Source organism: Gastrolobium bilobum, unplaced genomic scaffold (assembly GCF_033153095.1).
Source record: "Gastrolobium bilobum isolate Gb01-03AN ecotype WA unplaced genomic scaffold, APGP_CSIRO_Gbil_v1 utg22537, whole genome shotgun sequence".
In the NCBI taxonomy this organism is placed as follows: Eukaryota; Viridiplantae; Streptophyta; class Magnoliopsida; order Fabales; family Fabaceae; genus Gastrolobium; species Gastrolobium bilobum.
Genome location: NW_026897453.1, coordinates 164,237 through 215,417, shown reverse-complemented (window position 1 = coordinate 215,417; position 51,181 = coordinate 164,237). Strand labels below are relative to the sequence as shown.

At 35.6% G+C, this 51,181-nt stretch overlaps 2 protein-coding genes and 1 pseudogene across 3 annotated transcripts; 1 reads left to right on the top strand and 2 right to left on the bottom strand.

Annotated features, from left to right (window-relative positions):
* The first annotated feature begins 1,305 nt into the window (after nucleotides 1–1,305).
* On the top strand, nucleotides 1,306–20,315 carry LOC133307043 (apoptosis inhibitor 5-like protein API5). Of its 2 annotated transcripts, XM_061507459.1 has the most exons (17): nucleotides 1,306–1,377; nucleotides 1,515–1,610; nucleotides 1,759–1,920; nucleotides 2,612–2,711; nucleotides 2,800–2,865; nucleotides 3,653–3,750; nucleotides 3,845–3,919; nucleotides 4,031–4,180; nucleotides 4,318–4,383; nucleotides 4,471–4,536; nucleotides 13,335–13,445; nucleotides 13,894–13,983; nucleotides 14,078–14,184; nucleotides 18,510–18,624; nucleotides 19,109–19,174; nucleotides 19,322–19,422; nucleotides 19,754–20,314. In XM_061507459.1, exons 2-17 carry the CDS (start codon nucleotides 1,524–1,526, stop codon nucleotides 19,941–19,943), a joined length of 1,650 nt encoding a protein of 549 aa, XP_061363443.1. In that variant the 5' UTR covers nucleotides 1,306–1,377; nucleotides 1,515–1,523; the 3' UTR covers nucleotides 19,944–20,314. The 2 variants fall into 2 exon arrangements, with proteins under 2 accessions (XP_061363443.1, XP_061363444.1); XM_061507460.1 differs by lacking the exons at nucleotides 1,306–1,377; nucleotides 4,318–4,383 and having other exon boundaries at nucleotides 1,388–1,610; nucleotides 19,754–20,315.
* A 196-nt stretch (nucleotides 20,316–20,511) lies between these two features.
* LOC133307034 (glutamate receptor 2.7-like) lies at nucleotides 20,512–24,467 on the bottom strand (annotated as a pseudogene).
* An 11,844-nt stretch (nucleotides 24,468–36,311) lies between these two features.
* Nucleotides 36,312–40,121, bottom strand: LOC133307048 (glutamate receptor 2.9-like). The gene is made up of 5 exons (XM_061507468.1): nucleotides 39,835–40,121; nucleotides 38,432–39,741; nucleotides 37,934–38,240; nucleotides 37,427–37,825; nucleotides 36,312–36,987 (listed from the first exon to the last, which is right to left on the bottom strand). Exons 1-5 carry the CDS (start codon nucleotides 40,118–40,120, stop codon nucleotides 36,959–36,961), a joined length of 2,331 nt encoding a protein of 776 aa, XP_061363452.1. The 5' UTR covers nucleotide 40,121; the 3' UTR covers nucleotides 36,312–36,958.
* Nucleotides 40,122–51,181: the final 11,060 nt, after the last annotated feature.

Below are 51,181 nucleotides of genomic sequence, written 5' to 3'. Positions count from 1 at the left end.
TTTATATATTTTCTTTTTTTTTCACAAATTTTTTATACTTTTTATTTGGATTCGCCTATTATCTATCTCAATTATTTTGGAATAAATGTGATGTTGATTCTCAAGATATAAAATGCTAATCAAGTATTTTTAAATTTATTTAAAATTAACATTCTTAATTATAATATTATGAAGAAATATATGAAATTCTCGAGTACCAAATAATAAAAATATTATTTGGGCACAGGAATATTATTTGGCTAGTGACTAGATGACCAAAACATTTATTCATTTAAAAAAGAGGATATTTTCTCATGATCCCCTTCTCCAAGTAAGGTGTTGGTATTTCTTTTGCCGTTTAAGGGCACAGTTGGAAGAAACGACGCGTTGTGGATGCGTAGCTGTAGAGTTTTGTTGGCGGAGAGATAAGTGCAAAAAAAATTAATTTATTATAATTTAAATAAAAATTACCTGTTTCATATTAACTACGGATCTATTTCATGAAGATATGGTGTTCACGTCCAAGTAAACTGAGGGTATCTTTGGAGTACTTGATAAAGAAGATAAGATACGATAACTTATCATATCTTATTTTTATCTCTTGTTTGGTGAGTCAACAAGATATGATTAACTTATTCTATTGTCTCATTTTATCCTATCCAATACATGATTTCTTAGTAGGGCCCGCTATTTAAAAGCAAAAAAGAAAAGAAAAAAAAGAAGGGGCACGATTTTCGAAGTAAGAGAAAATGAGATAACTACCTCATGTAAAATGAAAGTAGTATTTCCGTATGAGGTAGGATCCTTTGACACCAGTGTCAAATTTTAAACTTGACACCTCATATGAGAGCCGTTTGATCAAAAAAGATCAACGACTCTGATTTGCAAGCATGTGACACCGTTGATCTTTTTTGATCTAACGGCTCTCAGATGAGGTGTCAAATTTAAAATTTGACACCGGTGTCAAAGGATCCTGCCTCTTTCCGTGTATATATATATATATATATATATATATATATATTTATATGGGTTATCACATGATATAAACAACTCTTCTACACATAAAAAGAAGTTGAGTCTCACAACTCTTTTTCTCTCTCCTCTTATCTGTGGGGTCTACTTATACTTTTATTTCTACAACATGAGATAACTTTTTTCCTAGAACATAAGAAAAATATATCTCTATATATATTCGTAATTTTTTATTTAAATGGTAATAATTTTTTTTTTTTTTTTTTTGCCGAGCCGAGAGATAAGAGCATGTGCCGTGTGGAAATTGGAAAAGGAAACTCGTCTCCATCAGAGAGGAACTTGACCTTGGATCACTGAATCCATTCCTACTCATTTTAACTCATCTCTCTCTCTCTCTATCTATTTATCTTAAACTCCTCAACTCAGGTCAGTTACTCTCTCTCTCTCTCTCTTCCCTAAAAAACTCTCTGCAAAACCCCTCTCTTTCTCTTTCTTTCCCATTTCCATCTTCACATGCTGATTTTGCTCTTCAATCTCAATCAATTTCGCAATCGCAATTCCAGAACCTTCCAATGACTGACTCTTCCGAAGAGGCTGCTTACATCGAGAAGCTCTATGAATACGGCGAGCAACTCAACAATTCCAACGACAAGTCTCAGGTTCAATTTTATAAACAAATTATCGCTTTCAAACTCTTGTTCTTTCTTTTTATAATTGTTTTTTAGGGTTTTAGATTGTGATGTCCGAGTTTTCAGTTAGGGTTTTGGATTGTTGTGATACGTTATGTTAATGTGTTTTTTTAAGCAGAATGTGAAGGATTACCAGGGAATCATTGATGCAGCAAAGACGAGTGTTAAAGCGAAGCAACTCGCTGCACAGCTCATTCCCAAGTTCTTCAAGTTCTTCCCTGAACTCTCCGGCCCTGCCCTCGACGCTCATCTTGATTTGCTTGAAGCTGAAGAACTCGGGGTCTGTTTTTTTCTCCACAATTCATATTATATGTATATGCTATAATTTATATTTCTATCTCGGTCTCTTGCTTTTTGTTGTTGGCGAAGGAACGGTGTCCTGTTGTTCAAAATTGGGAAAGAAAATCGAGTTGTGTCCACATCATCATAAATATCCTGTTACTGTAATGTTTTTCTTTCCAAGGATTGGTCAATCAGCTAAATTAATGGATCAAGCAGGGTTGAACCGGAAAACATAATCAGGAGTAGTTAGACTGGAGACACAGCTGGTTTTTGGTCTGAGTCTGACTGGTTGAGTGGTTTTTAAAACATCGGTTTGAAGGAAAAATAATGCCATTTATAATATGACATTCAACATCAATAACACTTTTATACCAATCTAGTTGGGGTTGTTGGCAAATGAACACAAATGAGAAATACAAAAAGATTGAGGAAAAAAGGATAAAAATACAATGAAAAATTATAAATAACACTAGACATTAAAAAAATAGCAACAAACAATTAAAAAGAAAAATAAAATAAAATAAAGTGAAAAAAAAGTTATATAAGGGGGAAAAAAATTGAAGTAGAGAAAAAATGGCTCTTGCATTGCTGTATGTTGGTCGTTCTGTTTTTTTTGTGTGGATTGTTAGTGAACTCTGTATGTGCTGAGGTTTATTTTCACTATTTTGCGTTTTTCTACTGCTGTACAGGTTCGGGTGCAAGCTGTTAGAGGGCTGCCTCTTTTCTGCAAGGATGCACCTGAAAATATTGACAAGGTGGTTGATATTCTTGTGCAAATTCTTGGGTCTGGTAAGTTGTGATCTTTGAAGATTTTGCATTCTTGAGAACTTGGCCATGATTATGATTCTGATTTATCTTTTTTGCATGATTCTTTTAGAGGAATTTGTGGAGCGTGATGCTGTACATAAGGCTCTTATGTCTCTGCTGAGGCAGTATGTGAAAGGTATTTTGATATGTCTTTACGTTAAGTAGAAATATCTTCGAGAGAATATTGTGGTGGTTATGCTAAAGCAAAAAATAACTTCTAATTTTGGGTATCACCTTAGTATGAGTGCTGAGTTGCATGCTGTTTATCATCAGGTAACAGAAATATATCACCAATCAAATGGCCCATATTTGTTAGCTGATAGTAAATTGCATAAACTTGAATTTGAGATCGTTTTGCATATCTCGATCTTCTTGATCTTGTAAACTTCTTAAGATGATGTTACATATGATTTACTTTTTCTACAACTTTTCCCCTAGCTGTGGCAATAATACTAGCCAACCTATCATCTATATAAAACTGAAAAAGAAAAGGCCAATCTAACGCCATAATTATTAGCACTTATTCAGCGGGCATAAAATATGCATTTAAGCTTTTCTTCGAAAACATTGATTTTGCAATGGGCTGAGGTCCTAGATTGATGTTGTCTTGGCCTGAATAGTTTGCCATATTTGAAATTATGCATAATGAGCGTTATTTTAATGTGTCCAATAAAGAGGATCACCTATAGCATGTTAATGTGGTGATTGCTGAGGAGCCCTTAGCTTGTAATAAAGCTCTTATGTGCCAAACTGATCGTGCAGAGTTAGGCTTATTGCTTTGAATGTTATAATTGCTGAAAAACTTATTGGCTGTGAACACTTAATTTTCTGGCAATAATCACACCATATGCTTTCTAGATTCTGGACAATTATAATTAGTGCTGCATTGTGGTTGTCTCCTTATAGTATGATTGTCAATGCAGCTTCTTTGACGGCTTTGTTTAAGCACATTGGCAGTGTTGAAGAGCCAAGCACAGATGATGTTATTCGTGAGAAAGTTATTAACTTTGTTAGAGACAAGGCGAGCAGACAAATTTTTTATTATAATTAGCCAGTAGTTTTGTTGCATCTTTAAAATAGAAACAAATACTGAATACTAAATATCTTTATTATAGGTTTTCCCTATTAAAACGGAACTGTTGAAGCCCCAAGAGGAAATGGAAAGACACATAACTGATCTCATAAAAAAGGTATTCATATTTGCTTTGACTCATTATTTTTATGGGTTAAATTGACTATCTATTACTGTTTAAGTTTATAACATAAGTGGAGTTGTATGTTGTGTTTGCATTTCATTGCAGAGTTTAGAAGATGTAACCGGTATAGAATTTCGAATGTTTATGGATTTCCTGAAGTGTTTGAGCCTTTTTGGCGAAAAGGCTCCAGCTGAGCGGATGAAAGAGCTGATTGGAATCATTGAAGGGCAAGCTGATTTAGATGCACAGTTCAATGTGATTACTTTTTATTTGTATTTTTATTTTTTATTTTTTTCCCATTTAAGTACGCAGATAGAGCTATGTAAGTAATAATGTAATATATATTCCTTTTGGGGTTCTCATGTTATGGTTTTATAACTGTTGAATTGTAGGTTTCAGATGCAGATCATATTGACAGATTGATATCATGCCTTCACATGGCACTTCCATTTGTCGTGGTAAGGCCTGTTATACTGTTTTATCTTTTGTCATATCCTTCTGTTTAGTCTTTTCTTCAACCAATTCATTTTTTTCTTTTCTTTCAGAGGGGTGCATCTAGCAGCAAATTTCTCAACTATATAAACAAATATATAATACCTGTTTTTGACCAGGTAATACTTTGAGTTTAGATCATTTTTTTTTAGATGAGTTTAGATCATTTAGTTTGAAAGAATAAGCGTGTATTTGAAAGAATAAGCATGTATTTTATTATTTGTGAAACCTATTTAATATTTTCCTTTTTTAACCTGGTGTGTTTACTTTTTCCTTTCTGTCAAGTTGTATGTATTTTATGATTTATTTCAAATATGTTAACTGTCAACCCTTTGTACAAGTGTGGATTGTGGAAACTTCATATTTCATGAAATTTATCATCTGATACAATTTGTCGCCTTCTATTGGGTCAGATTATTATTATTTTTCTTCTTCTTTCTTTCTTTTTATTGTTGTTGGGTTTTTTTTTTTTTGTTTTTTTTTTTTTTTTGGGGGGGGGGGGGGGGGGGGGTTCTTATGTTTAGTCAACTAGGGGCTATCCAAGTACTTAGAACATGTGTTTTGGCTTAGCTGTAGTTATCAAAAGAACGGGATAATGCTGCTATGGTGGTGGAGAGATGCGTTTTGCTATAGCAGGAGTTACAGCCACCATCTTAGACAATTGCTGTTGTCTTGGCCCTCATGCTTCATTGGGGAAAAATGCCCTTTACCCCAGTTTTATGCGTTATCGACTATCGAGTGTTAAGGGATAATAATAAAACCATTCATCTGCCTTTACCTACCAGCTTAAGTTTTTTGGGAGAGTTGGTTGTATGACATTTTATCAGAGCCTATGACTAAGTGGTTTAGAGTTTGATCCTTGCTGCACCCATTCATCTAATAAAAAAGCTCGAATTTAAGCTCAAGAAAATAAAGAATGAGTCTGTGCATTATCCATGCTTCAAAGCCCAAAAAGGGTTCTAGTGTGAGGGAGTGTGTTAAGAGATAATAATAAAGCCAATCCCCTACCTTTACCTAACAGTTTATCCTTTTGGGACGGTTGGCTGCTTGACAATGACATACATCCCTTTTTTTGGTTTTTTTTTTGTGATTTTCCCTCAATTTAGATCTGAAACACAGGGCTTCTGATTGGAGAACAAACACTCAAATTCCCACTCTATTTTGGGACCAAACAACACGAAGGCTGACCAGCATCTCAATTCTGGTCAGACCACGGCTCTCCTGGGTCGTTTCCACAAACCCATGAGTCTCTTCTCCAGCATTGCTTCCATCTAACCCTTTGTCGAGCTAAGATTCTTTTGTCTTTGTTCTTTATTTTATGTGTTGTGCTCTCTCTTCACACTTCAAAGCCCCTAATTTGTCTTTGTTTTTTTTTTGTCAACCTTTTCTAATTCCTTTATCTCTGTTCCCATATCTTAGTGTTCTGATTTTTTCTTTTTATTCCACTTTTTGGGACTTCATTCCTCTGTTCTCGTACTCTTAGGGAAAAAATTGTATTGAATTTGAATCTTTAGTTACTTTAAGCCTTAGAGGCTTAAACGTATTTAATACTTAGTGCTGTACTTATTTTCCCCTATGCTCTTTGACTTTTGTTGGTATTGACTTGTTAATTATGTCTTAGAATGATGGTTATTGTGCGTTTAGATTCTAGATTGAGTTTTGATTATTAATTATCACGCAAACAACTCTCCCAAAAGCTTAAGCCTTTGGATGAAGGCTATGAATGATTTTATTATATCTCTTAACATGTCCCTCATGTGAGAACCTTTTTTGGGCTTTGAAGTGTGGATATTACACCAACCCATTTTTTACTTTGGTTACTATTGGAATATAAGACGGAAATGTATTTTTTTCATATATAGATTGACACCCCAAAGGGTTCTATTTATACATATTACAAGGTAGTTAAGGAGATGAAGTAATAAATAAAATACACAGTAACCGAAGAGGCATCACACTATTCAAAGATACTAGTAGCTAGAAACAAGTAAAAGACTCTAGAATATTCTACACTCCCCCTCAAGTTGGGAGATATATATTGATCATCCCCAACTTGCTAATTAAATCCTCAAAGATGGGTTTATGTAATCCTTTGGTGAGAATGTCGGCTGTTTGCTCCTTGGTAGGTATATATGACAAACATACACTACCCTCCTCTAATTTTTCTTTAATAAAATGACGATCAACCTCCACATGTTTGGTTCTATCATGATGTACAGGATTTTGAGCAATACTGACTGCAGCCTTATTATCACAATAGAGTCTGACAAGTAGAGAATAAGATATCTTTAACTCTTCAAGGAGTCTTCTTAACCAGATTCCTTCACAAATGCCATGGGCTAGCGCCCGAAATTCTGCTTCTGCACTGCTTCTGGCAACAACAGTTTGTTTCTTACTTCTCCAAGTCACAAGATTTCCCCAGACATAGGTACAATATCCTGAAGTGGATCTTCGGTCCATTGCAGAACAAGCCCAATCAGCATCTGTATAGATTTCTATCATCCTCTTGTGTCCCCTTTTAAAGAGCATTCCTCGACCAGGGGTGTTTTTGAGGTACTTGAGGATTCTATAAACCGCACTAAGGTGTTTTTCCTTAGGAGAATGCATGAATTGGCTAACCATGCTAACTGCAAATGCAATATCAGGCCGAGTGTGAGATAAGTAGATCAGCTTCCCTACCAACCTTTGGTACTGCTCCCTGTCAACATCTTTTCCATCTTCAATTCCCAATTTAATATTGGGTTCAACAGGAGTTTCTACTGGCTTGCACCCGAGCATACCTGTTTCTTGTAGCAGGTCTAGGATATATTTCTTCTGAGATAAGGAAATTCCGGCCTTGCTACGAGCAACTTCCATTCCAAGGAAATATTTGAGTGATCCAAGATCCTTCAGTTCAAACTGATTAGCTAAACCCCCCTTTAAAGATTTTATTTCCTCCCAGTCATCACCAGTGACAATTATGTCATCAACATAAACAACGAGGATAGCAATTTTGCCACTATCGGAGTGTTTTAAAAATAAAGTGTGATCAGTCTGAGCTTGGACAAATCCTCTTTCTTTAACAACACGAGTAAACTTTTCAAACCACTCTCTAGGGGATTGTTTAAGTCCATAAAGAGACTTCTTCAACTTGCATACTGAACCATCTCCCTCTTCAAAACCAGGTGGTGGATCCATGTAAACTTCCTCATGTAAGTCCCCATTTAAGAAGGCATTCTTTACGTCCAATTGATGCAAGGGCCAATCAAGGTTGGCAGCAAGTGATAGTAGGACTCGGATAGAGTTAAGTTTGGCAACGGGAGCAAACGTCTCCTGATAGTCTATCCCATAAGTCTGAGTAAATCCTTTGGCAACCAATCTGGCCTTATATTTGTTGATGCTGTTATCTGCATTAAATTTTATTGTGAACACCCATTTGCAACCTACAGTTTTCTTTCCTCTGGGAAGTGCCACGGATTCCCAAGTTCCATTTTTCTTAAGTGCATCCATTTCTTCAAAAACTGCATCCCTCCATTTAGGGTCATTAAGTGCCTCTTGGATATTTTTTGGTATTTTTGTACTGTCTAATATAGTGTTGAAAGCACGAAAACCTGGAGATAACTTTTCATATGAAATGTAATGAGAAATAGGATGAGCAGTGCAAGATCTAGTACCTTTTCGAAGGGCAATGGGCATATCTAGGTCAGATGTACCGGTGTTCTCAAGTGGATTGCTGGAACTAGGACTCGGGTCAGAACTCTGGCAGTCTAGAGGATCTTGAGGAGATTTACGCCTGCTGTAGATTTTTCCCCATTTACCGGGAGGATCTCCAGTCTCTGGTACAGTTGTTGTCCTTTTCTCCTGTTCATTAACTCCCCCTGTCTCCATAGGTAAAGAAACAACACTTGTTTCCAAGGGTAAAGGTAAGACAGTAGAATTATTTGGAATCCAAGACTTGTCTTCATTTACACCAATAGACTCCCCCTGAAGAGAAGTCGAAGGAAAAAATGATTGTGTTTCATAAAAGGTAACATCCATAGAAACAAAGACCTTTCGAAGAGAAGGTGAGTAGCATTTGTACCCTTTTTGATTAGGAGGATATCCTATGAAGACACATCTAACAGACTTAGGATCAAGTTTTGACCTTTGATGTGGAGGAATGTGAACAAAAGCCACACAGCCAAACAACTTTGGAGGAAGGGAAGAGAAAGCCCGAAAGGAGGGGAAAAAACGGGTAAGGCAAGATAGGGGAGAATGAAAATTCAGGACACGAGAGGGCATCCGATTGATGAGATATGAGGCAGTCAATACAGCCTCCCCCCATAGGTATTTAGGGACATGCATCGTAAACAAGAGGGCTCTAGCAACTTCAATGAGATGTCTATTTTTTCTTTCGGCCACCCCATTTTGTTGAGGGGTGTTAGGACAAGAACTTTGATGGATAATACCTTGCTTGATTAGGTAATCCCCAAGAACTGAATTAAAATATTCAGTACCGTTGTCAGTTCGCAGGATTTGGATAGAGGTCTGGAATTGAGTTCGTACCATAGCATGAAAGTTTTTAAAAGTGGCTGCAGCTTCAGACTTATCCTTTAGAAGATATACCCAGCATACTCTAGAATGATCATCAATGAAAGTAATAAACCAACGAGTTCCAGATATATTTTTTTCACGAGCTGGCCCCCAAATATCACTGTGGATCAATGTAAATGGAGACAAAACATTATAATCTCTGAGGGAATAAGAAACACGAGAGTGTTTTGCAAACTGACAATCATCACAAAAAAAGGAACTTGGTTTTTTATTGATAAATAAGTTTGGAAACAACTTTTGAAGATAAAAGAAATTTGGGTGTCCTAAACGACGATGCCACAACAAAACATCATTACAATCGTCTGATAAACATAAAGAGTGATTTGCAAAAATTCTCTTTTCATGAGAATCTTCTTCAAAATAGTAAAGTCCTTCTTCCTCTCTAGCACTGCCAATCATCAGCCCCGAATCCTGTTCCTGAAAAACACAAGTTTTGGCAGAGAATTTAGCAACACAATGCAATTCAGAGGAAAGTTTACTAATAGAGATAAGGTTACAAGTAAGAGAAGGGACATGAAGGACAGAGTTCAGAGTAATATGATCAGAGAGCTTAATGGATCCCTTTCCCGCAATATTAGAGAAACTACCATCAGCAGTCCTTATTCGTGACGGGTGATAATAAGAGGTATAAGAACAAAACAAGGATGCATTACCTATCATATGATCAGAGGCTCCTGAATCAAGAATCCAACGACTACTACGATCAACATGGAATGCCATACCTTGTTGAGCAACATGACTAGTTGCCTCAGCAGATTGAGACATCACCTTCTGGAATTGCTTATATTGAGCTTTCGGGATGAATACACCATCGGAGTTTGGAGAGGCACGAGACTCCTCACCCTTATCATCAGAAGAGATTTGATAAGCACGACCCTTGTTCAGCCCCTTTGTTTTCCAGTTTGGTGGTTTTCCATGAATTTCCCAACATTTTTCGCGAGTGTGACCACTCTTATTGCAATGAGAACACCATCGGTCAGAACGTTTTGCATCACTAGGGGGACGAGGAGTATGTTTTGCTACTAGGGCAGATACATCGGAGGATTTAGAGTTCTTGTCTCCCAACATTACCTTTCGGCGAAGTTCCTCCCGTCGTACCATAGAAAAAGCAGCTGCAATGGAAGGTAACGGGTTCTGCCCCAATATCCTTCCACGAACATCATCAAGATCACGATTAAGGCCAGCAAGAAAATCATAGAGACGTCTTTTCTCTAAATAACTCTTAAACCTTGCATTAGCTTCTAAACCTTGAAGATCTGCTGCATCATAAAGATCCAACTCCTGCCACAGAGTTTTTAAAGCAAGAAAGTATTCAGTAACAGACATCCCCTCTTGATGTAACTCTCTTACCTTGGTGTTGAGTTCAAAAGCTTGAGAAGCATTGCCTAGGTCAGAATAATATTCTTTAACGGCATCCCAAATTTCCTGAGCCGTATCAAGAAACAAATAAGTTTGACTGATATCAGGATCCATGGAGTTAGTCAACCAGGTCATGACCAAGGCATTTTCAATCATCCATTTATCATAATCAGGATCATCAGCTTCGGGTTTTTCCTTTTTTCCATCAAGATACCCCATTTTCCCTTTTGCTTGGATAAACAGCTTGACAGATTGATGCCATTGCACATAATTCTTACCGTTTAAACGGTGGTTAGTAATCTGTATAGCTGGGTTGTCTCCAGAAGACGAAGAACAGGAAAGAGGAGAGACACCGGAAACATTACCGGATAATTTTTCAGAATGCTTATTCTCATCCTCATTATTTCCAACTTCCATCGTTCTAAAAAGAAAGAGAGCAACAGGTCACGCCTATTGTCTTTGATAACAAAGAGGAAACAACTGGACTTAGCAAGAAAAGTGATCCAATCGTGATTTAAACCCTCAGAACAGGAAGAGGGAAGCCAGGCGAGCTGTTCTGTGGAAGCCGCGTGACAAACGGAAGCCAGCAGGGTGGCGCGTGGCTCACACGCGCCGGAGAAGCAGATCTGTGGTGGCGGCGCGTGGAGGCGCGTGGCTGACGGTCCGGCGACGGGGCTGACGTGGGTCGACTCGGAAATGGCTTCTGAGTTCAGTGGTGGTCTTGGTTTCGTGATTGAAGGGGTCCAGATATGATTTCTGAATTGTAAAAAAAACGAAACCGTGAAAAAAATGGAAAAAAAAAGACTATGGAGGTTTACAAGAAGACCACAGGATAACCTGCTCTTGATACCATATTGGAATATAAGACTGAAATGTATTTTTTTCATATATAGATTGACACCCCAAAGGGTTCTATTTATACATATTACAAGTTAGTTAAGGAGATGAAGTAATAAATAAAATACACAGTAACCGAAGAGGCATCACACTATTCAAAGATACTAGTAGCTAGAAACAAGTAAAAGACTCTAGAATATTCTACAGTTACCTTGTGTTTAAATTCAACATTTTTATTTGAAGAATGGGGCGATAAGGATCAAACTCTAGAGCCTAGACCACTTGGTTATAGGCTTTGATACTGTTGGAGTATAATATAAATCATTACAAAAGCCCTCACCTAATAGCTTAAACTTTTGAGTTGAATTGGTTCTTTACATGGTATCAGAGCCTCGGTGTCATGGTTCGATCTTCACTGCCTCCCATTTAATTAATAATTAATTAAGTCTTGTAGAGTTTCTTAGTACATGTAGGTGAGCCTGTGAATTGTCCACCCTTCAAGCCCAATGGGCTCTCGTGTTACGGGGTGTGTTGCAGTATAATATAAACCATTAAAAAGGTCCTCACCTAACAGCTTAAGCTTTTGGGTTGAATTGGTTCTTTACAGATACCATAACATTAATTATTACAGTCTTTAAGTTTGTTTATTATTTTTTGTTTTTTTCCTTTGAGCATATATATGTATAGCATATAATTGATTGTCTTATATCTACGGTCTTCGGTATAGCTGCTATTCTGCTATCCGCAATCCCACTGTGGCCTTTTTGGGTTAGCCCCTCCTTGGCATGATTCGGGGTTGATAATTATGGGCTTAGCTCCATTTTAAAGAAATGTGTTCATTTTTCCTTTTTAAAAAAATCAAAGGAATGGATGTATTTTTCCTGAGTACCTTGAGTTTTCTCATTTCTATATTTATTTTATCTCCTTTATCTGTGTTTGCTGAGGGTTTGTTTCCTTCATACATAATTGATTTGGAGTTGTATCATATCATATTTGTATATCCTCTTAACTGTGGTGGCTTGAAAGAAAAACAGGAAGGTTGATGATTGATATGATGATTAAGGGGGATGTTCAAAGAAAAAATGAATGATTAAGGGTGGCAGTACGGAGGCTCCTAATACTGTGGGTGTATAGGGAGGGTCAGATGTATGTAGAGCCTTTACCCCATAAGCAGAGAGGTTGTTTCCATGTCTATAACCCATGATCATCTGCTCACAATGAAGCAGCTTTATTGTTTTACCGAGGCTTACCCCCTGGTTATTGATGAACTGAATAAAAGAAAAAAAGTAACAAAATTGTGCGGTAAGCAACAATGTGAATTTTAGTCATAAGTGCTAGTTTGGAAGCAGTTAACATGAAGTTCAAAGCCGACTTCATGCTTTATTCAATTCCAGTGTTGTATAATATGAACATTAACTTCGATATATTAATTAATTATGAATAATTTATTATATTAATACGGGTTGCCCGGGACTCGAACCCGGAACTAGTCGGATGGAGTAGATAATTTGTTTTTAAATTAAATTCTACAATTAAACAAGAAAAAATCCAACATAGTATTCTGCACATTTCATTTTGCGTATCTTCAAAATAATAGTGAAGTCACCCTTATTCTAATGGTTTAAATACCCTACAGAGGTGCTTACCTGTCCATCTTTGATGTAAAATAGCCTACTTTTATATGATGCATAGGATAATTTTCTACTATTATGTACTAAGTCTTTTAATTTACTTTCCATGCATTTAACATTTTATTTATAAACTGCGGGATACCTTGATGTAATATGTACCGGCATCTAAAACAACTATGTGGTTAGTGGTTGTTGAATTGCGAGATATTGATTTAAACAACTCCTTTGATTCCTTTATGTGTAGCAGGCACCGTTCAAAAAACATATTTCCTTCTAAACTTGATATATTATGTTGTTCTAACTTCAGTACATAAGTGGTCAGTTGTAATCTTAAGTTGTTTGATTTATTCAGATAAAGTATAAATAAGGAATCATACCTATGATATTTTTACTGATTAACTTCCTAGATCTTGGATTGGCTGGTGAATATGGATTTGTAATTAGTGGAATCTTGTGAATAATTTTCTTGATTGTGGTATTTTTTGTTGAGAAATTTATAATGATTTTATTCCTATCAGCTTCCTGGAGAGCGGAAAGTAGATTTACTCAGAAGCCTTGCAGAATTTTCACCATACACAACGCCACAAGATTCACGCCAAATGCTTCCTTCTATTGTTCAGTTGCTGAAGGTAAACCTTTTGTTGAAAAATGGCATGATTGGCAGATATCGATGTGTTGGATATTGCAATATGTTTTCTGCTATGACGATATCAAATTTTTATGTTTACTTTATTCCAGTTTATTCTGTTATTTGAAAGTTCCAAGCACATTGTTAACTAGCTAAAGTGGGATTTTAATGTGGCTAGTTTCTTTTTTCATTAAGCTGTTTGCTTTGCTCTTTTCAGAAATACAGTTCCTTATTAAGATGTAACCTCAAGTTTTGGTTTACCTCAGTTCCTTATTGAGTCAAGCTTAAAGAGTGATGTAGTTAACTACTTTGAATAATCTTTGAAGGATTAGATCAACTCAAACACAATCTCTCAAGGATCAATATATGTTTATTATATATTTACTAACATGATTTAATATAATCTGCTTTTTCTTTTTTCATTAAGCTGTTTACTTTGCTCTTTTCAGAAATACATGACTTGGAAGAAAACTGGAGAAGAGATGAACTTTACTTATGTTGAGTGCTTGTTGTACACGTTTCATCACCTAGCTCATAAGGTGGGTTATATTACCTTTATCTGAGCATTAAGAAAATATCATACTGTTGTGTGAGTCACTTATATGCTGTGTACAATTGCACTTGGTTATGTAGGTTCCTAATGCCACAAATAGTTTATGCGGTTACAAAATTGTTACTGGCCAGCCATCTGATAGGCTTGGAGAGGACTTTTCAGAGCATTATAATGATTTTATTGAGAGGTATAATCTTTCTTGAGTAATTGTATATTTAAGATTATTCACCTATTCTTTGGTTTGTATTTTTGTAAAGAACCAATTCAATCCAAAAGCTTAAGTTGATGGGTGAGGGCTTTTTAATGATTTATAGTATTCTCTAACACACTCCCTCACACGAAAGCCCACTGGGCTTGAAGGGTGGACAATGCACAGGCCCACCTATCTGTGCTAAGGAAATTCCACAATAAAAAGTGGGAAATGGTGAGGATCGAACCCGTGACACTGAGGTTTTGATACCATGTAAAGAACCATCTGTAGCAAAGTCTGGAACCAGATAATACAACCCACCCTCTCCTTAGCAACTCCAATCGTCTTCCCCGTGGTGAGATCCTGAAAAACACAATGAGTAGGGAAAAAGGTTACAGTGTAATTCAAATCTGTAGTAAGCTTATTAGTAGAAAGGAGATTGGTAGAAAGTTGGGGAACATGGAGAGAATTCTTGAGACACAAGGAGGGTTGGATTTGAATGTTACCAGAACCTGCAATTGATGTGTCTGATCCATCAGCTACGGCTATAGTACGGATACCAACAGTAGGATTATAAGAAAGAAAAAGGTCATTATAGCAAATCATATGATCAGTAGCACCAAAATCCACAATCCATGAAGTTTTGAAATCAGTACAAGAAGCGATAAAAGAATGAGTGCATGAGTTTTTACCAGTCATAGCCAAAGTACCAGTACCAGAAGGCTTATTGAGAGATTCAAATACAGACCTAAGCCGTTCCAATTCCTCATGACAAATAGTAAACTCACAAGGCATCTGTGAGGTCTCATTCACAGGAGGAATGTCTGAAGGGGCCAAGAAAGATTGACCACGTGAGGGTGGCTTACCAAGCTTCTTCAAAACCTGCTGCCTCCCATGAAGACGGTAGCAAACATCTTTTGTGTGACCTGGTCATTTACAATAATTGCACCAATGCCCCTCTTTGTTGGGCTTAAAGGAAGAGGACCCCTGAGGTGACTTAAAGAAAGGAGAGCCCTGAGGTGGCTTAGCTGAGATCATAGCAGACTCGTCAGAAGGAGTTGAAGTAGTGACTTTAGATGAGATCATGACAGATCCTTTAGACAACTTGGTATCCATCATTACACTCCTACAACTCAATCACCCGTGACAGTATGAAAAACTTCAGAAAGAAAGGTAATTTTTCCTTACCAAGGATTTGAACCCGAATAGGGTCATATTTTGAATTGAGGCCTCTTTAATGGTTTATATCATACTCTAACACACCCCCTCACAAAGAGAGTCTATTGATGGTTTATATACTTTTCTAACACGTCCCTCACAAAATGGGGTTGCTGAAAGAAAAAATTGACATTTGCTTGAAGTCACCAGAGCATTATTATTTCAGACATCTGTACCCAACTCTTACTGGGGAGAAGCTGTATTAACTGCAGCTTATTTGATCAACCGCTTGCCTTCTAGAATCCTTGGCCATGTAAGTCCTGTTGATCTCATGAACTCCTTTTTTCCTTCTGTTCCAATTATGCAAAGTCTCCAGTCTCGTGTCTTTGGATGCGTTGTCTTTGTTCATGTCCATAAACAACATTGGAGTAAATTAGAGCCTCGAGCCCTTAAGTGTGTCTTCCTTGGTTATGCTCCCAACAAGAAAGGATACAAATGATATCATCCTCCGAGTCGTAAATTCTTTGTGTCTATGGATGTTAGCTTCCATGAATCTGAGTCCTACTTTCTACTTTCTCAGCTTCTGGGGGTGAACAATATTGAAGCTCCTTCCATTTTCTTTGAATCTGAGTCTCCCCTTCCTTTACCTACATTATCTCCTACCCCAGTAGTTACACCACATGACATTTGAAGACTTAGTTGATGAGGCTGAAAGTTAATCTGATTCGTTTTGTGACATGCCTCCAATTGATCGATAGAAAGTACGCAAAGCTGGGACACTTGAACTACTTTACCAAAGGAAGAAACAACCCACACTGCCCCACCTGCAACTGCAATCACCGGAACAGCTGGTAAGTACTGAATACACTACTTCTTTTATTCCTAAGTCTGATATTAATTCTGTTGACTTACCAATTGCTGTAAGAAAAGGGAAAAAGCCTTGTACCCAACACCCTATTTCTCATTTTGTCTCTAAAAATCTCTCTATGCAGCATATAAGCTTTATTACAACACTTGACTCCATTTCAATCCCGAAATCAGTACATGAAGCATTAAAAGATGACAATTGGGTTCAAGCCATGCATGACGAGATGAATGCATTGGAAAAGAATAATACATGGGAAGTCGTTTACAGGCCAAATGGAAAAAGGGCAGTAGGATGCATACTTCGAAGTATAATTCTGATGGGACTCTTGAAAGGTATAGAGCTCGACTGGTTGCCAAAGGGTACACACAGACCTATGGCATTGATTTCGAAGAAACGTTTGCTCCAGTGGCCAAAATGAACATTGTAAGAGTTCTATTGTTGCTTGTTGCTCATTTTAATTGAGATTTCAGACAATTTGATGTGAAGAATGCCTTCCTCAATGGCGAATTAGAAGAAGAGGTTTACATGGAGATCCCACCAGGATTTAACTCTACAAATGGAGAAAACAAAGTTTGCAGGTTAATTAAGGCATTGTATGGCTTGAAGCAATCCCCACGTGCTTGGTTTGGAAGATTTACAAAAGTTATGCTTTCATTGGGGTACAAACAAAGTCAAGGGGATCATACACTTTTCTTTAAACATTCTCAGGAAGGTAAGCTCACTATCCTTTTAGTTTATGTTGATGACATTATTATAACAATGGATGATATAGATGAGAAGCATGCTCTGCAAGAAAGATTGACTGCTGAATTTGAAGTTAAAGACCTTGGAAAACTGAGATATTTTCTTGGGATATTAGTTGCTCATTCAAAGCAAAGGATCTTTATTTGTCAACGGAAGTATGTTCTTGATCTCCTTAAGGAAGCATGAAAACTTGGGTGTAAACCTTCCAGTACTCCAATTGAGCAGAATCACAAACTAGGAAGTGAGAATGAGAGTCCTCCAGTTGACAAAGGACAGTATCAACGTATAGTGGGAAGATTGATATACCTGGCTCATACTATACCTGATCTAGCTTATGCAGTTAGTATTGTTAGTCAATTCATGCATGATCCGAGGGAAAAACACCTGCAGGCTGTGAATAGGATTCTCCAATATCTAAAAGGCACACCAGGCATAAAACTATTATTCCAGAGGACTATGAAGTTTTGGGGTGATAAGACTGCATAGTTAGCATTCAAATCCCAACTTATTGGTTTGTCTTTTTATATTTGAGGAGTTAATGTAGCTTTTCTAAACGTTTATGCTTGTGATTATTCTGAGTTTTATAGTGATATGGATCACAAAGAAATGAAAGAATGCCACTATGCAATATCTACATAATAGTCTTGGATATTTAGTTATTCCGAATATGGTTCCAAGTTCCATTGAGGGGGACAATTTGAAAGAGTATGGTTGAACAAATATTTAGACATTATATGGTCAGGGTGTCAGGTCTCCTTGCTTTATATCCTCCTGTAAGTTTGTATTTATGCCTGTAAGTTTCTTTTCAATTTGACAAAAAATAAAACCCTTTCAATTGTATATTTTGAGTATTCAGCTGTGTATTGACATGATCCTATTTATTTTCTGTTGCATTTGTATTTATTCTTTTCTTTTTTTCTTTCTACTTGTTAGTTGGAAAGAGAGCAGATTAACTTGACTCCATTTATGGAAATTCATGCTACTTACCTTTACATTGTCTACACAATTACTATTTTGTTCCTCGATAATCCCTTATTCCCTGGATTTGGATGTATCTCTCTTACTCTCTCTGTCCTCTGAATTCTCTTCATTCTCGAGTTCATTATTTGTGGGGGTTGTCAATTGGGTCTAAAGTTAAGCAATATCTGATAGGTTTTTAAGACATTAGAATTGCATGAGGCCTGCGATGATCGGTAGGGTCTGATTAAGATTTATGACTAAGAGGCTTTTTGGTAGAGTATCAGTTAAACAACTTTACATTGTAAGTTTGTAACAACATCTGGTTTAGTTCAGAAGACGTCTACTCCTGTTCTTGACACTCTTTATGTCATTGTAATATGGATCTCTTTTGTCCTTCAGCATGTAAGTTTTCCATGGTTTGGGAAGGATGAAAGTACTTGATTGGTTGCAACTATTCCAATCTAGTAAACTACACATTGTTTTGCCATTTTTACGCCTTTTGTATCCATCTTCCTGTGGGGTTTGTTCTACAATTTATTTTATCATATTTTTTTGTTTCTGGTTACATTTTTGGTTTATAATCTTTTTCCAGATTGAATAACGTTGAGGAGTTCACCCGGGCTACAATTAAGAAATTAACTCAAGGAATGGCTGAAAACAACAAATCTATGGCAGATGCTAAAACTGAAGAAGAAAAGGAAAAAATTGTGAGTTTTATCTTGTGCTTTGGTAGTTCTTCGCGGTGTAATTAAAACCCGACCGGACCGCCCTGTCTGATTGATTCAATCGAAAATCGGATCACCAAACAGTCCAGTCCAGCTATTGGATCGCTCGTGCATTTGAACTGGCGAACTGATTGCAAACCGGGTCCAACCGGTACTGGTTTTTTTGTTAAATCGGCTTTTATGAAATGTGTAAAATGGTGGAAAATACCATTACTGAGGATGGAACCTCAGACTTCAAGATTGATACAAGCTACTCTTTACCACTATGCCACTAGCTTCAGTTGGCCATAACCAATATATTATAATATTTATTACAGATAAATTCAATTCAACTAGTTTAATTCATGACCCATGACCCATACTGAGTCGATGACCGGTTCAACTTGAATAATTCTAGTTCTTCGTCGTGCCTTTCCTTTATTATGTAATGTAGGTATCATACTTAAATTTCTACATGATTTTCCAGAAAACTAAAAAACAAAATGCTACAACTGGGTTGCGGACCTGCAATAACATTTTGACAATGACAAAGGTAAGAGGGATTCAACTTTCTTGACACTTTGGCAAATGAGTAATTGCTTGCATGATTTTAATTGATTAATTCCCCTGACCCCCAAAACACCCACAATGCCCTTTTTTTACTGTCGTAATTATTTAATTGTTTGATTTGTGTTGTCAGCCATTGCACGCCAAAGTGCCTTCTTTTATTGGAGATAAGAGAATCAACCTTTCTTGGAAAGAAGCAACAAAAACTGCATCATCTGCCACACCAGTTGCTGGGTATAGTATCTTTTTCTTTGCCTGTAAAAATCATTTTAGGACCAGTTTGTTTATGTTTTTAGGAAAAGAAAAAAGCACTTTTTAACTGAAAATATGTTTTAGAATTTTTGTTATATTTAAATACTTTTTTAAAAAACAATGAAAATCCTTAATAAAACTGTTAATAGTGCCTTTTTCAGAAGCTAGAAAGAGCAGCTTCTAAAAGAAACCTGTGAAAGAAAGTTATATCATAAATGCTTCATAGTTTGTTTGCTTAAAAATTTCATGTGGATTGGGACAACAGAAATAATTGAAGTCGATCAACTTATCTATGGAGTTTTTACTTATGCAGAGCAAAACGGCCTGCTACTGCGGCCAATGGATCCAATAACATTGCATCAAAGAAGGGTCGGGGTGCTGGTGGTTTGCAAAATCAACTTGTCAATAGAGCATTGGAGGGATTATCTGGTGGTGGGAGAGGTGGAACAAGGGGCAGAGGCCGGGGCTGGGGTGGTCGTGGAAGAGGAAGAGGGTATCGTTAACTTTATTGAAGTATTGATGTAGAAAACATCAGATTTCACGAGACTGTACCAGAATACGCATAGGACCTGTTAATGTTACTGAAATTCTTTGTCAGAGGAAGTTTTGATTATAGAGGACGATGAATTTTTCATTTTGTTGTACTTTTTCCAAAGCTTGTTTATGTACAATACTGAGTTATTGATCATTTTCCAATCCATTTGATGCGAGCAGCAGATGAAGACCGGTTGACGAATTCTGATGCCCTTTGGTATGTATGCATGTAATTTAATGACAAGTGCATTTATATGAAGACCATGTCTAACTTGTAAGAATTTTAGTTGTTTCAAGCAAATATGGAATTAAATAGTTAGGTTCTTTGTACAAGTGCCCTTTTAATATTGTTAATTTCAATGCATTTACTCCCTGCTCATTACGATAATCAATTTACAAAGTTCATATAACTTCTATCCTGATGTCTAATAAAGGCTTCGTTATGATTTAGAATCCTTAAAAAAGCTGATGACCAAGGAACAGGTGATAAATAAAAGACAAAAGCCAGCATTGAAATGCTATATATACATGCTTCCTTCCTTTAGTTACCTTCCTAGAGCTAGAGTTGGATGAAAAAAGGTTGTTATTGGTTATATTTCCTAGTGATCAGGAGTTGTCATTTGTAACGGTGTTGGTGGGGAAGAGACCGTTATGATTTCTGGTAATTGAGGGTTGTTAGTGTTGCTGATACAATCCCATCTGGAAGAACAATCAGTAGTATCTTCCTGTGCCTGACATGCTTTATTATGCTTTCTGTTATAAATTTGCTTGGCTAAGTTAACCGCCTTTATCCATGGGCTCTCATCATTGGGGGGGTCATTCCCATCTCGTGCCTCCTCTTGGAGTGTTTCTCTAGATTTTAGAGAATGGATGGTAGAAAGTAGAAAACAAATAGTGGATGTGGCCCCAGAAATCACATAGAGAACCCAGAAACTTTCAAGCTTCAAACTTTCTGTACTGTCGGAGGTTAACTTGTTGGAGCAACTGCCTGAGGGTTTCAACCATTTCTCTTCTAACGTCTGTAGTTCTCCCTGCTCTAAGAGCTGCAATATGGCTTTAGAAACATCTCTGGCCACTGGGGAGCCTTTCTCGAACACCTGCATCATTGGATTGCTAGGAAATTAGCGGTGACATATAGGCTAATTTGCAAAAGATATAAAGGCACTGCAACACACAAAGCTCGAGTCCTTTGGATCTTTTCCTTTGTAGCCAGAATTTCAGATTACATTATAAAAATTGCGATAGGTTTTGTTACCTTAAAGAAAACAGTAAGTTGAACCTATAATAAATGCATATTTTTAGAAGAATTGTACTGTCACTTACAAATCCCAGTCCTCCAAATCTGGTCGTAGGTGTAGAGCCAGTGTACTCCTTGCAGTATTTACTGATATATACTTTTTCATAAGGGAGTTCGAGAAAAGCTGCAGCTATAGAGTAGTTTTTGAATGCACCGTCATAACTGTACTCACTACTAATGTTTATGATGTTGTCTGGGTTGAATCTTTCGACTTGCTCTAGGTAGGTCCTAACAAATGAATCTCCATCACAACCAATTTTCATGTTGTTCTTCCTCAGCAACGCAATGTCTGTGACATTGGGTTTCAGTTGTTGAACTGTGAGCATTGAAGAAAGACTAGCAGTGTAGCTTGAGTTAAGAATCAAAACTAGAAATAGCCATGATACCATCACCACCCGAGATAAGTTGCTATGTATGTTCTCCTCTGCAACATGAAGCAGTTGGCATCAGTTTAGTTTAATGCAAATCATGATTTCTTTATTGTTTATTTTCGTTGAGGTTTACCTTCTCTACTTATTATTACTATTGTTATTTTTTTTAACCGAGTATAGTTTACCAATGTTTTCCAGAACTATAGTTGATCAATGTTGATAATTGAAATATGAGATAGATTGATACTCACTATGAGCAAAGAATAGAGAGGAGAAGGTAAACCAAAGAGCAGTGCTGATCTGGCTTTTCCAATTGCCATGAAACTCTGAATTTGTTTCCCGCTCGAGGTACCACACTACTAACATTGTGTAAATCAAGATGGCACCAGTTACCACCCACATTTGCCATGTGAAGGGCTTAACAAACATCCATGCTGATTCTTCAGACTTTCCCGGAACTATCATTGATAATCCTGATTCTGCAAATGGCACTGTAAAATCTACATATTGCAATCTGTCTGCTAGTATGGTCGTATCGCCAACAACAGCCTCATAAGTCTTCCATCATTTTTAAATCACATGACAACCATAAAAGTGTCTAGGTCAGTAAAGCAAAAAAGAGAGGAGAAATTGAGTTATACCTGAAGTTCAAAATTAAGAAAAGTCAACGTTGCATTTAGGACAAGTAAAGAACTTAGTTATACAAGTTTGTCTTCCTTACCATAGCAAGAAAGACTCACAAAGGGGCTGTTAGTCCCCATAAGGAAAACAAAAAATTAAAGTTTCACTGGAAGGTAAGATAAGCAAAGTTAAAGGACCACTCTTTTTGTGGGGGTGATTAAAATTCATGCACAGAACTCTTTTTTTAGGTCTTTAAGCAAAATAATCAGAATTAAGAAAAATTCAATGGTTTGGAAGACAAAAAATAGATCGAGATATACACAAGATCCCAAGAATGTGGAGATCTTGGATACCTATACATAAGACCTTCAATATTTTCATGTTTTCATACTAGTGTGGTATTTTAGTATCCATGAAAAATGGGGTATTTTATTGCATACTAGTGTGGAAATGTTGGCGATACCAAACACCTTCAAATTCCAGCAATATCAAAAGTAAAATGAGTAAGTTCTTACCTTGTTATAGACAAGTTGAACCAGATCATGATAGGTTCCATTGATGGGATAATACTCATATGGCAGATCATACTCCAAAAGTTCTAACACCTTCTCAAAAATTTCAATGCAGAATCCACTATATTTATGTGGATTTCCATGCTCATCATAATCAACCTTGACAAACTTGGAAAATTGAGTTCTTCCAGGGACCGCAATTTTCATTGGATTTTGTTTAGTTGGCAGATTCCAGCCCCTTGGAACTCTCAGCGATTTCCCAGGCCAAATTACAACACCACTTAAACTTTTTGTATTCCTAGAAACATTACTTCCACCTTGTTCTGTGGGGATGCTAGTGAGGAATCCATTTTCTACAGTCCAAAAGTCTAATTCTCTGTAACTCTTCACATCTATATTTACAATCCTTAAGGTAGGATTCTGCAAGAGCTGCATTGATTCAAATTGAATTTCTCCACTTAAACCAATGAAATTGCTAGACAATATTTCTCTTAGTAAAGTCCTTTTGCCACTAGTATTGCCACTGACCACCATTCTATCTACTGCTCGTGCAACAATTTTAATGCTATCATATGCTTGCAGAGCATAAAATCCTGGGTTGCGGTTATCTTCATCAGGATACCTGGCCCTATATTTTCTCCGAAACTGAGCCTCAAAATCTTGATATTCACTGCTATTTTCCGAGTAGTAGTTCTTGATTCCTAAAGCTCCTTCCATATAGGAAATAGCAGACTTATTGATAGAGTCCAGCAAATTAGTTATGCTCTCTGGGATAATCCAAGCTGATTCTCTATCCACAAGTCCCATTTGTGAAGCTTCTCTGAACAAATGAATCGCCATTTCTAATGATGATTGCAAAACAATGAATACCCGAGATTGTGTATTTTCACTTAACTTAAACAGCTCTTGACGAATAAACTGTCCAGGATCATTCAGATAAGAAGGTGATGGCAGAGCTAAACGGTATTCAATCATTGAACCAACTTCTTGGAGGGCCTCAGATAGCAGTGCTAGCATCCCATAATCTTCACCATAGGCATCATCTTCGTAAATTGCTACTACTTTCTGCCATCTATAAGCATGCACCATATCTGCAATGCATTTTACATATGCAGTACCATTGTTAGCGAGTCTCACCAAATAAGGCCAGCGAATTGGCATCAATGGTGGGGTAATGGAAGGTGCTACAAAGGATATGATAGGAACTTGAGTTTGGCGTGCTAATTCAGCCACTGAAGCTGCTTCTGTCCATGTGTGCATCCCCACAATCACTTGCACCTTCTGCTTTTGAATCATCTCTTCAGCTGCATGAAAGAGGTTCACATTTAATAATTTACATATTTAACAAAGTTAAACCATGAAGGAATAAAAATCTATCTTTTTCTCAGAAAATGCTTGATGTTATTTACCAAGGGAAGTGGCTCTAAAGGGATCCCTGGTGGGTTCTTGAAAATAGAGGGCAAGCTTATAGGTCTTTGAAGTGTCATTGTAACTTTGAGCTGCAATGTCCATGGCTACTTGCTGTTCTTTCCCAATGCGAGAGTTAGCATCAATGATTGCACCTATGGATATAACTTTGTTGTCTCCATTCGTAGTCTCAGCTTGGTAACCATTAATGAGAAGAAAGGAGATGAATAAAAAGGAAAGCCAAATTCTTGCAAGTGCTAGAGGACTAGTGGATAGGAAATGCATTGTGCTTCAATTTCTTTTGCTAGTGACATATAAGCATTTGTTATAAAATTTTGTGTATTTAACAAGCTTCCTATGGCATAGTTTCATTAATGCAATGGTATATTATATATAAGTAAACATTTGAGGAAAGAGGCAATGAAAAGAGAAAATAAATGGTGCTTGGTCCAACAGGGAACTTGATTTTTGATTTGGTCAATTATGCAGGTCTTTACTCCACACACATAAGTACAAAGTTGGGTTCGAGAAGAGGGACAGACAAGGCTTGTGACTACAAGGTGGCAACACAAAAGGTCGTCTTGAACATCTTGTAGAATCTATTTTCTAAGGACTTTTCGTCTACCTTATCATTCTTCAAAGATCCTTTCATTCATTACGTTAGATACCAAGGAAAATCCATTCTAGCTACAAAGAATACAATAGCAAGTTTGAATTTAATATTTAATGTCAATCCAAAAGATGCAAAATGTTCAATACATAACAGAAATTGAATTTGCAAAATTGCTATGAACCTTCAGAGATTGGAGACTTTGAATGGTAAGTTGAACATGGGGTTATGGGATCTATACATCTATAGTCTATAGAGATTATTAATGAGCACTAAAAATTTAGATATGGACCAGTTCAAAATGACGTAAAAAAAAGAAAGAAAGAAAGAGAGAATAGTATTTAAACATCAGAATACTTAAAATGATGAACTCAATTGGAAATTGCCAGTGATCAAATCACGTGACAATTTTAATCCCATATTTTATTGACGTTTAACTCAATGGAGAAATGGACTAAGTAAAGCTTTACTTGCAAGTTATTATTTCATGTTGGATCGATGCATTATTTATACTAAAATTAGAAAGTTTTCTTTTCTTGTAATTATTATTATTATTCAGAAAACTCTAATTTACTCACTTTAACATATATCCACGTGTACTTTAGTTCTTAAATTAAGAAAATGCCAACTGTCTTAATAGTAACAAATTTAATTTATTCCCTCCAATGTAGGTTCTGATGCACTTTGGTCTTAAAACAAAAGGGAATTTTTTCTATTAATACTTGAAGGAAAATTAGATTTAAAAAAAAAAAAACATACACTTTATAAAGACTAGAAATCGTATTGCAATCCAATGGGTGCAGCTCAGTTGGTAACTTGGCGCTGAGTTAGTGGGGTTGGATATGTGTTCGATTCCCGCTGAACGCATTCTTGGGGAGGGGCTGAACCTTTAGCCATCACTGTTCTCCCGCACTCTGGATTAGTCCCATAGCCGGCTCAAAGAGTCGAAGCTCGTGGGGATACCGGAGGGAGCCAACTCGTCTCAAAGAGATAATTAGAGTTGGATAACTCCAAAAAAAGAAAAAAAGAAATCGTATTGCACGTTTTTCAAATTAAAAGACAAAAGTATACATGACCTTAAATTAGAGAAAGCAAATTGGAAATTTTTTCATTTTTTTAAAGGAAAAATATTTATCCTTTAAATGATGGTTATTTTAATTAAAATTATTGTTTTTTATTTGACCATTTTTGTCTACCATAATTTCTATTTTATAATTGTTTGACTAAAATAACACAATTTTATATTCTTTATATGAAACACTAATTATTTTTTAAAATTGTGCAAACAATAATATTAGAAACGAACTTTTTAATTCTCCCAAAAAAAAAAAGAAACGAACATTTTAATATTTTCTTAAGTTTTTTATTTTTTTTTCTATATGTCAGTTTCTTTTATCCACAAATACGCGGTTTTAAGTGTTCAGACTTGAGAAGTCAGAAAGCAACGAAAGTTCAACATGGCTGTTTGGCTGATACACGATCCAGGTACAAGTAGACACAAAGGGACAAAATAACAGCAGCAGCCCTCAGTGTGGAAAAAAATTTAGGTGCTGCAAAAATATTTGACATATTAAATTATTAAAATATTTATTGTAATTACATAAATTTATCAGAAAAAGAATTCACTATAAATTTTAACATATTTATCTAAATTATTTACTAAATAATATCACATAATATTGAAATTTAAATGAATAATTACCAATAAATATATATCAAAGAAAATATATAAAAATACACTAACATTTTTAGTAAGCATTTCAAACATAAGAATGTCATTTTCCTTCCACCATATAATAAGTAATGAACCAAACATTGTTTTAACTCTTAAGGATATGTAAACCAATGTTATTAAAATCGGCCCGGTCATTGACCCGGTCGAGGTACTGGATCATTGGGTCACTGGTTCAACCAGTGAGTCACTGGTTCAACCGCATGACCCAGTAATTATATGCAATTTTATAATATATATTAAAAAAATTATAAACATACGTAAATATCTAAAAAAATGATAATTTTTTTAAATATTTTAATATAAAAATAATAAATCACATATTATAATCCAATAAAGGATCAAACAAAAATATAATGATCGTGATACAGACTTTAGGTTCAGAAAATGACATCTCTAACTATAAATTATATCAAAATTTTCTTGCGATAATATTGGTGTTGTAGGTACATAACTTATGTAAGTCAATAAGCAAAAAAATATTTAAATATGTCAATTATGATTTTTTTTTGAAAAAATAAATAATTTGAATTTTTTTTTTGGGACCGGGCCGGGTCACCGGTTAACTGATCGAGTCACCAATTTTCATGAAAACTGGCCGGGTCGAACCGGGTCACACCGGTTCTGATGCATGGCCGGTCCGTTGCTTCAACCGGACCGGTTTATCGGTTCCCGGGTCAACCTGGCCGGGTCGGTCCGATTTTAATAACACGGATGAAAACACACAAATATAATAATTATATGTATAATAATATTTAATAAATAATTTCTACTATGCATCAGGGAGGTTGATTGTGTTTGTTGAGGGGTGGCTGCCGATGTTGGTTTTAAGAACAAGAACAAGACTTAGGGTCTTAGAGAGTGAGGATATTTTGGGATGTTGATTAAAAAAGAGAAAAAAAATAGAAAAATGGGAAAGAAAATTGTGTAAAAGAATATAAAAATAAAAAATAAAAATATTTTAAAAAGTAAAAGGACAAATGAGTGGTTAAAAAATGTGGAAAAAGATAAAAATATTACAATTTTGTTATATTTATTTAAATAGTGCTAAACTATAATTTTAGGCATGGCCAAATTATATATATATATATATATATACTGTCTCATCTACTAAAAAAATATCATGTTACATACCTATTAACCTGCCATATACATATATGTACTTTGTGTGATTGATTTATGTTGAGATTTGTGTTAAAAAGAATGGTTTTAAGGAGGTTGTAAATAGTCATAATAGCCGCATACTACTAATAACAGAAAGAAAATATTACCCGTAGGCCGTAACAACTCGAATCTTAAAGAAAAATAAAAATATTACTAATGGTAATTGGTAGGTATCATATTTCTATGGTGACTCTTGGTTGTGTCTCCTGATAACCTTGAAAGGGAATGCATTTGGGCTACACGTTGTTTTATCCACTATCATGCATTTGTCGAAAAATATTTATGGACATTAATTCTTCCAACGGCATGTAAACTTGGGAGCCAAGACATGTTATGGATAGACGACACAAAAGTTTTGACTCAAAGATATATGAAGAGAAGTTGCCACGAGTTGAGGGTAGTTTAGGCATAGGTAAGAAGTGAAAAATGAGATTTAATATGATGAATCTAGAAGATGAGGAAACTTGAGGTCACAACAGAATTGGATTTTCAAAGGTTCTGCGAATCCTCAGATCACAAGAGACTCTTAAAAATTCGAAAGGGACAGTGGAGAACTGAGAATCTTAACTGGTTTATTCAGGAAATGAAAGAGTTAAGAGTTAGGGACATTTGAACCCCATAAGGGTCACTCTAGAAGTCAATTTAAGGTTTGGAATGGCAATGGTTAATGCAGAAGTTCATAAAATGGGAGAATTACGTAGGAACAACTCTTTTTTTTTTTTGGAGTTACCCAACCCTAATTATCTCTTTGAGACGAGTTGGCTCCCTCCGGTATCCCCACGAGCTTCGACTCTTTGAGCCGGCTAAGAGACTAATCCGGAGTGCGGGGGACAGTGATGGCTAAAGGTTCAGCCCCCTTCCCAAGAATGCATTCAGCGGGAATCGAACACATATCCAACCCCACTAACTCAGCGCCAAGTTACCACTGGAGCTGCACCCATTGGGTTCGTAGGAACAACTCTTGATCAGTGTAACTGATTACGTAAAAAATATTATTCTAATAATCATAAGAAAACTATAATTTCTGCTTATGACAATTTAATATGAGAAGCAATTTATTTTGGATTTGATCTCTAGTAATTTTAATTGTTCATATTTAACTAATTTTCTCTCTCAATATTTGGCATTTGTATTATATTAGGTCTTTGGAGTTATGTTTAACAACTAAAAAAATAATGTAATTCTAGAAGAAAAATTCACTTTTCTTCATCTTTCTTTCGAAGAAACCCGCGAAGCTATAGAATTATGTCGTCCTTTAAAAGTTCAAAGCAATAGACTCTTATCAATATTAACATAATAATATAATACTCATATGATATCTCAATGTTTAACACAAGAAATAGTTTATTATGTGCCAAACGTTGACATAAATTGTAGGGAGATGTGGCTCAAATATCTTATAATAATCAGAACCAAATTGTACATATATGCTATAAGTCTAATCTGATTTGTGATCCATATATTCAGTTTGACTCATTCTTCTCAGTTCTAATAACTTCTACTCTGATATCTGGAAGTCAAGAACAAAAGGCCAGAGTAATTTCCTGCCCTCCTACGCGTCTAACACAATGTTAACGCGGTTTTGAATTTAAAAACTGAGTAACAACGACCAAACCTTATAGTACCAAAGTTGCCACGTTTGTACGAAGATTAGTTTATAGTAGTATATATAGTTAAGGTGTTGGAGCTAATGAGTTTGAGAGAGAAGTGTTTTGAAGTGCTTGAAGTGTTACACATCAAATTTGGAATGATTAACAATGTTACTTCTAGCTTAGGAAACCAAGAGATAATACAAACTATTGGGCTCCAGCTCATATGGATCCAAATAATTATGTTTTCACATATTAGGCTTGTATGTAAATATTCTATTGGACTATATTATTAATATACCTAACAATCTCCTCTTATGTTCACCATACAACACAATTTGATAGAGTGATCAATGTAATGTTCAAACAAACATGAATCATTCACATCTAGTCCAAGGAATTAACTCGGATCAATCAAAGAGTTTGAACGGTAGGATATTAAACTCAATCATCATTTGCAATCTAAATAAATAAATCATCATTATCATGAATCTATTATGATACCAACATACCAAAATAAACATTTAGAATTTTAGATTCAATCTAAACTCATCCAAATCCCAATAGTCTGAATAAGTCTCAAAATCAGTTCACTATCAACAATGTTCATAAAACAAAGATAGCAAAATGTAAGTCTCAAATGAATGGACTCCATCAAAATGGGCAATAGTGGGTGAACTGTCAAGTCCCCTCAAACTCTAAATGATATATTCATTCATCAAGGAGGTGATCTTGGTCAAGATCCATTTCATTAACCTCTCCTCCATCTCTGCTTCATGAATTCAATCTGTTGAATAATCAACCAAAGATGTCTAGTTTTACTAAAAGAACTTAGCATCATATCATCAGTCAAAGAAGAACATATATTAATGTTATAAAACATCGAAATATCATGTTCATAAGTATTAAATCAGTTTTATAAATTATGAACAGACCTAAACAATTTGTTTTGCAAAGAGCCATCACCTTAAGTTTATTTATAAGAGAATAACCATTGTCTAGTTTCAATGACCAGGACCAATAGTCAAGTCACTTACAATAACCTAGTCATGTGATGTCAAGTTTCAATTAAGAACAAGACCCACATGCTTCTTATGTAAACAACTATTTCAATGTTTCAATTTGAAATGTCACAATCACTAATTCCTCAAAGTCAAATAATCTAGCATCAAGTTTGAATGAGATCATTTAACCAAAAGGATGGTCCAACCTGGTTGGATTGTATCATCAAGTTTGGAATGACACAAGTATCCCAAGTAGAACCTTTGAATTAGGTTCAAGTTATCTTTATCAAGTTTGGAATGAGACAACTTACACTTTTTAAATTAATTAGTAACTATGAACATAGATGAAACATAAAAATTGTGCTTATAATTTTGGCCAACAAAAGGAAGATTCGATAATTCAAAACACATAATCAGAAGGTAAATAAATGGTAATTAAGACTTGTCTACATAGTCTTTAACCCCATTTCCCCCATTGTTTTGAATAATCGATCTTTAGGCATACCTTTTGTGAGAGCATCGACCAATTTATCCTTTGAGCTCACATTGATCATGGTGATAACTCCTTATTTTATCAGATAATTCAACAGCGCATGTCTCAGTCTCACATGTCTTCTCTTTAAATTAAAGAGAGAATTTTTAACAACTTGGACAACAACTTAATTATCACCGAACAAGTTTAAAGAAATAATCTTTAGCTGAGTCAAAGGAATAATCATAATCAGATTCTTTATCGACTGCCTCTTCGTTAGCTGAGGCTAAAACAAAAAGTTATGATTCCATAGACAGCAATATAAGTCTGTCTTTTGGATTCCCAAGTAATAATAGCTCCACCAAAGTAAATACATATCCACTAGTGGACTTACTATTTCCTATTTCTAAGCACCATGACGCATCAGAATATCCATCCACAATTGAAAGATAACCAGAATAGTGTAGAGCATAATCTTTAGTACCTTTGAGGTATCTTATCAGCCTATCGAGGGCATCCTAATGCTCTTTACTAGGATTACTAGTGATACGACTTGTAACGCCTGGCCGCTTCAAGAATCAATGACTATTTCCACATACTAAAACGAGACTTTTCAGTGTGCTTTTTTCTCACTCGCACACTTCTCGGGAAAACTTTCCTGGAGGTCACCCATCCCAGAATTGCTCCAAGTCAAGCACGCTTAACTGTGGAGTTCTTCTGATTTGGGCTACCGAAAAGCAGATGCATCTTGTTAGCATAGGTAGTACCAATTAATTCTTATAAACTATCCCAAACTGTGCAGTCTTATACCTGCACAGCCTTTGGAATCCTTCTCTTTCGAGTGTCTATTCGATTCATTCGTGCATGTAACCCCCACTGGAAGCCTGTTAGGAGCCGCTCCTTGTCCATGCCCTTTCGCACCGGCGATCACTCCTCGCCCTCGTCAACTCTTGGGATGTTACACGACTCAACATGACAACTATAAAGGCTATGTCAGGTCTAGTGCAACTTGTAGCATACATGAGACTACCAATCAATTTTGAATACTTTAATTGATCCACGTTGGTCTCTTCATGAGGACTCAATCTTTTATTATAATCACATGGTGTCTACTCAGTTTGCACTCATTGTATCCTTAGGCAGAAAATAGCTGCTCAATATAATGAGTCTGGCTATGGGAAATTACTTGCCTTTCAAAGCTTACTTTCATACCAAGAATGGTATTAGTAATACCAAGATCTTTCATGTAATGTTTTAGCTAAATTAGATTTCATGTCACTCACTACAGAATGATCAGAGCCAAGAATTAACATGTCATATGTTGCGTAAAATCGGCAAGTGTACCGATCGTACCAAGTAATAAAAATGATGAGTAGAGTATCGTCTCCACGAGGATTGAGGCACCTAAGTTATTATAACTATTCCTCTCTTGTTGGATTAATAAAAATGGTTTAAGGACAGTTGTGGTTTATGAAATAAACGAAAACAATTAAAGAAAATGTAAATGATTCCAAAAGTCTTTTAGAATTCAAGAACACGGAATAAAGGTTTGGAAAATATTTGAGGAAATATTGCGGTAAAGAGACGCCAACACCTTTATGATCCCCACCTTGTAACTTGAATTAACGTTTACATTCAATTATGCAATTGATCAAACGATTCACTATCTTTTATTTAATTGGTTAAGCCTTAATTCCTTAATGATCTTAACCTTATCAACCCTATTAGAATCATAATCCCTTAGAAATCCCTTTTTAAGTTGAGCCTTCAAATCAATGAATCTTTCACATTTGCGGTTCATGTAGCCTATCCCTAGTGCATACATGAACAGTTATCTTACCTCTTGTCAGGAATTAGAATTCTAATATTCCTATTGAAAACCCTAACCCTCGCAATCCTAAAAGATTATCAGTTCTAGAAGAATTATAAGATGAAGAACAAGGTAAAATAAACTCAATTAACATAGATGACTATAAATTTAACCAAACTACAAGGGGTTCACATCAAGGGTTGTGACCCTTACCACAATGATAGAACTAGCCAGACATATTCATGTCTGACAATATAATCATAAAAGAAAATAAAATTAAGAACCTAAAGAAGAGAAAGAAGATGAAGATCTTCCGTTTTGATCGCTCGAATCTTCGAAACTCCAAGAAGCTCCCAAGAATTCTCCCTCTCTTTGTTGTTTTTCTCTTCCTTGTTGTCAAAAAGTTCCTTCTTCCTCTGTTTCTGATCCTTTTCTTAGGTTTTGGGAAAACCTACTTTCAATTGCTCTCAAATTGGGCCTCCTTTTTGAGTAATTTGCATCAGATTAGAGTTAAAAAGTATCGCCCACGCACTTTGCGACAAGTCTGGCGCACTTTGCATGAGAAAATAGAACTGAAGCTGTCAAACGGCGCACCGTGCGCCAGGTCTCGCGCACCGTGCGCCAGGATATAGGGACGATTTGCATAAAATGGCGCACCATGCGCCAGGTCCCGCGCACCGTGCGCCAGCTGGAAAATTGAACTTCTCTATTTTGCTTCCTTTTGTGGCGTTTCCTTCTATTAAAACACATAAATTGAGTGAGAGAATGATTGAGAAGGAATAATCAATATTTCTTGCATTTATGACTTATTTTCACACATTTATGATTAATTCCTTGCTTCTTTTAAGTTAGAAAGCATCATATGCTAGACGCACATCACATGCCAAATTGAACATGTAATTTCCAACCATAAAATTCAATAAGATCAAATCATTGAAGCTTTAATAATATCATAGGAACTACGTTTAGCCAATTTTAATCAGAGCTAAAAGTTAGAAAGAGTGAACCTTGTAGTTCACTTCTAAGACTCTAATTTTTGTCAAACCACTCTATAGAGTTGGAATTTGCCAAAACAAACCCCATTAAGAGATTCGGAGCGCCCAAAAATCTTAAGATGGACTATCCCTGTTGTTGGAAACTCACCAAAATATTTCCCGATTATTAAAATTTGTAGGAAAATGCACCGGGAACTTCAGATTGCCATATCTCATTCGTCCGATCTCCGTTTAAGGTGAGTGACTCAAAACAAATTTCTTGATGAGTAGAACAAATCCCAATAGATTTCACTTCCTGAAACTGGGTAAAATTTCTGGGATCTAGATCGAGAGGTTGCAGTTGCAGTATTTTCAAACTTAGATATTGGAAAATCCTTCCGTCGAATCGCGAAAGAGATTTAAAATATGAGTTCCCTCGATGAGATCTTCGAATAGACACCTTACTCGCTCAAATCTGACACATGAAGCTAATACTTCAAGATTTTTGGAGGTAACGAGTTTGAGATAGAAGGGTTTTGATGTGCTTGAAGTATTATACCAATAGACATCAACTTTGAAATGTTCAACAATGTTACCTCCATATCAGGAAACTCTAGAGATAATGCAAGTTGTTGGTCGTAGATGAACTCAAGAGGGGGTGAATTAAATTTTATAAAATAATTTTTTAATTAAAAAATTAACTCAAAACAATAATTCAAGATAAGGATAGAGAGATATTGACATAGTACTTTTTAGTGGAAAACCCAAAAGGGAGATATCGGATACTGAAATTCGACGGGCAACTCCACTATGAAACTTGCGTACATGAGTTCTCTAGTATCCTAGTTTCCTAGTCTACCCCTTACACAAATTCTCAACTGGTATCATAGTTTTTCAGTATGAAATCCTAACCCTTTAGGATTTCAAAACCCTATCACACAAGGGTTCTCAAGTCACTCTCAATTTCCAAATAAAAGAGATATGCTGGTATCCCACTTTCCCAACGCAAGAACTACAGTATCTAAGTTTCCCATACAGACCTTAAAAGAAGGTCAAGAAGAATTTTACAATTAAAATAATTTATCTCAATGCTTCTTTTCCTCAAGCAGATAAATATTTTGAATTCCTATGGAGAAATATTCACTTTGCCAAAATATGAATGTATGAATGATTGTTCTTGAGAAAACTCTTCAATTGACGCACAAGAAAGAATACTAATCTTAAAAATCTAATTCTCTCTCTTATATTTTCTCCTTTCTCTCTCTTGTATTTTATCTCTTCTCTTTATTGTATTTTCTCTCTTCTCTCTCTTGTATTTTCTCTCTTCTCATGAATAATATGCAATGAACTCTATTTATAATAATAACACTTTCTATCTCCTAAAAGCCCAAAAGATATAATTTTAAAATTTGAAATCTTTTTCTCAAACTAACCAGAAATCTTTTACCAAAAACTAAATTTTAAATGCAATTTTCAAAAATAAGATTTTTGATTTTTTCAAATAAAAATATAAAGTATTAAATATCTTATTCTATTATGCAATGCAATCCTAATCTAAATCTTTGGCAAAAAATATTTTATTTCTCTTACATGAAATCTAAAAAGATAAAATATATCCTAAACTTTACTTGATTCCATATTTTTTTTTCTCTCTTCATGATTTTTTCTATATCTTCTCCAATATTCATGCAATCTTCAATTATCTTGAATACTATTTATATTAGAATAAATATTATTCTGAAATTTCAATAATCAGCTCATTAGTAATTTCAAGACAATAAATTATTATCAATTTAATTAATATTAAATTGATTGTAATAATCAAAACATATTTTAAATTAATTAATCAATTGGAGTATAACAAATATCCAACACAAGCTATTGGGCTCTAGCCCATATGAACTCAAATAAGTGAATAATCATGTTTTAGTGTATTGGACTTGTATGTGAACATACTATTGAACTATAATATTAATATATCCAACATAAGTTTCTGTTATAAAGGCTCAGAAGTATATAAATGACAGGAACTTTTTATTACTAGTGTTAGTTTTTATTAGTACACATTTTGAAGATAACTTGGTGTAAATTTTAATAAAGTTAAATCAATATTCGAGTTGAAGTGTTGTGTGTGTATTTTTGTTTACGTTATCTTTCACAAGTCACAATGTAGAATAATAATCAAATTGAAGTGGAGATTCATGCTACCATATCAAAGAACCAAAACTACACAAGCCTTTGAGATAGTCCGAAAGGTGCTTCCCATTATTTCATAGCTTTAACCAGGGGTTACAATTTTCACATTGGAATTGTAACATTATTTTATTTGAGATATAGATAATATTTTATTTTAGTTTATAATATTTGTTTTATATATTTCAACACGTCTTCTCATACGAGAGTCTATTGGACTTGAAGGGTGGGCAATGCACATGCCCATCTACCTATGCGAAGAAAGAAATTTCACTTGAAAAAAAGTGGGGGGCAGTGATGATCGAACTCAGTACACCGAGGCTCTGATACTAAGTAAAATAACAACAATAAATCAACGAAGAAGAAGAAAACATAGCCGGAAGAAACTAAGAGAAGCAGAGAGAGGGTAAGAGAGAAAGGGAACGGACGGAAAAGCCAATCTCTCACGGAGGGTAATATCTCTCTACTACCATATTAAAATTACGAAAAAAAAGTAAGGAAAGACAGACAAGGATTCCTCTCGTTAGACTCTGATACCATGTAAAATAACAAGAGACGAGAGGAATATTGAAATACATCTGTATATTGAATTAATTTAGGAGAGTACAATATATAAAGAAACACTAACAAGCTTAATCCAGACCTAACCTAAATCCTAATGAAATAAGAAAATAGATTTTTATAAATAATAAAAATATTCTAAAATATTCTTTGCGAATTAAATTTGAAAGATATTTAACTTAGCCTTAGCATTTCAGTTCCTTACAGTGAGGAAGAGCTTTGTGGTGTTTCCAAAGCCTGATTTCCAGCCATGGTATCTGAAGTGCTTCCTTGTTTGAGCTCCAAAGAGAATTCTTCTACACCCTCTATATGAGCTGAATTTGAGGCTTGTCTTTGATTAGTGCTTTCTTCATTGTATATACAGTTTGCTATGGTGTCACGGATCTTCTTCCAAACAGTCTCAATAGCTGAACAACCATGGTCTCCTTCAAATGCCTCTTGATGCTGCTGATTCTTTTTCATTGACAGTACCATGGAAATTATCACACAAAAGGTAGAAGTGAGTACAGAAGCTGCAAAAAGAACCCAGAAGCTTTGAAGCTTTAAACTTCCGTTGGCATTGGTAGTTATATTGGTTGAACACTCATCTGGGTTGTTCAACCATTTATCTTCTAGTGACTTCAAGTCTCCATTCTCTGAGAGCTGCAATATAGCTTTGGAAAAGTCTCTAGTAATTGGAGAACCTTTCTGGAACATCTGCATATAGAGAAATGGAATATTTAACCTTAGTTCCAAGTTCATTGAAATATTTAACTTCAATGAAGGAGAGCAATTTTTCACAAAATATGGGTGAACCTGATAGGAGTAGAATTATAAAATGTAAGGAAAAAGATTGAATATAAGTAACATAACTGGATAAGTTAACTGGTTTAGTACATTGGCATTTTTTTTTACCTATTCTCCTCCATTGTTTCCCATTTCATATTCATCAGGAATATCCTAAAACTTGATATTTGAAGTTCAAATATAACTTTCAAGCCTTAAAATAAGGTGCCTGCCTGCTCTACATATGTCCATAATCATATTATATGATTTTATCATGTTCAAATAAAACTATCATTGATTTTCAGTTTCCATTTAGAAAAGAAGCCAAATAGAGTTCTAATTTCCAAAATAAGTTTCTGTTATCACTTACAAAGGCCAAGCCCTCCAAATCTGTTGGTAGGTGGGAAGGCAGAATATCCCTGGCAGTTCATGCTGATGAATACCTTTTCATAAGGGATTTCAATAAAGGCAGCTGCAATGCGCTTGCTTTTGAATTCCTCAGTGTAATTGTAATTTCTACTAACTTTGATAATGTTCTGTGATTTGAAATGAAGAACGTTTTCCAGATATTTTCTCACAAAAGGATCACCTGAGAAACCAATTTTGGAGTTGCTCCTTTTTAGTGACTCAATGTTTTTAACTTTTGGTTGCAATTGTTGAACTGTGAGCATTGAGGATAGATTAGCTGTGTAGCTAGAGGTTATGATCAAACCAAGGAAGAGCCACATAACAATCACCATTTGAGTGAAGTTGCTATAGATTTTCTCCCCTGCAAGAGGAAACTTGGTTATTCATAAGTAAATGTTTCCATAATTAAGCTTAATCTTAGTTTTCCGTAAGTAGTAAATGGCTTTATAATGTTTGCAATATTCCGTACTTTGTGCAAAGAATAGAGAAAAGACAGTAAACCATAGAGCAATGTTAATCTGAGTCTTCCATGGACCACTGAATTCTGGATTGGAATCCCGCTCCAAGTACCAAACTGTGAACATGGTGCAGACCAGGATGCAAACAATAGCCATCCACATTTCCCACGTAAAGGGCTTCATAAAAATCAAAGCTGTGTCCTCAGATTTTGCTGGAACTATCATTGACAATCCTGACTCTGCATATGGCAGTGTAAAATCCACGTATTGCATTCTGTCAGCCACAATGGTTATGTCACCAACAACAGCATCCAAAGTCTCCAATCATTTTTTTCCATCCAAATGGAAGGATTGTCAGTAAAGGTGTTTCCATAACAATATTGAACAAATAATTAAGAGAGGGAGAGAGTTTAGGCCTTAAGGGTAATAATTAAGAATATCCTTCAATGTTCTCTCTGAGGTATTAAAAAAAAGGCATTAGAAAGAAATGAAGGGATAGAAGTAGTTACCTTGTTGTAGACAAGAAAAACCAGATCAGTATAGGTTCCATTAAAGGGAACTATTTCATATGGTAGGTCATACTGCAATTGATCTAGAACCTTATCAAAAATTTCAATGCAGAATCCACTATATTTTGTCTGATTTGAGTTTTCATTGTATTCAACCCTCACAAACTTCTCAAATGGAGTCCATCTTGGAACACCAATTTTCAATGGTTTTTCTCTTCTAGGCATTCTCCAACCCCTTGGAGCCCTCATTAAATTCCCAGGCCAAATTATTGGACCTCCCAAACCTTCTATTGTACTTGAGACCTTATTAATTTTAGCTTTTTGACCAGCTAACTCAAAGGAAAGGGTCTTGGAGAATCCATACTCTTCTGTCCAAAAGTCTATTTCTTTATAACTCTTTCCAATCACACTTACTACCCTAAGTATAGGAGAAGGCAAAGTTTGCCCTTTTTCAAATCTTATTTTTCCACTTAAGCCAAGGAAATTGCAAGACAGCATTTCTTTTAGAAATATCTTAGTGCTACTCGTAGTATGATTTCTTAATTTCTCAATGGCACGTGTGGCAACTGAAATGCTATCATATGCTTGAAGTGCATAAAATCCTGGTTGGGGATTATCTTCTTCTGGATTTTCTTTCTGAAAGCTTTTTCTGAACTGAACTTGGAAACTCTGATAATCAGTACTACTCTGCAAGTAATAAGTCTTGATTCCCAAAACACCTTCCATGGAGGAAATGACAGAGTCACTAACAGAGTCTAGCATATAAGTTATGCTTTCTGGAACTATCCAAGCTGTTTCCATATCCACAAGTGCCATCTTTTTAGCTTCAGCAAACAAACAAGTTACCATTGGTAGTGATGATTGTAGAACAATGAAGACACGGGATTGAGTGTTAAGCAGCTTCAGCAGCTCTACCTGAACTACCCCATCTGGATGAGACAAAGAAGAATATGGAGGGAGAGCCAAAGAGAGCTCAATCTGTGAACCAACATTTTGGATTTCCTGAGATAGAAGTGCTAACATTCCATAATCACCACCATATGGATCATCTTCATAGATCACTATAACTCTTTGCCAATTGTATGCATGAACTACATCACAAATGCATTTTATGTATGCAGTACGATTGTTAGCCATTTGTACTAAGAAAGGCCAACGAAATGATGACAGTGGAGGTGTGATGATTGGTGTAGCAAATGAAATAACAGGAACTTGAGCTTGATTTCCAACCTCAGCTACCAGAACTGCTTCCTGCCATGAGTGCATGCCAATTATCACTTTCACTTTCTTTATTTTAATCATCTCTTCAGCTGCATACAAAATTCTGATGTCACTATAGACCATTCTAACAAGGAAAGATCACTGTCCAGAGATAATATAAACCTTTTAAAGTGAAAACTAACCGATAGAAATAGCTTTCAGGGCCATCCCTTTGGAGTCCTTGAAATGTAGAGACAGTTTGTGGTGGTACTTTGAACTGTTGTTGTAGTTTTGAGCTGCAAGTTCAATAGCTACTTTCTCTTCTTTCCCAGAACGAGAGCTAAGGTCAATGATTACACCAATGGAAAAAACTATGTCATCGTTGGAGGCCTTAGCTCCAAAGAGAATGAAGGAAAAGAAGAATATGAGGGCAAGAAGGAAGTGCCAAACAATGGAAACTTTGGACTTTGTAGTGGAAAGGGAAGACATATCTCACAAAAATATGGTACGCACAACGACTTAAACAAGTGAGTGCCAAAAAATAGTCCTCTTTCCAAAGACACCTGACACGTTGAATTGTAACTTATAATAGTCACTGAAGTGCTTGTGTGGCTGTTAATTCTCAAAGATTGATCCATTCACACTGCAGGTCACTATCTACATTTCCTAAGGGATACGAAAGTTGAAACTTCTTGGGAAACTACACTGAGTGCACGTTGCATGCGAAATATGGGCTCATGGTCTTGCAAAATAACCACATGGCTCAACCCTGTATCAATTATAGGGTTCTCGGTTCATGAAAAATTATAATCATACAAAGGTGGATTAATAGTAATAAAAAATAAATAAAAAATATTATTAAAATAGATAATTATAAAATCATAACCATTATTTATTTTTGTATGATTGTGATCTTTTCACGTAATTTTGTTATGTTTTTTTCGCAAGAGAGGATCCGTTTCCCAATTTTTATTTTAAACACCATTCAGAATTAAAAAGAAAAGTAAGGTAACATTAGTTCGTCCCCTCAAGCTCCATCTTCAATTTTTGTCATTATTATTCTTCACATGCAAAGAAAATTTTGAGACTTTTCAAATCTGACATGATCCTGAGTCATTACAGTTGTTTGTGTGAATTCTATTTCCTTGACCCCTCTCACATAATTTCATGGCGCTGCTCATTGGTATCGATGTGAACACTAGGATTTATTTGTCAAAGCTGGTAGAAAGCTAAAAAGGTAAAACTTAAAGGGCAAAGTAAAAATGAAGATGTCTTTAATTTATTAATATTTAAAAAACTAATATTTTGAAAATTGGATTAAATTTAAGAGTTTAATTAGGCAAAGAAAATAATAAAAATTTAGTCTCATAATAACCTTTGTCTTAACAGGTTTTTTTGAGTTGATTTTGTAAAACTAATAATCATAAAATAAAAAAAAATTAAATATAAAATCATTTCATAAGTTATTTAATTTTTTAATAGTTGATTATGAGAACAAAGGATTTATGATTAGGCATAATCAACTACTATTAATCTCAAACTAATAAATAGATTAGGTAAAAGATAGGCATAGTCAACTATTATTAATCTCAAACTAATAATCTAAGTTAAAAAATAAAGAAAATAAACCACCCAAATCTATAAAACAACTAAGTGTAATTGGACCTCTGGGAGGGGTTTAAAACCTTAATCTTGAACCCGTCCCGAATCGGACTAGTTGCGAAGCAATGAATCGATTGGAATATTTTTAAAAAAAACTCTAATTGAACCAACCCAACAATTTAAATATATTTTTATTTCTTCAATTTTGCTTCTTTTTTTTCATTTTCTAATCGTATTTACTTCTTTTTTTAATTATTTAATGTTTCATTATTTTAAATTCTTTTAACTGAAATACTTAGACCATGAAACTAAAATTTAAAGACAAAAGGAAAAACTGTATGAGAACAAAATCAAATAAGAAGGCAGAATGTGTCTAATCCAGGCTTTTTGGTTACTGTAGCCTTTAATTAATAAAAATTATCATGTTGCCCCTATTTATTAACTATTAAAAAAATTTAACATTTTCACCAGACATAACACCAATCTGCCCTTGTTTGACTATTGACTACATATTTACCCGAGTACTGACCCATTTACTCGGATATATATTGCGGATAATTAGTGTTCTTATGTAATTTGAGTTTTTACCCGAGTATATACCTAGATACCTGGGTATATAGTTAAATACCCAGGTACACACCTAGATATCCGGGTAATCGTCGGCCAGAAACCCCAATATTATGGGTTTCGGCCTCTTTGATCATTTATACCTTTTGTACCCCCAAATCTCTCTCTCCTTTCTCATCTCTATTATGAGGCATCAAGATTGTATTTCATCCCACATCTCAAAATGCCTTATTGTGAAATCATTGGGATTACGCCTACATATTCATATTTTTTTTCTCAAAAATCCGAACCAAACCCAAACCCTAGATCCAATTTCGTGTGAAAGATGAGTTCAAGTTCAAACATGTATCCTGTAGTTATTTACCACAATAAGAGTCAATTTGAAGGTCCCGATGGTTTCTGATTTGAAGGAAAAATAAAAACAATGAAAATAAAAGTGGGCATTATATAATATCCCTAACCTGATTAAATAGTAAATTACATGTAATTAAGTAATTTAGCATGTATTGTGTAACGCCCCGTCTGCAGCCGGTCAATTAACATTCATATGATAGTAAGCGCAGCATGCTCAACTTAATTAATGCGGAAGCTAACTGAATAAATTTTTCTCTTTTTCCTTATGTATTGCAAACTTTTTCACTTCCATGGCTAAAATAAAACGGACAACATTTCCTCTGTATTTTGGACCTCTGGGGATAATTCCCACTATGATAATTTCAACTTGATTGACAACTTAATATAACTCAGGCATACCACAGCATAGATAAATCATATTGCCAAGCCATCCATGGCCTAGGCTATCTCATAATCATACTATCTCAAAATAATGTTCATGATGTTACTTATATAATTACATCAAATAAAAAAAGAGATGCAATTAAATAAGTAACATAGACCTAAGCATGCATCACTAATAGTATATACAGATTATCAACATGGCATAGACATCTCCTATGCTCTCAAAAAATACATGGCACATACAACCCAAAATAAGGTATGTCAGGTACAAATCTAAATATCCGTAAGACCCTAACAATCATGTCAAGTAGTATCTCTCATCTGGCCTCTTGCCACGCGATGCCTCAGCACCATCAGCTCCTGTACCTGAAATGGTAATCCCCATAACGCGGGGTGAGATAATATAATTACCTCAGTAAGCTAGGGACCCTTGGAGGGCTCCTCCACCCCTAAGCTCACTTCTGGTATAATAACAGTATAAAAATCCATGCATGCATCAGAATATGTATGACAATGCAGTGTGCAATAATGTAATCCTACTGGCCAGAGAATATAAACACCGTCTTGCAGCATACCGTATGAGGAAACACCATCTCATACTATGCATAAGGAAACACCGTCTTATGCCTCACACAAGGAAACACTGTCTTGTGTGGCACACAAGCATACATACATATACATGCAACATATAATATCATTTTCACATACCATATCAAACTACCATCCTCCCTCGGAGTCTGGTGGAACAAACGGGAGATTAACCCCAAGGACCGAAAGCTTACCTGGCAAGCAGTGTCCTCTACTAATTCTCGTGTCCACAGCGTCACGATCTCTCACAAAGTCACAACCTAGTTCCAAGATGTGAAGACAATCAGTATTCCTATATACCAGTCTATCACGCTTAATTTTCAAGCGTACACATACAAGAAACCTACACTTGATTTTTAGTCCAATTTATCAAAGTGTCCTAAACGGTCATTTCATAATTTTTCCTTTTACGGGAACCAATCCCAAACATATTTAACAAAGGAACTCACCTACAAATCACCCTCCAACTACTCATACCATTTAATCCCAATTTATACAACCCTATATCATGCATTTTCTCCAAAAACACAAGAGGGGAGTTAGGGCATTTACCTTAGAAGCTTTAAATCACTAAGAGAAAGACAATCCAAGCTTCCAACCCTTCCTCAAGCCTTAAATCCGAAAATGGCAGCCATGGGTCCTTCAAAATATGTTTCTCTCTCATCCAAATGTAGCTACCAAGTTGAATGGATGAGGAAGAGGAAGGAGAACAAGATGGAGAGAAGGAATGAGAGTGATCTCTTTGATTTCCTTAAGGATTTGCTTGGAATAATATGGAAGAAGAAAAGAAAAATAAAAAAAAAAGAACTTCTTCGGTCACACAGAGACCATCGCACGAGAGAGAAAGAAAAGAATGAAGGAAATGAAGTGGTTTGGGGCTTTAAGTGACTTTTATAATTAACTGGGTATAAGTTTATCTATCTCTCTCACTTAACTCTCATTCTAACTTTAACCATTAGTCCAGAATATTTTTATGGTAATATTTATAATTTTACTTTTCACTTTAGGGTAACTTTATTTACCCGCATTTTTACTCCTTAACTGTCATTTTAACTCCTTTTTTTACCAAATGTGACTTTATTTCTTTTTCTTCTACTTTCCTTATAATTATTCTTCAATTTCATGATTAAAATCATTACTTCATAATTAAATCCAACACTACATGTGAGGGTTATTATATATTGGTGGGTTGAAATAAGTAAAAGGCCTAATTAAATTAATTAGGGTCACGTTTGAGGTAAAAAGTGCAGTCAGTGAGAATTAAGAGGTATAAATGAGTGTAGGAAAAAAGATCCAAAATATAAAAGTAAAAGTAAAAATATTTCTGAAAAAATATTCCAGACCTTCCGGTAAAGTTTGAAAGTGAATGGAGGTGACTAGATAGACTTTTACCCGGTGAAAATAACTTAACTATAATAAGTTGTAAAACATAACAACACACCCCATTTTTCTTATTCTTCTTCGTTGAGGGCTGAGAGTGAGGAAGAGAGAAAGCCATTTCCACCTCATACCCTAACTTCCTTAATTCTCCACCAAACCAAACCATTCCAAAGTCAATCTTGCTTCAAATCTTCCTCTCTTTGTGAATCCAAGCTTGGTTTTGAGTGGAAAGCATTGTGGAGTGAGATTTCTTCTTTCCAAAATTCGACCCATTTGGTGATTGGAGGAGTTTGAGAGCATTTCCTTCCATGGGAGCTTAAGAGACCTTCATTATTTGGTTTTGTGACCTTGTGTGGTAAGTTTTCACTCCTTAACATTCATTTCCATGGAGATTGCATGAGGTTGAAGATAATGAATAGTGGTTTTGTGGGTTTTATGAGTTTCAGTTTGATTTAGGCTTAACTCCTTTGTAAATGTTGTTAAGGATGATAAATAAACGTAGAAGTGAAGTTAGATAGTCATTTGATTATACTATGAAAATTGCAAGAATCTATGCTTGGTTTGTGGATTTTCTTGCATTTGTAAGCAATGGTTTGGTTGGATATTGATTGTGTCCATGTGATGGCTATGATTGAGGCAATTGGACCATCCTTGAATGACCAACCATTAGAGGAAGCAATGGAGCTTGGTTAGCTCACTTGAATTGGTAAGTTCATGCCATTGTGGTGTGAATATGTTTGTTTGGTTGTTGACAATATTGGTATTCATTGGATTGACTTGATAGATTGTCTAGTACCTTGATGTATATATTGATTGTTGGTATTGTTGTAAAGCTTGGTTGATTGCTCATTGGTGGTGAATAAAGGTTAAGCCTTGAAGCTCATTGAGATAAGCTTTTGGACCTTGGGTGTTGATCCCTTTATTCTTCCACCAAGCCCGAAATGGGTAGTGGTTATTGATAGTGTATGTAAATGCAATAAAGTAGTTTAATGCTTTGTTATACGTATGTGTATGCACTGGGTGTGGCATAGGATAATGGTTTCCTATGTTTTGTATGTTGCATGACGATGCGTAATTCATACTTGGTAGTTTAGCTGGTCAGTAGGACTATTTTGCATATGAGTATCCTTAGGACAACATGAGAGCTCGAGGGATGTCTCATAGAGATGTGTGACACACTGCATGGATATGTATTTACTGCATTATTTATAGTTATTTCTATTATGCTGTGAGTGAACTATGGGGAGGAGAGATGCTCTAAGGACCCATGATTTACTGAGATGTATTCGTATATCTCACCCGTGTTGTGGGGACCCCCTTTCAGGTACAAATGTTGCTGAAGCTTCTGCTGGAAAGTGGCCATGCTTGAGTTAGAGGGATGCATAATGATGCTATGTTCTTTTGGTTATGCATGCCATTGGGATAGTTTGCCATGTACATGATATGTTGGATGAATCTTTGGTATAAGTCTTCATGAAGGACTTATGAGATGATTATTGACATTTTGTATAGCCTTTGCATATATAGATAGGGACTTTGATAATATGCTATTCTAAGCTCTTTGGCATGTATATAAATTTGGAAGAACATTGATGTAATTGAGATATTGACACATTGACGAATGTGATGCTATATTCAACATTTTGAATTGTATAATTAATCTGATGTAATTATATGCTAATGGATATCATGTGAGCCTTGAAATGGCAAGGAATCATGTATTGAACTGGTTGTATAATGTCAATTAGGTGAAAGAAGATATTTAGATTGGGAATCAATGTAAATATAAGGATACCATGTCTTGTTGTCCATTTTTCATATTCAATATGATATATTTGGACCCTTGTGTCTTAATGGAAGTTATAGATCTTTTTCTTAACTTTCCAATGAGACCAAGATTGCGTCAAACGGATAAGTATAACTCAAATTATGAGTAAAATACCAAAGAATAGTGAAATCTCCAGAACCATGACGCTTTTGGCGTCACCAAAAAGTGGGTTGGCGCTGACGGCGCCGTAAGACGGGAAAAAGTCAGTGTTATGGCGCTATCAGCGTGGGACCTTGTGAAATTCAACACTTTTCTTCAAAAATTCATAACTTTAGCTACGGTGCTCCGATTTGAGCGCGTTTTGAACCCACACAAAGCTAACAGAGAGATCTATAAAATAGTGGGAAATAAGGACCATAAAAAAGTATAAAATTCCTTGAGAAACTAAAAAGTGAAGGTGTTTAGTGTTGAATATTAACAAAAAGGAGCTTTTAAGCTTTGATGGTCTAAAAGAGCTACTTGGCACACTGTGGTAGCAACGTATGGTCTAAATAAATTTTATTAAGTGTCCCGCTCATAGTTTAAGTTATGATTACAGTTTTTGAAATTATTTTAATTACGGAATTGAATTTTAAAAGAAACATTTATTAACGAAAAAGGAAAAAGTTTATCCGTAATATAATTCAATTACAGTGATTGTAACTACACTTAATTCCATACGTAATGTTAACAAACCGGTTCTAGAACGGGGTGTTACACATTACATACAATGAACTGAAGGAGAGAATTTATCAAAAATTGGGGCTACAAGGCAGCCAATTCATTCAGCGCATGATAGCCAGTTAGAGACTATAGTTGATATGGATACAATATACTACATTTATAACGATATTAATGATGATGATGATGTGGAGTTTCTCACAGATGCATTTGTTGAGTGGAAAGTATTAAAATTTATTGAGATATATGTTGAAGTTGATGCTGGTCAGTCTTCATCTTTACCATTGCATACAAGTAGTCCACAATGTTATGGTCAAGAAGATACAGTTGTCAGTTTATCTGTACCTGCTCAGGTGTTAAGTCAGATAACAATGGATGAGGGTGAGGAGGATGTGGATAACGAAGAGGAGGGAGAACCTGAAAGTGTTATTCCACAAGGTGATTCATCAGATACTGACATGGATGGTAATTTTAACGCTGACACAAATACGGTAAGCCTGGGTTTCTCGGCCATGTCACCATGTTATGTTGACCTAGTTAGTAGTGGTAAGTTATTAAATTTCAATTTGTATTGAACATTTAATATTTGCGTTACTATTACTTCTGACAAAAATAATCATGCTTTAGATGTAGGGACTGAGATAGAGCCATTTTAGAATGAAAGTCAGCATTATTCACTCAGTAATTGGGCCCACCCTAATGAAGAGTTGGAGATGATCTATGGTGACGATGACTTGCACGGAGGTTGGAAATTAGGGGATCCGTTATTTGTGCAACATGCCATTAAATTACATTGTATGAAGGGACACAGGGCAGCCATAGTCAAAAAAAGCAACAAGCATAGATTTGTGATTAAGTGTCAGAACCATGCTGACGGTTATCCTTAGTATATGAGGGCGTTCAAGCCCAAGAATGGAAATAATTGGGTGGTCCGTAAGTGGGGGTAAGATCATACTTGCCTGAATCAGGGTCTTGCCCAAGATCGTAGAAAGCTGGATTCAGAGATTATATGTGCAGCCATTATGAGTATGTATTGTATGATGTGTTATTACATATGTTATGTTTATGTTATTTATTTAGTGAAAAATATTTATTGATAATATTTTGATCTTGCTTTGTTTTTTATAGGTATGTTAAAGGAAGATCCAACTTATATGTATTCTTGCCCAATTGGTTGACGTACATGACGCAGGTGAATATGGGTTATGTGTTCAAGCTTGATACGCATCAATGTTGTGACGAACATAGGGTTTTTTTGGATATTTCATCAGTACATTGAGGCATTCAAATACTCTAAGCTGATACTTCAAATTGATGGCGCTCATCTGCATGGGAAATACAAAGGAACTCTCTTGATTGCGACATCACAGGATGAGGATGGATATCTGCTACCTATTGTCTTTGTTGTTGTTCCTCCAGGTAAGAAATTGGAAGATTGGTCATGGTTTCTTAGCTTTATACGTTTTCATATGAGATATAGGCAAGGTATTTGTCTAATCCCACACTGCTTAAGTAGACGTTCACCGAATATGGCATTCCATCCCATAGCAGTCTTTAGCGTCTCAGTTTGCATAAGCACACCAAACCTATACAAAATATTCTGCACAAGGAATGCAAAGGGCAGTTCAGCCTTCCTAGACTTCGAAACCTTCCACATTAAGATGTAGTGCCTCCAGTTCACCTTAATATGGTGAAGGATGGCCCATAAAACATCAAAGTCACCCTCCAACACCTTCGAGTGATTATGCCCGCGCTGGAAAATAATATGTGTCTCAACGTAGTGTAATATGTAGGCGGGCATCAAAAGATTGCTCACAGGATAATGAGCAAAATGACTAGCCTCTGCATTAGCCCTCCTGGTCTCCGCGACAATTGCCTGCCGATCATAACCACAAAAAATATGATGGGAGTCTCCGTCATACATGGCTGTGTCTGGTATATTGTCGAAGCCAAAGCCGAGGAGCTCCGTCTAGAGAGGAGCAGTCAGGACAATATCAATCTTGCAGACGCGGGAAGTTAGCTCGCCATGTAGGTAGTGGAGGGTCTGGTAGAAAGCCCTCACCATAACCTCCAAAAAATGGGCACTTCATCTCTGTAAGAGATGTGTCGCATCAAGAAGTGGCACAATGTTGAACCACTCTATGTTAAATAATGCCGAATCTAGTGATTTCGGCTCACATATTCTGCTGCTCACAAAGTATTTCACAAACCTATCGTGTGCTGCAATGTCTTTCTCAAATAAATAGCCAAAAGGCATGTCAGGAGCCTCATGAACAACTGCATCTGGCTGAGAGGATAACAACCTATCATGTCGATGCTTGGTCCTCCGCTCGGTAGCCACCCTTTTCTTCGAACCATGTCTGTCAATTTTTTTTTCCAATGTCAAACTAAAAAAACAAAAATGCACCTGTATTAATACCAATCCAAATATAATTAACACTCAAAGATCAAACATCACTTCATGGACACAGAAATTAAAGTCACTCTCAAGAATCATAAATTAAATTAGCAAACAATCCAAGCACTAGCTGCCGAGCGAAATGTAATCGACGATTAAACGATATTTGGGCAGTTCAAAGATACCCACAAACGAAAATCAGAATTTGGGTTAGGGTTCATAAAAAATTAAAACCTAGAAAAATACAATTTTTTGTTTTCAATCGGTTGAAGTCAGAAACGGTGGTGGACGAAGTATGATCGTAGAGGAAGAAACTTGTCCAACCAATATGGTGAATGAATAAGTGATTTCTCCCTTTTCCTAGCTCTACCCGGGTATCCTTTGTTGTTTTGCAAAAATAGAAGCTGCTGGGTTTTAAAAAAACTCTATTTGCGAAATATACCCGGGTATCCTCCTCCCTACCCGGGTACATAATTCAAACTTTTGCTCAGATTATGAACACTACCTGGGTAGCCTACCTCTGTGCTGGGTAGTTTTTTTTTTTTTTAAAGGATACTCGAGTGTTTCCCTATGTACCTAGGAATTTTACGGGGTCAACAGTCATACAGGGCAGATGGATGATATGTTTTGGTGAAATGATGAAATGGTAATTTTTTATTAATTAAAGGCTATATTAGTAAAAAAGCCGTCTAATCCCATTATAGATAAAATCGAAACTAAAATCAAGTCCCAAAGAAGGTTCTAGCCTGAACCCACTTGTTTAGAAGACTTACGATCCGAGTCGAGACAGTCAAGTTACTAGGGCCACACCCTTGGAAAAAAATGAAATACCCAATTCGTGGAACGTGGAACATGTGCTTACTATGTGAACACGCTCATGATGGTCTTCGTCTTCAAACCACATGCTTGATTTCACTGCAATTAAGCAAGGAGACTTTTCTGGTTGATTATTTTTTGTTTCATAGAAATCTAATGCCGGGTTTGAAATGGAAATGAAAATGAGGGTGGACTTGGTGGTTGAAAAACGATTATTAGAAAAAAAAAAATGTGCAACTTTTAAAAGAATCTTTTGTGGTCAAGGAAAATGACTTTAGCTTGGATGGATGAAATCGTTGGTCATCTATACAATTAAAGATCATTGGAGACAATATAGTAGTTGAAGAAGTTGCGTTATTTCCGTTAAGTAATTGGAAACTACTTAATACTTCAACTCACTTTTTAAGGTATTAAATATAGTCTTGTTAAAGCCACTAGGATTTATGTAGTGATCAAAGATGTGAGTAATTTATAAGAGGTAATAGTTTTAAACCTTACTGTCACTATTCTATCAAAAAAATATAATCTTATTATGAATAATATAAACCATAAAAAAGAAAGACTTTCCCCCAATATATTAAGTTTTTGCGTTGAAATTATTTTTTACATGGTATCAAATAGGGATGTGCATGAGTCGAACCGAACTGGTTTTTTTGAAAAATCGAACCGAATTGGTTTAAATGGTTTGGTTCGGTTCAAAACTGGTTCGGTTCGGTAGAAAATGATTCGGTTCGAAAACAGTTCGGTTCGGAACCGGTTTAGGTCGACCTTCTTTTGAAAAGAAAAAAAAAAAAAATTTTAAAAAATAAAGTTATAAAAATCAATTTGGTTCGGTTTGAAAACGGTTTGGTTTGGTTCGGAAACAGTTCAGTTCTTAAACTGGTTCTAAAAATCGGTTCGGATCTTAAACTGGTTCTAAAAACCGGTTCGGTTCATGAACTGGTTATTTAAAAACCGATTCGGTTCATGAATT

Excerpts from the sequence above, each read along its gene's own strand:
- LOC133307043 (XM_061507459.1), top strand. The coding sequence starts at position 1,524 with ATGACTGACTCTTCCGAAGAGGCTGCTTACATCGAGAAGCTCTATGAA. Across the intron at positions 1,921-2,611 it reads TTGAAGCTGAAGAACTCGGG|GTTCGGGTGCAAGCTGTTAG; the intron begins GTCTGTTTTTTT and ends ACTGCTGTACAG. Across the intron at positions 18,625-19,108 it reads AAGAAGAAAAGGAAAAAATT|AAAACTAAAAAACAAAATGC; the intron begins GTGAGTTTTATC and ends ATGATTTTCCAG.
- LOC133307048 (XM_061507468.1), bottom strand. The coding sequence starts at position 40,120 with ATGTCTTCCCTTTCCACTACAAAGTCCAAAGTTTCCATTGTTTGGCAC. Across the intron at positions 38,241-38,431 it reads TTTTTCTTGTCTACAACAAG|ACTTTGGATGCTGTTGTTGG; the intron begins GTAACTACTTCT and ends AAATGATTGGAG. Across the intron at positions 36,988-37,426 it reads ATTTGGAGGGCTTGGCCTTT|ATGTTCCAGAAAGGTTCTCC; the intron begins GTAAGTGATAAC and ends CTCTATATGCAG.